The sequence below is a fragment of the Capsicum annuum genome, chromosome 2 (assembly GCF_002878395.1).
Source record: "Capsicum annuum cultivar UCD-10X-F1 chromosome 2, UCD10Xv1.1, whole genome shotgun sequence".
In the NCBI taxonomy this organism is placed as follows: domain Eukaryota; kingdom Viridiplantae; phylum Streptophyta; class Magnoliopsida; order Solanales; family Solanaceae; genus Capsicum; species Capsicum annuum.
In genome coordinates, this window is record NC_061112.1 from 152,480,168 (window position 1) to 152,552,256 (window position 72,089).

Below are 72,089 nucleotides of genomic sequence, written 5' to 3' on the forward strand. Positions count from 1 at the left end.
GTATGTGGGATAGGGCGGCTAGGTGCATCAGGGAGAATGCAAGTGAGGTGTTGGGTGTTTCTAGGGGTCGGGTCGGGCATCATCGGGGGGATTGGTGGTGGAATGAAGAGGTGGAGAAGAAAGTGGGGATCAAGAAAGGGGCGTATGCTAAGTTGGTTGAGAGTAAGGACGAAGAAGAGAAGCGGGTAAACAGGAAAGAGTACAAGCTAGCTAGAAAGGAGGCTAAGTCAGCAGTCACGGCAGCTAAGACGGCCGCTTTTGAGAGCTTGTATGCAGGGTTACAGGGGAAAGGAGGGGAGAAAAAGTTGTTTAGACTCGCTAAGGCTAGGGAGAGGAAGGATCGTGACCTCGATCAGGTGAGGTGCATTAAGGGGGAGGACGGTAGAGTGTTGGTGAAGGACGGCCACATTAAGAATAGATGGCAGTCGTACTTTCATAGGCTCTTGAATGACGAAGGGGATAGAGCTATTGTGTTAGGGGAACTGGAGCACTCAGAGGAGTGTCGGGATTTTAGCTATTGTAGACGTTTTAAGGTAGAAGAGGTTAGAGAGGCTGTTCGCAGGATGCGAAGGGGTAGGGCGACGGGGCCGGATGAGATACCGGTGGAGTTTTGGAAGTTCGTAGGAGAGGCTGGTGTAAGGTGGTTGACTGGATTGTTTAATGAAATCTTCAAGACGGCAAAGATGCCCGAGGCTTGGAGGTGGAGTACCATGATCCCTCTCTATAAGAATAAGGGTGACATCCAGAGTTGCAATAACTATAGGGGGATTAAGTTATTGAGTAACTCTATGAAGATTTGGGAGAGAGTGGTCGAGGGGAGGCTGAGACGGATAGTGTCTATTTCGGAAAACCAGTTTAGATTTATGCCTGGCCGCTTGACGACGGAGGCAATTCACCTGGTACGGAGGTTGGTGGAACAGTATAGGAAAAGAAAGAAGGATCTGCACATGGTGTTTATCGACCTGGAGAAGGCTTACGACAAAGTCCCCAGGGAGGTGCTTTGGAGATGCTTGGAGGTGAGTGGAGTACCGCTGGCATATATCAGAGCAATTAAGGATATGTATGATGGAGCGAAAACTCAGGTGAGGACGGCGGGAGGAGACTTAGAGCATTTCACTGTCTTGACAGGATTGCATCAGGGATCTACTTTTAGTCCCTTTTTGTTTGCGTTGGTGATGGATGTGTTGACGCGGCGTATTCAAAGGGAGGTGCCTTGGTGTATGCTTTTTGCAGACGATGTAGTTCTGATAGATGAGACTCGAGGGGGTGTGAATGACAAATTAGAGGTGTGGAGGCAAACTCTTGAGTCTAAAGGGTTCAGGGTGAGCAGAAGCAAGACAGAGTATGTGGAATGCAAGTTTAATGACGTGAGGCGGGAGAATGAGGTAGTAGTGAAGCTGGAATCACAGGAGGTATGTAAGAGGGATAGTTTCAAGTATCTCGGGTCCGTGATCCAGGGTAACGGTGAGATTGACGAGGATGTCTCGCACCGTATTGGGGCGGGATGGATGAAGTGGAAGCTCGCGTCGGGGGTGTTGTGTGATAAGAAGGTGCCGCCCAAGCTTAAAGGCAAATTCTACAGGGTGGTAGTCCGTCCGGCCATGTTGTATGGAGCGGAGTGTTGGCCAGTTAAGAACTCCCACATCCAAAAAATGAAGGTGGCAGAAATGCGGATGTTGCGCTGGATGTGTGAGCTGACTAGAGGGGATAGAGTTCGGAATGAGACTATCCGGGAGAAGGTTGGTGTGACTCCAGTGGAGTGCAAGATGTGGGAAGCCCGATTGAGATGATTCGGATACGTGAAGAGGAGGGGCATGGATGCCCCGGTTCGTAGGTGTGAGAGGCTAGCGTTGGATGGTTTTAGGCGGGATAGGGGTAGGCCGAAGAAGTATTGGGGTGAGGTGATTAGGCGGGACATGGAGCAGTTACAGCTCACCGAGGACATGACCCTAGATAGGAAGGTCTGGAGGACGTGAATTAGGGCAGAAGACTAGGGCCAGTTTGGGTCGCTAGTGTAGGGAATTACTTGGTGGGGGTTTTATTCTTGTTATGATTCCGTGTTCCATGTTTTATTACGAATCTGTGTGCTTTCCTCTGTTTTCTATTACTTATGGGTGCTGTATTTATGTTATGTAACCTTGTTCTGTGCTTTACTATGAGTTTGTATGGTATCTCGTGCCTTGAGCCGGGGGTCTATCGGAAACAACCTTTCTACTTCTTTAGAGGTAGAGGTATGGACTGCGTACATCTTAAACCCCCCCCCAGACCCCACTAGGTGGGAATACACTGGGTTTGTTGTTGTTGTTGTGCATTCTATTCCAGATCTCCGCTTTCCCTTTTTTTATAACCTAGGAACTACCCCTCATGTATAGAGGTGTAAACATTGTTATCTATTTGTTTCTATTTTGCATCTCGTCTTGAATACTTTAGTTTAGGTATGAAGCCAAACTCCTCAAACTAAATTTAACCCTAAAGGTGTAATTATGTCCTCATCTTTATCACATTAATTCCCATATTGCACACTACATTGTGAACATGTTACCATGTTGCTCTCGATACTCAAATTTGTGGACTCACTCTTAATTCCAAATTCATTCGCTTTTTCCCATTGAGAAGAGATCTGTATTCAGCCCGCCCCCTCGTGTTCATTTCTCTCTATTTTTGCTTTTTTACTTACTGTTTTAGACTTCACATTCATCTCCCTTGTGTTTATTTTTCTTTCTTTTTCTCCTTTTAACTTACTATTTTTGGCATTGTCAACAAAACCCAAAGATTTTTCTTCGGTATCTGTAGAATTTTTTCATCTAGATTGTAATTTCTATATGTATGTGTTCATGTTTTTTTGTTTTCGAATATGTACAAAGAACAAAACCCTTTCCAATTTTGTCAACATTTCAAGCCAACATACGCATGGAGAATGAGTCGAATAAAATTTGTACACAAGATGATGTAACTCAAAAATATTATTTTGGTAATATTGACATGGTTTTTAAAAAATTTGTTACTTATTGATATGCAGTATACGTGCAATAGGCATGTCCAAGACTAGTTTTAATAAACTTAAACGATGAACAATAATGAATTAAACAGTCACAATCCAAGATTTAAGATTATTTGTTTCTCCTAATTGCATTAAAGACTAAAGAATCATAACAAAGAGGGGAGGATGAATTAGGCCTGCCAGGGAAGACGAAGACGTATGGGGGATAAAATTTGAATGAAGAGTCACCATGTCCTATTTTTTGGTGAGGCAATCATGCGGAGGGTTGATTTTTTTACGGCAAGTGGTCACCTATTGGGATCTGAGAGTTTGATTGTGTAAGTGGGGTTGGGATGTAATGAGGAGAAAATGAGTAAGAAGTGGTCATAGAAAGGGGTCACCGGTGGCTCCCTGGTCACGCGCCTTTTTTTTCATTGGCTAACGCAATTATTTTTTTGGTTAAGCACACCTGTGCGGCTGTGCCACTTAGCAAAAGTGGTGTATTAGACACGATTGGGAAAGCTTTGGTGTGGGTAAAAGTTACCGTAAGGGAGGTGTGTCAGAAAGTTCTCGTTACAAGTCGGGGGCAGGGGCAAGATATTTAATATGCATCAGGTATTGCATGATAGCTGATTGTGCCATCATCTTCTTAGATGGATGTTATGATGTTTCTTGAAACTATGCACTTGAATTGTATAGCATGATAACTGCTTCCGTCGTTATCTTTATTATAAATGGATGCGGTGTGATAGTTTCTTGAAACTATGGACATGCATCGTGTCACATGATATCTGTAAGTGTCGTTAGTAGCTTGTACGGCTTGAAGAAGCTCAATCTCATATCGTTTGAGGTATGTTTGATTACTCTTTTTTGGGTTATCCTCTTCTCCGGATTGTTTGGATGAAGTAGGAAGAAATATATATAGGTTTTACGTATTCCAAAGACAACTAGTTTTATCTTCTCTGCCTTCATGGAATTATGAAATACAGCCTTTCTCGTTAGTCTGAAGTGCAGTTATGTAGATCCTTCCTTTTGTTGTTCTCTCTTTTCAGGCAGTAGCGACTTGTTAGGTGACGTTGGCAATTGAACTAGTTTGATTATCTCACGTAGCTGAGGTAAAATTTTCTATATAAGCAAGGTTGCCGACTCATGGAACTTAGAGATTCATCTCCAAAGCCAGTATTTTCAACTTCTGATTGCGACAGTGATCCCGAGGAGAAAGAAATTAGTGATGACGATGACCGTAATCATAAGCATCGTAGAAGGGAAACACGTTCACAGTCTGCAGACACAGAAGCTCTTGAACCAGTTTTAAGTAGACCATTCAGGAAAAGGAACAAGCCGTTTGAAAATGGGCGTCCATACCAGGAAGGAGATTCTCACTGGAGTGATACTAGGTTTGGTAAAAGACGAGGAATGGGTTCTTTTAATAGGACACCTTCAGATTCATATCAGAGAATGAGGCCAAATCAGTCCCTTTCTGGACCTGCTGGTCCTGGTAGAGGTCGAGGAAGAGGATCTGGTTCTTGGGGTCCCTGTGAATCTAGGTTCAGCTCTATTGATATGGCATCTCAGTTGGTGCCACCTCTTCTTTATACTGGAAGGGGGCTGCAAAATGTGTCTGGTGGACAGAGTTCGCCTTGGAATGCATTTGGAATGGTTCCAGGAATACCCAATGGTGGTCTTCCTGCCATGAGTATGGTAATTCCAAGGCAAATGTGTAGAGACTTCGAGGAGCGTGGATTTTGCCTAAGAGGAGATATGTGCCCACTGGAGCATGGAATAAATCGTATCGTTGTTGAAGATGTTCAGGTAAGCCTTTCAGCTGACAAATATTTGTATTTATCTCTTTCTTTATCTGTGCTCTTGGGCACTTTGATTTTGACCTTTTGTGTTCCAAATTGCAGAGCCTTTCTCAGTTTAATCTTCCTGTTTCACTTCCCATTGCTCCTATGATGGCACCAAATACTTCACAAGGATCTTTACCTGCAATAGGCCCCTCTAGCTCATCAGTTACTGGAAAAACTTTACATAGCAAAAGTATCCACCCTCTGGTGATTGACGGTGGATTAGGTATGACTGATACTTTTGGTGGTAGTTCTGTGGCTGGGGGATCTGATTTGTATGATCCTGATCAGCCTTTATGGTCAAATGATCATCCTGCAACCTCAAGAGCACTCTTGGATGTAAAGCAGTCTAAAATTGATGGCATGGGACTTTTGCTGAATGCGGACTCGTCTGATCATAATCAGGTTGGGCTTTATGATGGCTGTAAACTTGAGCGTCTAGATAGAGGTGCTGGAGCAGCTTCAGGATCTCAAAGTGTGTGGGGAAGAATTAGTAGTTCGAAAAATAAGTTTGAACCATTTAGCAGCACTAAGGGTGTAACCCGTCATGGTAAGCAAACAAATGTAGATACCATAAACCCGCAAATGTTGGAATCATCTTCAGAGCCCCAAATTGGTTCTGGACGCAATATGCGGAACCCATCTCAAAAGGCACTTCGTTCTCTATTTATAAGAGGGATTCCTCAAAAAGACAACAAACCAGAAGCTCTTCATTCACATTTTCAAAAATTCGGGGAAGTTATTGACATCTACATCCCAGCAAAAGGTGAACAAGCTTTTGTTCAATTTTCTAAGAGGGAAGAAGCTGAGGCTGCTTTAAAAGCACCAGATGCAGTGATGGGAAACCGCTTTATAAAGCTTTTCTGGGCAAACAGGGATAGCATTATGGATGATGGAGTAAATGGTGGTAGTTATTTTCCCCGCAGTGAGACCCCTAGTACAGTTCTACCCCATTTATCTGTTCCTCATAAAAGAAAAGACAATCTGCAGACTGTAGCCCCCAAAACTGCTGAAAATGGTGTTGTTCCAGTTGCCACCTCTGTTCTGCCCAAGCCTGTGGCTAAGAATGGTCCCAAAACTACACCACCTTTGCAAAAAAAGCTGGGAGCTCTAGAACTTCTGAAGGAAGAAATGCGCAAGAAGCAGGAAATGCTTGAGCAAAAGCGGAATGAGTTCCGACACAAGTTGGATAAACTTGAGAAGCAAGTAATGACCTTAATGCTATAATTTTTTTTTGTTTAGGCTTATTATCTCACAATTATGGTCTGTTTACTTTTTATGCTTGCCATGTGCACTTGAAGTATATAGTTGTATGCTATTCTCAGCCAGCATTTTTGTTGGTGTTGTTGATTAGGTTCCTCATTGTTAACTTAGATAAGAAGTGGTAGAAATTTTTGGGAATCAACTTGGCTGCTGTATTTTTGTTATTTTATATTCTAAAAAATGTAATCACATATGGCGTAGCTTGAAATCAGTCGTATAAGTTGGTCTTAATTGGAGCTACATGGTCAGTGAGGATGGAAGCGTATTAGCAGTAGTAATAGTAGTAGTAGTTGTAAGTACTACTTTATCATAATAACTAGCAATTGAAATCCCCTTCTCTTCTGCGTCTTTTCTTATGCAGGCTGTGGGTGTGAAAGATGAGGTAGTGCCAGATCAGGCTGTGAAGAAACCAAAGGGAGGAGGAACAAGTTCCAACTCTGGTGAAGTGGAAAATTCAGGCCCCGCAGAACCTAGCAATGCTGTGTCATCACCACATTCTGAAGCAACACCGTTTAGTAGCAGATCTACTGAGAATGCCGAGCCCGGTTGTTCTAAATCATCTTCGATTGTTGCAGCACAGGAAGCTTCAAACTTGAAGCAGTCAATCCGTCCATTGGCACCAGTTGGCGCACCGTTTATCTTAAATAGATACAAACTAGATAATCGACCCACCGCATTCAAGATCCTTCCACCACTGCCAAGTGGTCTGGCAAATGTAATCTCTCTCTCTCTCACACACCAGAAAATTGCAATTTGTATTAAATTCTTTTAGAAGAGAAAAAAAATGCAGATATTTCTTACTTCACTTTCCTTATGCTGTATGCTTTTTGCCTTGCATGTTTCTTCACGTGTTAGACTTGAAATGTGTATTATCAACAAGAGTTTGTGCCCATTTCACACATTTATGATTTTGATTGATTCTTCACAGCAAAGCTGTAATGGAGTAAAAATATGTATGTCTTTTTTGCGATAATCTTGTGCTCCTCAGAATGTGGTGCTTTAGGTTGATGGTTTCAATCTTGAAAAGTGTGAATTTAATTTGTTTTTAATGCACTCATAACTCATATGGGGCTACTGGTTGTTTGCTTATTTGCACATCTTTATTTTTTGGGAAATTCCTTCTTATGGCTATGGCCAATTTAGGTGCCCCAAATTTCTTATAGATATGTGAAGAAGGAAATGTGAGACTGTTATATAACCTTTGAATTTGTTTTATCCTCCCTTGTCTAGTATATGGTTCAGGTTTTTTGTAGATTCACTTGCTGTGATTGTTGTATTCTCATTTATGTATTTCCTTTTATAGGTTGACATCCTGAAGGAACACTTCTCTACATTTGGTGATCTTCCTTCTGTTGAGCTGGAAGATTTGGAACCTCAAGATTGTAATAGTGGCTCAGAGGTGCAAAATACATCTGCTAGGATATCTTTCCGATCACGTCGGTCTGCTGAAAGAGCATATCTGAATGGTAAATGCTGGCAAGACCAAACTCTGCACTTTATGTGGTTGCAATCCAGTAATTCTGCAAAGGATCTTGGCGTTGGAGAAAATGTAACTCCAACTTCAAAGCAGCCTTCAGATGCTGGAGAAAATGTGACTCCAGCTTCAAAGCAGCCTTCAGTTGCTAACGGGCAATCCATTGCAAACAATTGTCTGGGTGGTTCCGAGGAAGGAAGCGGAGCAGGGAGTGGTGAACCTGAAGAACAAGAAAGAAGAGGAGATGAATGAAGATCCAAGTCACACTCAATTCTGCTGTCTGGTTAACAGTTAGCTCAATGTGATTGATCATGATGATGGCCTAATTTTCAGAGTTGTACATTTAGGTAAATTTCAGATCTTTTATATGTAATTTCAGGAGTTTTAGCGGTTTGAAAAATCTCTGTTCCAATTTTGCTTTCACATTATCTGCAAATGTAAAGAGGACTTTCTGATTTTAGACCATACATTGGTCCTTTTGGTTAGCTGTACTGAATTCATTTTAGTCACTGAAAACTCACAGTGCCCAGGATATACTGTAGCTCTGAAAAAAATTGCAGATGAAATGGTTCCTTTCGTGGTGTTTTATTTGTTTCAAGTGACTGCCTTTCTTACACTGCCTTTGCATCTTTCTGCCAGAATTTGGATTTCTATTTACGTGGTCCTTTCTATACGAGTATTTAGAAATTTTGATCCCCTAAGCCTTTGTTTGCTTATTCAAAACAGTTGTTAAAAAAAGTTAATAATAAAATTGTCATACTAGTCACAGTTGAAGTGAAATTTATACTTAGCCGTAGATATCTATCATTGTTGTCTATTGTGTTTGATTATCGCACTATTTGTGTTTGATTATTGTTTTTCTGTGGTTGATTAGTTGTCATATTTTCCTCTTTGGATTTGTTACACTTGAGCCGAGGGTCTTCCGAAAACAGCCTCTCTACCTCCCCGTGGTAGTGGTAAGGTCTGTGTACACTTCGCCCTCTCCAGACCTCACTTGTGGAATTTTATTGGATATGTTGTTTTTGTCAGAGAGCTAGATCGGTCTTGTATTTTGTCCAAGTTCATTTGTGTTGCAAAAAAACGTACTTTATCCTTTTTACAAAACTCTATGGAGGAAAATGTAGAAGCTACGTCAGCTGCAGGAGAAAGTTGATCCTCCTCTCTCCTTGTATTTGCGGTGATTCCTGTTTGTTATATGTTGATACTTGTTTTATTCTGGATCAGTTATATCACAATTCTTCAGACTTAAAGTCATGCATCAAGCTTTCTTTTGTACATCTGATGATAATTAGTAGCTGACATTTACCTGTCTCTTATCATTTTATCTGTGAACTGCAACTTTGTCAAAATTTTCATTTCCCATTTACAAAAGAACAGAAAGGGGAAAGACATGTTTCGCGTATTCTGGTCAAATTTAACCATGACAGAACCTCAATTCATCATATGCTCATTTGACTTGCTAAATTGAATTGAGGGGCTAAATCTGTCGGACCGATCAGATGCTTATTATCCCCGATGAAGCAACTCTATCAGCGATGATCATGAGTAAATTTCAATTCCGAAACCTTTTAAGTCGTTGGAAGTATATTTATTGAAAAGAATTGTTGGAAAATACAGGAAAGGACATACAAATCATTTTCTTTTTTATTTGAAATGATAAAGGAAATAGCATACTGAGAAAAATTGGTCTCTTGTAAGAAAGGTTTCAACTACTTTTCCCACTTCTATCGTTCCAAGCGCACGAAAAGCGCATGAAATTTAACTGCTCAATTCATTACACAGCGAGAAGTTATGCATACACCCATCTTTTATCGATAAATATTGTTCCTATCTAGACAGCAATATAGAAGATAACTACTTCACTTCTATCCTGAAATGTTCGTTAGTGTAAAATAAGGCCTGACGAGATGCATATTGCTTTGTCATAATATTAAATGATTTGTCGAGGGCTCAAAGCAGAGGTAGACTCCTCATGTTACAATTTAACCTTGCGTGCAACTCGTGGACATCCATATCTGCTGGTACCACCGTATTGGCAAGCTGAAGCTGTTTCTCTGGAGGAAGATGATATTTCAAAGACACACAAGCTTGATGCATCACTAGTAGGAGAAAGCTGGCAATATCATTTTCACTCGTGTCAATGGACTCTGTAGCACAACCGCCTTTCAATTGTTTGTTCCACTCATATATCCGCTCTGTCGATGCCCACAAATAAGAAACAACAGAATCTGCTACTACCATCCAGGTGCTATCAGAGAGGAGGGAAGTGAGAGTGACCGGAAGATCGCTCAACACGGTAAATTTGTCTACAATTAACACAGGACTATAGATACAGCAGCTACCACATAGCAAGCCGACAAACTGCAGAGCCTACGGAAAAAAGCAAGGAGGAAGCAATCATGAACTGTCTACATATAACCACCAATAGCTTCTACCACATCATGCACAGGAATGACAGAAACAGCCCAGGCATAGAAACTGGATTCTGAAAGTAATTTGATGGGTACCTAATCCTAGTATCGATAATGTGATGCAAGATTCTGAAACAGGCGAAGGGCTGAAATATAGCCTTAGTCGCCCTCAACAAAGTAGTGTTTACTCCTCCGGACAGTATTTCCAATGTGGGGTCAGAACATGCCCTACAAATGGAACCACCACAAGGAGTTCCCTCGTGGACATGTTGGCTAACAGTGGAGCATATGCTCACCAAAAATCACTAATTGCCAGACAACTGTGCACGTCACTGTGAAATGCACCATGGGCAAATGCCGAAAACAAAAGTGAAGAAAGATGAGCCATATTCCGCATGAATCTGGAGTAAATCATCTTACCGTAGAGGGAAATCTCGTAACGCAACTAATTTCCAGTGCCTCAATGAGCCATTGTCTTTTAGCATTTCCTTCAGCATGTTGTACAGTAATTGAAACTTCAGTTAGAGCATCCCAAATATCTGTGCAGAAAGCTTGAAGAACTTAGAAACTACACCACAGCAGTTATCATAATGCAATTCGCATGTTGATAAATGGAGATCTTAAGACTAGAATTTGCTAACTATTTATACGTATCTTCAATAGTCTAAATAGAGCCTAACCTTGTGATCTGCAGTCCAAAAGACAACCTTTCAGTTTACCGAGCACAGTCAATGGCAGGGAACCACTTCGAACTAGTTTTGCTATTGCTTGAACCTTTCTCACAGTTTCAAACAACAGAGAGTTTGCGACAGTGAAGTTCACCTCTGAAACCTACATGTAGCCGAGGAACATATAGGTAATGAATAAATACAATGATCCGTAACAATTACTAAAGGATAAATAAAGTACGATTTAGTAATTAACCAATGTACACAGATACAAAAAATTAACTAATGTAAAATTTGCCCATCACCCACTTAGTAGTAGAAAGTGAACTAGTCTAAATAGAATGGTGACAAATAATACTTGATCACCAAGAACTCACAAAGAGAAGATATACGAACAGGTCCAACAATTACTACATCCAGTATCTAATTTTCAATGATGCCATTTTCTCTTTTTCTAAACTTCTAAAAACCCCTGGCCAACCCAAAATCTCCTCCAAAAGACTGATAAAATAAAAGGAGAGATGGAATAAAAGAAGTTATTCAACACCTTTAGAAGATCCAGTAGCCATCCTTGTTGAGCCTTCTCAAGGCATCTAATTGCTTCAGACCATTCTTCAAAAAATTTACCCTGACAAGGTCCTTCAATGTGAGCAGAAGGCAGCAAAGTGAAGAGCAACTCCATGCATTTCTCCATACTAGATTCATAGTCTTGAGTGTGATGAGGTGATTCATCCAAACACAATTTAAGTCCCCTCCAGCATGAAATCCTGAATGAGATTTTTTCTAGGGGGTCGCAACTCTCAGAACAAGTAGACCATGATAATAACTCAGCAACATCTTCAAATAATTTCACGATCCGAGAACCTGAGAAAATCTTAACTAGATCGGCCAAATGTGAAAACACAAAGAACTGCAAGCGAGGCTCAAGCATCTTCAACCGAGGGATGTCGCATAGCTCATCAAGGAAGCTAAGGAGAGGATCAAATTGGTTAGCATGTGATAATGAGAAAAGTAAGCATTCCTCTCTGAGACTTCCTCTCTCAAAAGGAATGTCTTGTGACAGCAAACCAGCAACTTGACCCTCATATCTCATGCACCGTCTGATGATTGCTCCCCAATCCAATGGTGGCAGCCTAGAAGCATGTGAAAGACACCGCAGAACACTTGAGACTGTGTTTACATGTGAAACATCACCTGTCTACTCTCAAACATAAAGAAAGAGAAGATCAATAACATACACAATTTCTGTTATTGGCAAGCCCCAAAATTTGCAAAGGAGAATTATCACAAAGTGGCTTGAGAACAGCGCCAAATGCAAAAGAGAACATGAATCCTATTTCCCAAGAAATTTCTATGAAAAATACTCAGAAGTAGCAAACAGTTTGTAAATGGTCTGCCAAACAAGAGATGAAGTCACTTCTCAATAAAAGTTGTCTTTGATATGTCAAACTAATTGTGTGCAACAAATAAACTAGTTTCAGAATGAGACACGTAATGCTTAGGAAGAAAAACAATCATTGCCAACAAAATAAAACAAGTGCTGTTGAAATACCCAAAGACGATTTCATTGTAACGTTTCACAGGTTGATCGGAAGCTCAAAGAAAACAACCAATAAAACACGCCAAATCTGTTGAAGGTCAACAAGTAGAAAGTAAAATGGCACTACTAAAGGGTAAGAAAGTAAATATTAAGTTGTGCAGCTAATATTCTATAATGCAAGAAATGCCTACACAAATCCACAGGACGAATGGCGCTTAAACATAATAACACTATATTATCGAATAAGCAAAAATATTTTACCCCATGATAGTTCAGATGCATTAGCCACAAAGACAATTTCATGACCGTGCTGTCCTCGGGAAAACTTTGTGAGACGGTCTTCGAACCAACAGAAACATTCTCTGCAGTACTTTCATCATTTTGAAGTTCTTTGACCCACAAATACTGTCTAAGAAATGAAATTGCCCATGCTGCATGCTGCTGTAACTGATGAGCATCAGAATTTTGCGAAACAAGGAACATTTCTTGCACTATTGATGTTAAATTGGGCTCGAGAACAGCATTTGTAATTAAAGGACCAGATATATACGAAGCTTCCTGTGAACAGTAGAAAAATCATCAAGTAAAGAGATGACAAGATACATGTGTATTTGGTTTCTAACTTTCTAATATATATATATTGAAGTTTCTCACCTTCTGATCAGAAGAAGCATGTGCTGAGCTCAAAGGGTGGGATTCAATCAGTGTCCCTGCACCTGCTCCTAATGCATTTACAATTCCAAGCATGGCACCAAGATGGATAAGAGGAGGATTGGAGTCCGAGTAACCTTTTCTGAACAAAAGAAGCAATTCTTTAATGTGTTCAATTTTCAAAGAGTGCAACCCTTCATTCAAAACCACACCGACAAGGCCTCCTGCCCCCAAACAAGACGACATCAATAAGCTCTGGTGGAAGGTGTCAAATCTTTTAATAGAGAGTAGCTCAGAGGTTAGCTCCTTATAACAACTCAATAGATGTTCTAGATCTGCATCATCAGTAAGTTCAAATTTCTGACACATGGCCATTACAATAGGTACAGCAAGACACGAGCCCACAGATACTAAAACTTCATGATCTTTCCTCATAGTTGTAACTTCAGTAGGGTGTGGAATCCACGAAATAAGTAACGCTTTAACATTGAGAACGGCATTATACATCCCAGCTCTGTACATAGCACCAATACAATTACCCAACCCCACTACAAACCCTGCAACACCCCACACATCTTCCTCTAAATTCTCACTGGTCGAGCCAAGAAATTCACCAGCAATATTTGAATTCAAATTATCTGATCCCAGTGGAAGAGATACCCATAGAGTTTCAAGAACATCTGCTGAAGAAGGTGCGAATTGAGAGATCAACTGGGATAAGGTCCTGATGATGTTTCTCAACATGTATGCTTCCTCTATCTTGTGTGTCTCTTTGTTTGGGTGAACATTATCATCAGCATCAGCTCTGGCTAGAAGAGCTTGACATGAGAAACCTAACCCAACTCCACAAGCTCCTTTCACAAGTGTATTTTTGCTCACAGATGCAACCTGAAATGACCCCATTCTAAGCACACTTTGAGCAATCTAACTTTCTACAACTTCCATTGCTTCTCAATCAAGTGTTATGTTCATTACGTTTCATTCAATTATCGTAAACATTTGCTAATTGCAAGAAATATAAGCTATTTTCCATTGTCCTGACAAAGAAAATTACCATCAACTACAAAGATACATTTACTTTCAACCAAAAACCTCTTATACTCAAAATAAAACGCATATTCATATTATTCATAGCAAGGAACAACATGAAGTCGGTCCTCAAATACACACGTCACACCAAACAAATATAAGCACTCTAATCTAGTCTTTTCCAGTAACACCTACAAAAGTACACATTCTAGCATTGAATTCCAAAGAAATGCAATCTAGCCTGGGTGGTCTACGCAATAAACTAAAAAACGATTACCATTAAGAGGGTAACAAGATTAATCCAACCGCTTGAGATCACTGAATATGAAAAATGACAAATGGGATTAACAAATGAACTTCATACCTCAAGCAGTGCATTGATATTCTCAAATTTCTGCTTGTGATCAGTGAGGTGTAGGCAACTTGATATCACACCAAGAGAGATTGCTGCTGACCACTGACGATACTCATGTTCATGTTGGAACAACCAATTCAGCAAAAACTTTGAGGCAGTCGCTTTAACAGCATGTGCAGAAGCAGGCAGCACCTAGAAGCAAGAAATAGTCAGAGAGACAGAAGGCCTAAGTACCCAAATACCAAGCAGCCTACAAAATCATATGAACATTAGTCCGCGAGCTGATTTTATGACAAATGGAATGCAAGTCAGTCTTCCTACTCCAGTACAGCACCATATAAGCTGCTGAGAAAGTTCTATCTTTCAAGTAGAATGTTTCCAAAAGCAAGTAGAGAAACCCTTACCGAACAAAGGGCCCCAACAGCTAATGCGATATTCTCAGCAGATCTAGGGAGAGATCTCTCTGCAAGTGCTGTCATACTCTGCATTAGGCAAACATGAAGTTCTGTGATGCTGAAAAATAATCTCAAAAAATCAACTAAAAAATCCATAAACACGTAGAGAGTACAAAAACACCTTAAGAATCTCCATAGCTGCTTTAGGAGTTTTGTCCAAAACAGCAGTCTGCAATTTAGCATCAAGTAACAAGATATGGGCTCTCATCCACCTCTGCATGAAGGGCTTCCATGATTGCAAAGAAAGAATTGCTATCAATATATTTCTTGACAGTTGAAGAGATGTTGCTATATCGACCAGTGACGCTTCATATTTAGCTTGTACATCTTGCAAATCCTGAGCATCAAATAATGCAGTGAAGATTCCTGTGGAACCTAGAAAAGAGATTGCTTGCACTTCCATAATTTAAGTTTTCTTACCTCTGCTGCTACTGGCTTTCTTGAATCTTTCTTTGTGAAGGAAAGGCAAAAAAGAGCTGCACCAGGTAATTCTTTTTCTCTTTCTTTTCCTTGATTGCCACCGATAACAAAGTACATAAATAAGGTGCAGAGAGTGAATAAAAGATGATTTGCATTCTACTCACTTTGATACAATTTATAACACAAACCAAGCCTTCAGGACAAAGGCCTAGACCCTCTCAAATGCTACATGTCAGACTTATTTGCATTAAGTCAAGGAGCAAAATGATCATTTCTATGCGATTAAAATATTGCAAACAAACATAAATATCGCACAAAGAAATATGCTAACCCAAGTGCTTGTGAGGGGAAAAGGGCTCACCAAGAAGCAAAAGCATATTTGATTGTTGGTAACCTAAATGACAAGCTTAGGAGCCAATCAACTGGACAAATAGAGATACCGTATTGCCAGTACCTGAAGCAAAGATGAGGCGTGGAAAGACATCTAAAAGCTTCTCAATTTTGTTAGCAGACACCCTTTTCTGCTTTACTAATCTTCGACGGGTGCTGCAAATAATTAAAAACAGTAATTTAAAATCTTTGGAAAAAAAAATTAATCTAACAAGAAGTAAATAACAACATCATGTCTCACCTGTGCTCGAAAGTTAAAAGTTTGATTTCAAATCCTTCCAGTGCAGTAAGCACTTCAGGGTCAGTCTCGGACACAAGATACTCCACATTTCTATCCTTGAAATCTGGAATACTTCTTTCAATATGTTCTACCTAAGGAAATGCAGATTTTGAGGCAACAGCTATGAGATAAGGATTTTATCAAGTAGAAACTCACCTGAAGTGAACTAAGCAAAATGAGATGCAACTTCCTGTAGCTCATTGAGAATGTAAAAGTTTGTCATATTGATTAAGCCATTATCCGAAGTGGTTTTAAAGATCTTAGCTACTTATTTGTAGCCTTTGGGAGTAGGGATATAAATTATTTTTGAAAAGTATCTAATATAAATTATTATGTAACTTAAAACATGTGTTTGGCTATATATTTGATAAAAGATTTATCCCCAATAATATCTATGACTTATTTGCCCTACTTTATCTGATTTAATATTTAATTATATTACCAATATGTGATAAAAATAATTAGAAAACATTAATTAAAGATATATTATAATTTCTAATTATCAGTTATATTAAGAGGCAAGAGCATTTTAAAATGTATATAAAAGAGATAAATAAATAACAGATATTGAATTACTCTGCTGGTTGTAAGATACATATTGAATTACGCTTCTGAGTATGAAAAGTTTATATTAGAAACAAATGAGAGATAACAAGAGACTAACTTAACATGCAACAATATAAAGGACATTTTCGTCATCACAACTTCCTTAACAACCAACAATATAAAGGACATTTTCGTCATCACGACCTCTTATGTGGCTATTGCTAATACTTTGTTATATTATACCACATTGACTTTGGTATAAAGGAATACAGGCATAATAAAGGAATACAGGCATAACTCCAACATTAACATGGCTATTAGTATGAAAACCAGAAAGGCAACAAAATAGCCAAGAATCAATTTGGAAGTTCCAAGCAGGAATTATTTCCACTAAACAAGTAAGCAAATTGCCCTTCAAGATTTAGATACTTAAATTCTGCGACATGATATCAAAGCTAACCTTCGCTAAATTATTCGCATGCTCATGTCTGCATTCAAATCCAGTTTGAACCCCAAAAAAGTATATTACACATACGCAGGGTGTTGGATACATGTAGCTGCACATTGAGTATACAAGGGCAACCAAAATGGTTTGTGTAGATTTTGGGTTAATTCACCTATTTTTTTACAGATTTTGGATTAGATGCTCAGATTCTTTATCAGGCAAGAGCACATTGAACGCAGCGAACCCATACAAATTTAAGATTTGTCTATTAAAATACTAGAGTATGTAGCAAGGGCAATTACAAGATCTACCTCATAACTGGCTAATGCCACAAGGGCATATGCCCGAGCTTTGGACCATAAAGAGGCTTGCCTAAAGTCCTGAGAGGTTCCAATATTCCACAGTATCTCCAACACATCTACTGATGCTTCAGGGTATGCTTGAGCATCCATTGCACCCCATTTCAAAAAAAGACAGAGGCTGACAATTGAGATATAAGGGAAAACTTTTGAAATGATTGTTCAGATTTGGCAAGAAATGTGAGAGTATATGAGAATGTGCAATGCTCATGGAGTAGAGTAAATGATGAAAAAAAGGGAAGAGAGAAACTAGAAAGAAATGAACAGAACTTTCAAACACATACCTTCAAATTACACACAAGAAACCTCAAATTTGACAGTGACAATAAAAGCAGCATTGAGAAAACCCAAAATGGAAAATACAAGTCTGTTTAGTAAAGAATCGCTAAAGGTAATTTGTATTGGTGTCCCACATTAGAAAAATATTTAGAGGGACAGCAACATTACAGATTGTGTAGTCACGGAGAAAACTTAGAACTACTATAAAAAAAATACTAGAGTAAGATTTTCGTTCCTCATGAGATATAGCAAAGCTTATTATCAGAGTTATCATTCTGAAGTTTGATCAGTGGAACGGTGATCTTCATAACTTGTCACAGTTTTTGACACTGTTGGATAGTCACTTTAACATGGTTTACTAAACGTGTGATAACCTTTAGTTACCTGTGAGCAACCATGGGGCTAGCTGAGTAGTTTAGCACATGCTTTGCAATCACATCCCAAGCAGAATAAAAATCTGAAACAAGTGCATGACATAATTGCAGTCAAAAGGAAAATTTGAAAAGAAAGAGTCTAAAAGCTTGCTATTTTTTTGAGTTGCGAGGACGTAGAGAATCAATGAATACCTCTTGACCACATCTAAGTGTTTTTTCTTTTACTATAAGAAAGCAAAGAAATGACAAAATAGAAGAAGCAGAACGCAAGTTATCCACCAAATCCTAATTAGAAAAAGGAAACTTTAAGCAAAAGCTGCATTTGATCTCTTTCTAGATCTGTCAAGGCCACATCTTTGAAGAGATCTATCATCCAACAACAAAAAATGCTAAAAAGAACCTATCTTTTCCTGCACATAAACCAGATGTATTACCATAATCTTGGAAAAGTTTTTCCTGACCAGAAAAAACAATCTTGGAGAAGTTGTGTTCTTAGCAGCTCTCTAATATTGTTTCATGGGAAGTACATTTTCCAGATGCATTAGAGACAGGACAAAAAAAAGCAATATTTTTTAGTTCCAACAACAACAACATACCCAGTGTATTCCCACCTAGTGGGGTGTGGGGAGGGTAAAATGTATGCAGTCCATACCACTACCGCCGAAGAAGTAGAGAGGCTGTTTCCATAGACCCCCGGCTCAAGATAAAAGAATAGTAAATATAGTTGTAATAAAAAACAAGACAAGGTGAAATAACAAAAAATACAGCACCCACAAAGCAGTATCATAAACTACCAAACCGCAAGTCCCCCCCCCACCTCCTCCCAACCCTCCTATAGCTAGAGACTCCACCCTATGTGCGAAGTTCTACGACTACTAGCAAGGTCATCCACCCGCACTAACCTTCTACCCTAATTAGCACTCTCCATACCTTCCTATCTAGGGTTACGTCCTCAGTAAGCTGTAAGTGCTCCATGTCATGTGTAATCACCTCCCTCCAGTACTTCGGTCTACCTCTGCCCCGCCTGAAACCATTCAAAGCTAATCTCTCACACCTCCGAACTGAGGCATCCATGCCCCTCCTCATCACATGTCCAAACCATCTCAACCGGATGCCCCTCCTCATCACATGTCCAAACCATCTCAACCACACTTCTCGCATCTTGTCCTCCATCGAGACCACTCCCCCCTTCGCCCGAATAGTCTCATTCCTTACCCTATCACCCCTAGTAAGTCCACACATCCACCGCAACATCCTCATTTTCGCTACCTTCAACTTCTGGATGTAAGAGTTCTTGACTGGCCAGCACTCCCCTCCATACATCATGGTCAAACGTACCGCCACTCTATAGAACTTTCCCTTAAGCTTGGGGGCACTTTCTTATCACATAGAACACCCAAAGCAAGCCTCCATTTCATCCACCCCGACCCTATTCGGTGCGTGACATCCTCATCAATCCCTGGATCAAAGACCAAGATACTTAAAACTATCCCTCCTACCGACAACCTGTAAATCTAACTTCACTACCACCTTAGTTCCAGCCGCATCTCAGTGGATCAAGTCAGTTTTGTGTCAAATTACCAACATCTCATAAGAATATGACATTTGAAGATTTAGCACATAGTGCAGGTTTACCAATGGCATCTGCTTCACAGAGGTGGCCAAGGCTTTGAAGACCCAGAGACTGCATTAAAGGATCTTGATTCTCAATGCATGCCTGTTAATTTAAACAATATAATTAAGCAACTTGGAATTACTTGCACTAAAGAAACTAACTGAAAGAGCATACCGCAATAGATAAAATAAGGTCCACTCCACGATCAGGATTTCTTCTGCAGACATCACAGATGGAAACAGCCATGCTAATGCAAATATCTCGATGAGACGCAAACCGAGTAAATCTATTTGCAAGTAGTACTCCCTAGTTTTCACCAGAAAAAGAAAAACAATGAGCATTTGTGCCACATAATAAGGGTAATCAGGCCTACTGGCATGAAAACTTAAAAATACCATCAAGTAATAACATGTCACTTCAGAACTGCCTTACAAATTTATCCACCTATCTTCAGGCTGAATCAAGCTTTTACGATATAGTTCATCATTTATTATGTATCAAATTTTTATTAGATAGTTCATGGTTCATCAATTTTTTATATTCAGATAACCCAAAGTAACTCCTAACTATTTAGTCATCTAAGAAATCTCCGACCGATATAATCATTCCAGTTGTTAATTTTGTGGTGTCATACCATAGTACCTGCTAAACTATCCTTTATAATACTGTACTATACCAGTTCTAGTCATGTTGTCTAAAATTTGATAAATAAAAGCTGTGAACAAACCAATAGATCTCTCCCATTCAAAAAGAAAAGAACAATAGAATCTCCCAGTCTAGTGAAGGGTTAATGCAATGGAGAAAAAAGTTCATCAGTAACCTGGCTTATATCTTTTGTAATTTTCCAATCACTTCTTGCATGTGGATAGCACCAAGTTGGGTGCCTTTCTGCGTGATATGCTTTACTTATTAAAGAAAAGAGAGAAATGATGCAAGCTGACTAGAATAGAGAAACACAGCATATTTTAAAATTGCAGCCTCTGAAAAGATGTTTCTTTTGGTATATACCACATGAAAATATCATACAGTTAACTTGAGCATGCAATTATCAAGTCATTGAAGAAATGCTCGAGGATAATAGCTATATAGACAAAAAAGATCTACAAAATGCCATATACTCCCTCCGTGTCAATTTATGCGGCGAAGTCTGAATATGCAGGAAGTTTAAGAAAGGAAGACTTTGAAACTAGTTGTCCTAAACATGTCATACATTTGTGTGGCTATAAAGACTTGTTATGTGCTTATGGTACCACCTTATGTGCTTAAAATCTTAAGTACACTAAATATAACAGAAAGATTTATGACTTTAAGCACATAATGTGGTACCCCATAGCCACAGGGAAAATCATTCTCTCCTAGCAAGTTATCCATTCGTCAACAGTCTTATCTACTTTGTAATAGTTCGAGGCAAAGAGATTGTCTCAGAGGCCAAGCATGTGATGTGGGAAAGTAAGGAAAAGTTAAGTTCAGAACCTCCCTGCCCCTCAAGTTCAGTTATTGTTGGTTATTGCATATAAAGTTCACTACAAGCAGCAGTAAAAGGTAAGAAAATGCTAGTCATGAGACGATTTTAAGGCTTATAATCTTGCCTGCAAGGTCCCAAAGACACGGTCGTTAAATTCCCAGGTCTTGCAAAGTAGACGGATCGCAGTGGCAAATAGAACGCTATAAGACAAAAAACATACATCATGAGTATTCATAGATAAATCTGTGAACGGCATATCCACCTATATTTTCAGTAGAATGAATGAATATAATAAGAAACCTTAGATCATTAACAAGTGCTAATATACTAAAATTAAAGAGACCATTGACCAGCTCTCATAATAAAAGTTGGCGAATAAACTTTCATCAAGAGAAGGGTGGCATGTATGCATGTTCAGATGCAACCTATCTCTAACATGTTATGATGTATTCAACTTACTTAAGAATAGACTACAACTAAAAAGTAGAAGTGGCAGAATTCAAGATGGTGCAGCATGCTGTTTACCCTACTTATCAACAACCGCGTAGACGAGGAAAAGATAAAATAACTATTGGCCAAATAACTGATCACTTCCCAAACGAATGATTTATACCCTTTAGAGCAAACAATGCACAATACAGTGATAATTGAACATAACGATTAGACAAATCAAAATTCAGATATTCTCAAGCAAAAAGCTAGTTGCCAGTCTACCACATGAACTGTTTGAAATAATGATATGCAATTTTACAACATTTTTCAAGAGAAGACAAATTTATATGCTGAAAGGAAATGATCAAATAATGTAATACATCATCCATACACAATAAGATATATCCACCTGCAAAACAAACAACAGATATCAAAGAGAGTACAGTCAGCATACGGTTTCTTATCATTCTGAAGCATAGGCAACAATATCTGAATAATGAGAGGTATGATTGCTGGATGGGAAGCAAGTGACGGCAGCAGTTCCAGAAGTTTTAGCTGCACATTTTTTTGAAACAGAACAGTGACTATGAGTCCTCCGAAAGCAACCCAAAGAAAAAATGTTCAAAGGATCCATAGAAGCATCCAAGTAATGAGAAGTCATCCACCAGAAAATAGAGTAAATACCGACGATATACTCCCTCCGTTTCAAAAAGAATGATCTAGTTTGACTTGGCACGGAGTTTAAGAAAATAAAGAAGACTTTTGAATCTTGTGGTCCTAAATTAATGTCAAATGTACCAAAATGCCCTTTAATCTTGTGGTCTCAAACATGCCACATGGAAAATTCAAATTTAAGTATTGCCAAAAAGGGCAAGGGGTCATTCTTTTCTAAACGGATTAAAAAGGAAAGTAGGTCATACTTTTTGAAACTGAGTAACAAATATGGCTAATAGATCTTGACGTAACAAACTAAAACTCACCAGAACTCCATGGCAATCAACACCAGTGTTCGTGGAAAAAATATGATTGTAGAATTGAATGACTAGTAACAAAGGGACACCAAGTTTAGGATCCACTTTGCTGCTATTAGCCAAGATATCAACAGAAGAGCTCCCATCTATTTGATGCATGACGAGGACACAGGCAATTGCACTGAGTATCATAGGCATATCTGCAAGAATAAAGGATAGAACAGATATTGTAGAATTTTAACAACAGCAATTTGCAAGTGGAAGCTGAACTCAACAAGACTAGCTCATGAGGACTTAACCGGTCAGAAAGATATTCTGAGACTGAGAGATGGATGAGGACTTTCTTCTTGCAATAGTATGATGCAGGTGGTCGGTAACCAAGGAGCTCCAAGTTTTTGATACATAGTGCTGGTTTCTAATAGAGGTGACGTCACTAGGCACATAATTCAGATAAAAAGAACCAGACAATGGAGATAGGTCCTGAAAAAAGCCACTCGTTACAGGGTTAAGTACGAAACGTACTTTCAATATATGCAAAACTAGCGGAAAAAAAAAATGTAAATAATGCTTCAATTACCCTTTGGCCCTTGACATCATTGAGTCGATGTCATGCCTAAAATAAGAACAACAAACTAGCAAAGATTGATTGACCCATCAAACACTATCATTGCTGTTCAAAGAATGTTATTTGAACAATGGTAGGATTATGGTTCTACTTCTTGCAATTCAAGGGTAAAATTAGATTAATTCTTTTTTTCTTGTTCTTTCCTTTTTTTTGTATGTGTGTGTAATTTTTTACTTTTGGGAGGAGGGAAGGAGCAACTTATGCAGAAGATGTTACATGAAGTCTTGCAGGATGATCTTGTAAAAACTGACAAGAAACACAAATGTTAATGTCCATTTTAACTTACAGAGTGTAGGTGTCTCAACTAGTATCATTTACACACTTTGATAATGACATATAATTTTGAGGTCCGAGACAATGAAATAAACCTGAAGCCATATATGCTGCAAGAGTCTGAAGACTATGTGTTTAGGTGTACTAATAGGCGGAAATTTCATTCTTTTTGGCTGTCCAGTCTTTCGTGCAACAAGTAGCTCGCTCGAAAGCTTTCCCAACATATGAAGCAAATCAGTTGCTGCTTGTTTTACTGATTTAGACGGAGAAGAAAGAAGCCTGATAGCAGGGAAGATGAATAAGAGCTCTTCATTCAAATCATATGCATCTCTAAAGACATCATTCTCTGCAAAAGTAGTTTAACAATTTTATTTAGCTTGTGGAGAAAAATAAGCAACAGTAAAGAGTATAGATATTCTCAAAAGAGAATGTGAGAATTAATAGAGAAGATATTATTGAAAATTGTGTCTCTAAATTATATTACATTGAGACCCTATTTATAGACACTACATTCCAATCCTATTCCTAATAGGACACTACATTACAATCCCTTTCCAAGTAGAATTCTATATGTTATTCCTATTCATATTCTAACACTCCCCCTCAAGCTGGTGCATACAAGTCATATGTACCCAGCTTGTTACAAATGTAATTAATGCGAGGACTCGTGAGGGACTTGGTGAAGATATCTGTAAGTTGATCACTTGACTTCACAAATTTTGTAACAATATCTCCCCAGAGTATCTTTTCTCTTACAAAGTGACAATCAATCTCTATGTGCTTGGTCCTCTCATGGAACACTGGATTAGATGCAATATGAAGGGCTGTCTGATTTTCACATACAAGTTTCATCTTACAAGTTTCTCCAAATTTTAATTCTCTCACCAATTGCTTGATCCAAACCAGCTCGCAAGTTGCTGCAGCCATAGCTCGATATTCTGCTTCGGCACTAGATCGAGCAACCACACTTTGTTTCTTACTCTTTCAGGACACCAAATTACCTCCTACTAAAACACAATATCCAGATGTAGAATGTCTATCAGAGGGTGATCCTGCCCAATCAGCATCTGTATATCTAATGATATGCTCATGGCCTCGATCCTCGAAGAGTAGTTCTTTACCTGGAGATGACTTTATATATCGTAAAATCCGAACAACTGCATCCCACTGACTATCACAGGGAGAAGTCATAAACTGACTTACAACACTCACAGGAAAAGAGATGTCAGGTCTAGTCACTGTGAGATAATTCAACTTTCCAACCAACCGTCTATACCTTCCAGGATCACTAAGTGGCTTCCCTGTCCTGGCAGAAGTTTAGCATTTGGATCCATAGGAGTGTCAATAGGTCGACATCCCATCATTCCTGTTTCCTCAAGAATGTCTAAAACATACTTGCATTGAGAAATAACAATACCTGAGCTGGACTGAGCAACCTCAATACCTAGAAAGTATTTTAATCTGCCAAGGTCTTAGTCTGGAAATGCTGAAAGCGATATTGCTTCAAGTTAGTGATACTATCTTGATCATTGTCGATGATAACAATATCGTCAACATAAACCACCAAATAAATACACAGATTTGGTTCAGAATGGCGATAAAACACTGAATGATCAGCTCCACTACGAATCATGCCAAACTCCTGAATAACTGTGCTAAACTTTCCAAACCAGGATCGAGGAGATTGTTTCAAACCATAGAGTGACTTGCGCAATCAACATACAAAGCTACTAGACTCCCCCTGAGCAACAAAACCAGGTGGTTGCTCCATATAAACATCTTCCTCAAGATCACCATGTAGAAAAGCATTCTTAATGTCCAACTGATAAAGAGGTCAATGACGAACGGCAGCCATAGAGAGAAAAAGACGGACTGATGCTATTTTAGCCACGGGAGAGAAAGTGTCACTATAATCAAGCCCAAATATCTGTGTATATCCTTTGGCAACAAGGCGAGCCTTCAGCCGATCAACCTGACCATTTGGACCAACTTTGACTGTATAAACCCAACAACAACCAACAGTAGATTTACCTGCAGGAAGGGAAACAAGCTCCCAAGTACCACTCGTATGTAAAGCAAACATCTCATCAATCATAGCTTGTTTCCATCCTGAATGGAAAAGTGCTTCACCTGTAGACTTAGGAATGGAAATAGAGGACAAAGATGATACAAAAGTATAATAGGGTGATGACAAACGATGATAACTCAAGAAAGTATAATGTGGTTAGCATTATGAGTGGATCTTATACCTTTTTTAAGTGCAATTGATTGACTAGGAAGAGGTAGGTCCGCAGTAGGGGAAGCGTCAGGAGCAGGACATGAATCATTTGGGACTAATACTGGACGTAGACGGCGGTGATAAGTCAAAAGTGATGGCACTGTAGCTGGAGATGGAGAAGTAACTGTAGATTCCTCAAAGATCGGTGTGGGTAAGACTGGAGGTATGGGTAAAACCTCAGAGATATCAAGATAATCAAAAGATGTATAGTAAGGTTGAGATTCAAAGAATGTGACATCAGCGGACATAAGGTAGCGACCCAGATCAGGTAAATAGCATCGATACCCTTTTTGAACTCTAGAGTAACCAAGGAAGACACATTTGAGAGCACGAGGAGCTAATTTATCTTTTCCTGGGGCTAAGTTATGAACAAAACATGTGCTCCCAAAAACACGAGGGGGATAAGAGTAAAGATGTGACTGAGGAAATAGTATGGAATGGGGAACCTTATTCTGGATTGAAGATGATGGCATTCTGTTAATGAGATAGCAAGATGCGAGGACCGCATCGCCCCAAAAACGCAGTGGAACATGGGATTCAATGAGAAGAGTGCGAGCAGTCTCAATAAGATGCCTATTTTTTCTCTCTGCTATACCGTTCTGCTGAGGGGTATATGATTCCTTGATGAGTCATACACTCCTGAAACTGGGAGGATAAGTATTATAAGGCATTATCACTAAGAAAAGCACGAATAGAAACACCAAATTGATTTTGTATTTCAGCACAAAAAATTTTGAATATAGAGAATAACTCGGAACGATCTTTCATTAAGTAAACCCAAGTACATCTTGAAAAATCATTGATAAAAATAACAAAGTAACGAAATCCTAAGGGTGAACTGACTCTACTAGGACCCCAAATATCGGAATGAACTAATGAGAAAATAGACTCTGAGCGACTCTCAATACTACGTGAAAATGTAGCACGGGTGTGTTTTCCAAGTTGACATGACTCACAATCTAATGTGGATAGACTAAACAAACTAGGCACCATCTTTTGTAGCTTGGATAGAGTAGGATGTCCCAAACGTTTGTGAATATGGTTGGGAGGATCTATAGCGGAGCATGCTGTGAAGGAATTTGAAGAGGTAAGATGGTAAAGACCTTGTGATTCATGTCCTATGCCAATTGTCTATCCCGTTTTGCGGTCCTGCATTAGAAAAGAATCATTAAAAAAAGTTATACTACAATCAAGGGCACATGTCAAACAACTATCAGATGCAAGATTAAAAGGACAACCAGGGACATAAAGAACAGAGTCTAGAGTGACAGAAGATAGGGGTTTGGCTTGTCCAACTCCTTTTGGCTCTGTTCAAATTCCATTGGCTAAAGTAATAGCTAGAAGAGATTGTGAATAAATAATATCAGACAAAAGTGATTTATCCCCAGAAATATGATCAGAAGCACCTGAGTCCACAACCCGTGATCCAAAGGTAGGAGATTGTGCGGTTGAGGCTTTTGGTAGAAATATATGCTTACTTGCTCGATACTGAAGATACTCAGTATATTCCTTGCCAGATAAATACACTCGTTGATTAAACTGAGCAATATGAGCATTTTTAGTTGGTCGACCATGTAAAGAATAACATATTCCACGAGTATGTCCAAGTCTATTACAATAACTACACTTAGGTCGAGAATAACATACGTCACAAGTTGGTCCAAGCCTTTTACAATAACTACACTTAGTACGCGATCTTCCAAATCGACCTTCCCCTCGTCGATTCTTCATGGACTGTGACGTTTGATTTTCGGATCTTCTCATTAAGGGCTCAGATTTAATCATAGGACTTGAACTTCCAATTTCAATATTTTTGGAGCCAAAAAATATCATGCCCAAAAGATATGTTGGGAGTTTGACTTGAAAATACCAAGAAACGGTTCTGGAAATCTAAAAAATTTGAACTTGCAGTTTTTTTTTTTTTCTTAAAAGTTTCTCACCAACTCTCTGATACCATGTGAGAATTAATAGAGAAAATATTATTGAAAATTGTGTCTCTAAATTATTAGATTGAGACCCTATTTATAGACACTACATTCCAATCCTATTCATAATAGAACACTACATTACAATCCCTTTTCAAATAGAATTCTATATGCTATTCCTATTCATATTCTAACAGAGAATGTGTCGATAAACTCACTATTTTATTTTTTGAAATACTTTTAAAATCTTCATAGATTTACTTGATAGTGCAGACTGAGGTGATACTTCAAGGCAAATAGGATAAAAAAGTAGCACCTTTGTACTCAAATGCGTACAAATGGAGGCAACTGTGCACTGGTCTGTCCCTTTAGTACCAAGTACATTTTTTTTTGACATCGGATCAATATATATATAATGCATTAGATTATCAACCTTTTTCCAGAAAATCAACAAACTAGCAACATACCATTCTCATTTTTCCACTTCAACAGAAGTAGAATAAGTTTCACCTCCAAGAATTGTTCGTGTTCAAGTTCAGACTGCACAAGTACCATAAATAAGGACAGTGTAATTGTTGATAATTCAGGCGTATAGCTCAAACCAAGATCTTTTTGCACAATCAATATGTGCCTTGATACTTCTAAAATGTTCTCAATTGAACTCGTGTGCTTTGGATTTGTACATAAGGAGAACATAGCATCCAATAGCTCCACACCACATAACTGAACTTCATGAAGCAGCTGCTAGCATTGATGACTTGCAATTAGTAGTCTAGATCATAATATAATCTTAAAATGTAACAAAAAGTAACTTCAACCACAAAAATGCAATAAAATTAAAATATCGGGAAAGAAAAAGTAAAGGCCAGTTTGATTACCGATCCCATCTCCACTAATCGTTTCAGGACCACCACGTATGCATCTACAATGCATTCAAGGCAATGCGAAATATTAGTAAAATCCTGCACATTAACCACAGAGCTTAAGCACTTAAATATTGATCACAAAACATCTATCAGAAAGAAGGAATCACACGGACAAACAGACACCACTGAAAGAATTAAAAGGAAAAAACACATTTTGCATATATAGTACACTTACTTCAGCATTATCGCATGGAAAGAACTTCAAACGCCCAATGAGGAGTTTAATAATAGGAATGGCCTCCCGAGGAATCGAACAACAAAGTCCAGCTAATGACGACATCAAACTTCTTATAAATGAAGAAACTGAAACAGATGACGACATCCTAACAATTGAATAATTCAAGAAAGGTACCAAGAATTCACAAACTTCCACCATTCCCAAATGCTTGCTCTGCATTATAAAAATAAGCACTTGTTGCACTAGCTCTGTTTGAATCTCCACACGACAAGAAAGAACCTGTCCATCCGTTAACCATATCACATCAGCGCCATTGACAAGATAAATCAATCGAGATTTTGAAAGGAATAAATTCATCCGACACTAATTGTTCATCAACTACCAGAACAAACACACGATTGTCCACGACTATCTGCAAATATGTTTGTTTCTTCCTGAACCCAATCACCACATTACCAAACTAATATCTATCCCTTTTCACAATCCAAGTGCTTATGTTGTGTACAATGTTAATTCCCTAGCTGATCAAATCAAAAATAAAATTTCAAACAAGCACAAAGAAAATTCATTTTATAGCTTTGCGTTTATTCAAACTTAGCCCTGTCATTAAAACAACAACAACAACATTCCCAATGAAGTCCCACAAGTGGGGTCTAGGGAGGGTAGAGTGTACACAAACCTTACCTCTACCTCTCTACCTCCACAAGGTAGAGGAGCTGTTTCTGGAAGACCCTCAGCTTGAGTACAGCAAATCAAAGTAGGTATCAAAGGGAAGTAGGTATCAAAGGGGGAGACAACAAAACATAGCAACTAGTCAAAGAAAACAGTAGCAGCAACAACATAGTGCGATAACCAAAACACAATAAACATATATGATGCTAGGAATCAAAAGCAATACACTACAAGAAGAGGGCTATTACCAAGACAGACAACACTTCCACTACCTACTAATCTTCTACTCTAATCCGCGGCCTCCACACCCTAAGCAATACACTACAAAAAGAGGTCTATTACTAAGACAGGCAACACTTCCACTACCTACTAATCTTCTACCCTAATTTGAGGCCTCCACACCCTCCTATCTAATGTCATGTCCTCGATAAGATGAAGTTACACCATGTCAGTAAAATGTGACATGGAAATAGTAGCACTGCACTGATTGATTTAGCAATATATAACTTCAATTTATCACAATTATAACAAGTACGCTCAATGGAACAATGGCCACTATTGCCTATGAAGGAGATTACGCCGAAGTCGACTGGTATAGGTCCTTCGGTGGCATCGAAGGGACCAAAAGAGAAGACAGTAGAAGTGCAAGCGCAGGGCAAGACAGAATGGGAAACAAAAAAGACGCGGAATGCTCAAAGAAAGCTGGATCTAGAACTGGAACAACCAAAGAAATGGGCCAATTTCTTTGACTCTAACCAACTGTCTGCAAAAGGGATGAGCCTAACTATGTAGTACCTGTTATGAAGAATGGGGAGAAGATAATTGAACTCAGCAAGGAGGAAATTGAGAAGGCTACGGAGGAGTGGACGCAAACCCTGATATTGTATGTGGTAGGAGAATCTCCCACAATTGCAGCGATTGAAAGGTATATTGCTCTACATGTTAACACAATGAGTAAGCCTAAAGTCTTCTATCACACGACGAATACTTCCTGTTGCGGTTTGCAAACATGGATGATAGGAATGAACTATTGTATTCGGGGCCGCATATGCTTTAGAATAAGCCGATTATAGTCAAGGTGTGGTCAGCAGATTTTGACTTCAACAAGGAGGTACTACAGACAGTCCCTATTTGGGTGAAATACCCAAATCTCCCGCTTAATTGTTGGAGTGTGGACTCTCTTAGTCGAATTAGAAGTGGATTGGGGTTGCCGTTATATGCAGATGAGTGCACCACCAAGGTTGATCGGATATCGTTTGCTAGAGTTTTGGATGAAATGGATGTTGCGCGAGAATTACCTAAGATGATTAAAGTAGAAGACCCAAATGGGCGAGTATTTGAACAAAAAGTGCAGTATGAATGGGAGCCTCAATATTGTTCTAAATGTATGCAAATGTGTCACAAATGCCATATCAAGGAAGGACCAAAACACCACCCAGCTCCTAAACTGATCCCCAAATGGTGCGCCAAACAACAGATAGTTGAGGGAAAACGCACAACCCATACAACTAAGGAGGATATTGGTGAAAGTTCAGGAACAGCAGCAGAGCAGCAGAGCCATGGATCCCAGTGAAATCCAAATCAGCAGCTAAAGGACATATAGAGGTTCATGAAAGGAATCATGTCACGAAAGTTACTAATGGATTTGAATCTTTGACAATTAGAGATGCATAATGTATCCCAAATGCTGATGCCCAGGGGAAAAAGAGGGGAGGAAAAGGAGGCAATGCCCATATACCTACGTCAGGAAACTATGAAACTAGTCACCTGGAATGTTAGAGGTATAAATAAACTTTACAAACAAAAGGAACTTAAGTTGTTTGTGAAGGAGAATAAAGTAGGAATTATTGCAATTATTGAGCACAAAATAAAGGATTCTATAGCTTGTTCTACAATTCAAAAGATAGTTAAAGGGTGAAAATATGAAGCAAATAATGAGCATTCAAATAAAGGAAGGTTTTGGTTGTTATGGGATCCTCAACAAGTGGATTGTGTGGTCTTAAGAAAGTCAGAGCAACTTATACAGGCTAGTGTGCAGATTAAGAATAGAAATATTTCCTTTAACTTTGTGGCTGTCTATGGATTACATAGTATACCTGCTAGGCTGAGCTTATGGGCAGATTTGAGAGACATTGTTGCAGGCATCAAAGAGCCTTTATTGTGTATGGGAGACTACAATGCTATTCTGTCTAGCGAGGATAGAATTCAAGGCAATCCAGTACAAGATTTGGAAGTTAGAGATTTTAATGAGTTCTTAGTAGATGCAGGAATGACAGAGATGAAAACTACAGGGAGTGCATATACATGGTCTAATGGAACCACTTGTAGTAAAATTGATAGGGCTGTGGTGTATGTTGAATGGTTACTGAAATATTCTCAGTGGGAGATAGTTGTCATGGTACCTTGAACATCTGATCACAACCCTGTTAAGTATGGAGCTTGACAACAGGATAAGCAATAGACCAAGGCTTATCAATTTTTTAATGCTATTGCTGTCCATCCAGAGTTCATAAATAAAGTGCAAGCAGCTTGGAAAAGTAGCAGTAGGAACGGTATGCAGAATGTCTGGTACAATTTGAAGCAGGTGAAAACTAACTTGCAGGAAATTAACACTGCCAACTTCAAGGGTGTTACTGGAAGGGTAAAAGAACTTAGAATTCAACTTCACCAACTGCAGGATGAAATGAGGGAGCCAGTAAGGGTAGACCCTAAAAGAGAAAAGGAGAGGGACCTTAAAATAAAGCTTGAAAAATGGAGCTTGATTGACGAGAGTGCAATGCAACAAAAATCTAGGGTACAATGGCTCAAGTCAGGAGATGTTAACACTACCTATTTCTCTGCTCAAATGAACAATAGAGTAGCTCAAAATAGTATTACCAGTCTTCTGAATTCAACAGGTGACAGAGTGTATACTTAGAAAGAATTGGAGGATGAAGTGTTGGAGTTTTATACGGGACTACTTGGACAATCTGCTACCACTTTGCCTAGTGTTAATACTAAAATCATGCAAAATGGACCTGTCCTCAATAGAATACAACAATTGCAGCTATCAGCAGTTGTAACATAAGAGGAAATCAAGCAAGCACTTAAGAATATCATAGACTTAAAGGCATCTGGCCAGGATGGATTCAATGCTCTATTCTTCAAGAGAGCATGGTCTGTAGTAGGGAAGGATATTACAAAAGCAGTCCTATCAGGTATTTAGGGGTTCCCCTAAGTACTAAAAGAATGTCCATAGTCCAGTGTAAACCACTCCTGGATAAAATGCTTGGAAAGGTCACAAGCTGAACCACAAGGTTCCCCTCATATACTGGACGAGCACAATTAGTGAAGAGTGTTCTGTTTGCAATTCAAATCTTCTGGTCTCCAATATTTGCATTACCTAAGAAGATTATCTAGGCCATTGAAGCTATTTGTAGAAAGTTCTTACGGACCAAAACTGTTGAATCATCTAAGAAGGCTCTAATAGCTAGGGAAAAGTTGTGATAACCTAAATCTAATGGTGGGTTGAACTTCAATGATGTGTATACTTGGAACAACGCAGCACTGGGAAAATTTTTATGGAATCTATGTAAGAAAAAAGACAAGTTATGGTTTATTTGGGTACATAAATACTATGGGAAGGATGGCATTTGGGGAATACAAACTACACAAGCTTCATGGATTGTGTAAAGAATGGATCTTGGGCCAAACTCAAACCTCAAAAGCTAGCTCATGAGGGGAGGATTGCCTAGGTCCGTATAAGGAGACCAATTACTCATCCCTTTTTCGATGTGGGATACTTAACACTCCCCGCACGCCCAGGCCTTGCTAACTGGAGCATGGACAGTATAATATGGGGGTTCAACATCAGTGAACAAAGATTTGGAATGGGTCTTGCTCTAATACCATGTAAAGAATGGATCTTGGGCCTAACTCAGCCTCAAAAGCTAGCTCATGAGGGGAGGATTGTCCAAGTCCATATAAGGAGACCAATTACTCATTCCTTTTTCGATGTGGGAGAGTTTTGAAGTCGTATAAGCACATTCAATCAGTTGGTTATAATGAGCATGATCTGACATGTTTGGAGAAGTATTCTATCAAAGAAATGTATGCAAAAATGGGAGGGGTGGAAGCTGATCTGGTTAAACTATGTTGCATCTAAATGGCTATTCATTCCCTACAATGCAGTGAATCGAAGATTTGCGACAAGTCAAGGCTACCAAAATGGGGTGTTGTGGAATCTGAGGAATGCTTGCTATGTCAGGAAGCTATACAAGACATTGATCACTTATTTTTTTCCTGCAATTTCTCTAAGGCAGTGTGGAGTAGTTTGTTACAATGGCAAGGTATCCAGCGTCAAGTTGACGCTATGAACTGGAACGAGGAAGTAGAATGGGCAATGAAGTGGATGAAGGGAAAGTGTTATAGAGCTCAAATTTATCGTATGACTATGGCTGGAGCTGTTTATTGCTTATGGATGGAACGAAATAACCGCATATTTCAGCAAAAACAAAGACAAAGGAGGCCTTGGTTCGATCGACAAATTATACAGGATATACATGCACGAGGATCCCAACAACCTAAGTTAGCGGACAGAATGCAAAACTTGAATATGTACCCTTTAATTTGAAAAGACATTGTAGTTAAGGGGAGTAGAATTATGGTGCCGAAGCAAAACTTGGGGCTCATTTGTCCAAGATTGCTTTTTGCTATGTATGGTTACTTTGGTAAATAAAATTTTACTTACCAAAAAAAAAAAAACAAGTACACTCAAACTTGAAACTGTGAAGGTGCACATTCTGATAACTTCGCATAAAGTTTAGTCAAACTTGTCCATGTCAGCAAAAGTGATATAGAAATAGTAGCACTGCACTGATTAATACAGTGATTTAGAAGTTTGATTTATCAGGATTCTAATTACAAGTACACTCAAACTTAAAACTATAAGAAGGCTATTACTAAGACGACACTCCATTACCTACTAATCTGCGACCTGCTATCTTCCTCTTACCTAAGGCCATGTCCTTGGTAAGCTGAAGTTGCACCATGTCAGCAAACGTGACATGGAAATAGTAGCATCTCATTGATTAATAGAGATATAAAATTTCAATTTATCACAATTCTAATAACAAGTACACTCAACTTAAAACTGCAAAGGCCTCCACACTCTCCTGTCAGTAAAAATGACATGGGCAATATAGAATTTCGATTCATCACAATTCTAATAACAAGTTACACTCACATTCCGATAACTCAGCATAACGTTGCAATTTACCTTAACGAATGGATGAGTCTCTGAAGCTATAAACCGCAATTCATTCTTCTGAAAACCAAACCGAACAAGAAAACCAATGCCTTTGACAAACAGACTGACAAAACGAGAATCGGATTCTTCGAGGGCAGACTGGAGCTCCATTAACCCACGAGAAAGGTCCAATTTGGAGTCTCTCACGAGGCGGCATAGTTCTCTAACCGATTGATCAAGTACAGAAGCGGAAGTGGAATGAAGACACTGAGTAATAGCGTCCGTTCCAGGGGCGGAATCAGGGTTTAAATACGGCGGAGCTGATCGAAGCTTCTCGAAGATCGAAATTACTGCAAATTTCTGTAAGGATGGTTGAGGGATTCGAATTTTCTCTAATAGTTGAGAGTAAGAGTCCATTTTTGTTTGGGGGAAATAAAGGAGTTGGATTATATATTATAAGAAAAAAGTGATTGATTTAGCATTGTAATTGCAGAGGAAGATGGAGAGAGTTGAGATACAAGTGTGGAGGGCAAGTAGAGCAGCAGGGGACAAATGAACCGATGTATGATTTATGAAATTTTTTATGAAAAAAAAAAAATGTTCCGAGTTTATGGAGAAGTGCTTTCCTGATAAAGATTACTATTACTCCTTTGCAGAAGAGTGAAGAAGCTCACACGAGTTTATCAACATGTGTGCGGATATTTTTGTCATTTTATTAGTATTGTAATTGTAAAGATGTCATACGACTTTGCTTTGTTTTGAACAAAAAGATCAGAGCATATTTTAATTACTGCTTGGCTCACCGTCAACTTTTACTTGTCATGTGAGTCCCAGTTTGATTTTTCTTTTCTTTTTTTCTTTTGGCTTCTCTTGCCTACAATATTCACTATAATACATTTTTTCTTGAAATTACACATTGAGATTATTCTTATTTATTTTTAATTAAATATTATAAGTTATTATATATTAAAAATTAATAATATTTAATTAAAAAAAATTGATATTTATGATATGTTTACTTCGATTTCTTTAATTATAATTTTATTATATCACTACTGATTAATTATATATAAGTCATTATCTACGTATTAGAAAAAATTAATAATATTTAATAAAAAAATAGACATTTATGATATGTCTGCTTCAATTATTTCAACCATAATTTTACTATATCGCTATAAATCAATTATTATAAGTCATCTAAAAATTAAGAAATTAATAATATTTTATGAAAAATACAAAATAGACAAAAAAATGATAAATTAATGTTTTAAATTCATTTGACATTTTACATAAGGCTCACTTAGTTTTTTTCACAAGTATTTTTTATAGTAAGTTTATTATATCACTTCTAATTAGTTATTATAAGTCATTTTCTACTTCGTTGTTTTAACTGTAATTTTATTATATTACCTTTAATTAATTATTATGGTCATCTAACCATTGTGCCAATTGTGGTATATGATTGACTTTTGAAATTATCTCAGTGTCACGTAAATTAGAATAGAAGAAAAGGTATTATAAATCACAATAGATAAAAATTTAAACTATTTAAAAAATATAACTGACTATCAATGTCCCAAAATTTTGAATAAGAAGAGTAACATATATTATTTGAAAATTACATACAAATTATTATAAATTATAATAATTGACAACTTAAATATCTAAAAATATATTTAAAATATGATTATCTAAATTATATTTGTGTCACATAAATTGAAACAGAAAATAACATATATTGGTCATAAAATTATTTTACATAATTTAGCCGGGATTTTAAATTCTTTTCGAAATCGATCCAATTTTGTGTCTTCCTTCATAATGAAACTCTATCAAAGCTAGTAACAGGTTGTTGTTTAACAAACTCACATCAAAGACTATTTTGCTAACCTTTTATCAAGAAAAATCGAATATAAACCCAGCTATCTATGATTGAATTTATATTCCAAAAAATCATCTAAATATTTCATCTTTGATATCCATCTCAATAGTCTTACCAAAAAGACTAATTATTATCCACCTTACTCCATACATAGTGTAACTCTACCATCATTAATAATGAATTCGTATGTATACTATTTTTTCCGTCTCATAATGAAACTCTATCATTGCTAGTAACAAATTGTTGTTTTACAAACTCACATCAAAGACACTTTATTTTGCTAACCGCTAACCAAAAAAAAAAAAGTTGAATATAGACCCAACTATCTAAATTTTCAATGGGATTGAATCTATATTCCGAAAAATCATCTTAATATTTTTCCTTCGACATCCATCTCAATAGTCTTACCAAAAGGACTTATTATCCACCTTAGTGTAACTCTACCATTACTAATAATGAATTCATATATACTATTTTTTTCGTTGACAACCCCAATAGAGAAATAATGTTCAGTCTTATTTTCCGCCTAACTCCATAATGCAACTCTACCATTATTAATAACGGAATTCATATATATTATGTTTTTCGTCGACAATCCCAATAGAGAATTGATGTTCTGTCATTGTTAAGCTTCAAAATTTAAAAATCAAAATTTCGCAAATATTTATTTTCGAATATCAAAATTTCGCAAATAAATTTCTTTTCGAGTGGTATTGTTGCAAAAAAATTGGTTATATATTGAAGAATTCAAATCTAAAATTTTGTTAAAAGCTCAAAGCTTCTTGCGCCATTATGTATTGAGAGGTCAAATCTAAAATTTGAACGACTTTCTGTAGTTTTTAAATTATTTTTAGGTGAATTTCATGTTTGAATTGAGAAAGAAGACAAAGTCTATTTTTGTATAGTAGTAAATAAATTTTAACATCTATTTATATAAAGGAAAATTAAAGATTTGCTTATTTGGCGTACTTCTAAGGCCGTCATTAGTATTTATCTTTTTTTGTTAATTTTTTGACTTTTGTCTCCTATATTTTCTTCTAAATATTTGCTGAAAAATTAAATCAAACTATCATTAAGTCTATAATTATCGGCATTAATTTATTTTGAAGCCAAAAAGGTTTTTCCTCTCCCCACGTTTCTAGCGGATAACCAAACTAATGACATTGATGATGCGATAAATAACACTCCAACTCTCAACTGCAGCTTCATGGCAAAGCTAATATATCGCTGGTTTTGGAGCAATTGACTTTGTTCCTATAAATAACACTACTAATTCTCAACAATTCTATTCAACTATGCTTAAAAGGGAAAAAAAAAAACCCTCAAATTTCAATAAATGGTAGTGGATGAGGTTTTAGTCTTTATTTGCACTTAAAACTGTCACTTGCGTTTGTTCCTCGCTGGGTGGAATCAGCTAAACCAAGAACGGATAACCTCAGCAGGATCTTTTTAGTACTCTTTATGTAGTATTCTATCTTCTCTCTTTTTTCTTTTTTTTTTATGTACATATTTTTGCGTATGAGCACCAGAGAGTTGTGAAAGCAGGACCTTTAGATCTTCACTCATTTTTGTAGATTCCTTGAATGACCTCTGCTCCAAAAACTTTTCAGATAAATTAATTGCCTTCTTTTATTGCCAACGGCCAGTTTATAAGCATCGCCTATCAGTTTGTGAACTAATGTCTACTTCCTCTTTTATAATTTGTTTATATAATTTTCATCACGTTGTTTTTAGAAAGTAAACTAATTTTTTTATTTTTTTTGAATTTGTTAGTATTTAAATTATATCAAAAGGACATTTAATCTTATAATTTTAAACATGACTTGTGAAAAGTATAAATTAAGGAGTGATATGGTATGTGAACTAAATTATTTTGAGATTATAGTGAGATAAAATAATTTTATGTTGGATGAGAGAAGATGAGATAGCCAATGATTAATTCTGGAATATTCGCCCTTATTCTGCATGCCAAACAACTCCAAAAGAGTATCAACAAGAAAAAATGTACTTTTTCTTAAATAGATAAATGAGCAAAAAAAGAATTGAAACGGAAGTATTATTTAAGTTATTAATGAATTATTTATGATCAACGATCAAATAAGAACGGATAAAATCAAGAAGAAATGTAAATTCTCTAATTATGCATAAGAGTTACCTCTAATTATAATCGCTCATAAATATTATTATTTAGAGAAAATGATCAAAAAATCTCTTACCCTTTATGTCAAATTTCAACTACAAACTTATACTTTGCGGGGTTCTTATGACCCCCTAAACTACTTAAAAACTCACACCTACCTGTGTATTGGAGAGTGAGCACCACACGTGTTCCATGTAATGTCACGTAATATTATCACATAATTTTTTATTATTAAAAAATAATTATTTTTCTTTATTCTTTATTATTTCCCTTTTCTCTTTTTTCCCTCTTCTGTAAATTCCCCGTCTTTGGTGCTGCTCCTTTGATACCTTCTGTAAATTCCCCGTTGTAAATTCCCCGTCTTTGGTGCTGCTCCTTTGATACCTTCTGTAAATTCCCCGTTGTTGGTGCTGCTACTTTGATACCTTCTTTATCGTCTTTGGTGCTGCTCCTTTGATACCTTCTGTAAATTCCCCGTCGTTGGTGCTGCTACGTTGATACCTTCTTTATCGCCCTCGTAAATTCTAAATTATTGGGAGGAATAATCCTATAAAGGTTCCAATTGAGACGTACAGATTTGAGATTTTGTTGTTGAAAATATGAGGATTTGTTTGAGGTAAAATTTTTGGAGCAGGACAAAGAGCATTGCGGCATTCTGGTCAAATTTTCGAATCAAACATTCTTCACAAAGGAAGATGACTAGAATGTGTTAAGGATTACAGAGAAAATGCCTGAGCATTTGGATCTGTAAATTTATTTTATGTGTATAGCAGCTTGTAATCTAAGTTAGATGGTTATGATTTTCTATTTTTGTCTATCCTGTTTGTTTGATTTGGATTTTTGTTCATCTATTTTATTATGTTATACTGCTTTTGGGAATATGAATTAGCTAGCATGCCCATTTCATCTCATGAAATTAAATCTTAAATTATCAAGAATAACACCATTAATGAGTTCAAGAAAGATGAAAAAATGCAATTAGAGATGAGGAAAATGAGAAACACCATTAATGAATTCTTGAACTTTCTTGTTTTGAAAAAAAGAAAGACAAAAGAAAGAAAATGAATTAGAAAAAATAACAATTAAAATTCTATATATTTAAATAAAAAATATTAAAAATAAAATTTTAATAACTAATTTTTGTGCTCACTGTCATGTCAGTTCAGGGGACCAACCTTTTGATCATTTTCTCTATTATTTATGAAAAACATTAAAATATGAATGTAAAGAAGGGTTTTTTGCATTAAATATTCTTTTTCATTACATGTCTATTGGATACTACTATTTGTTCCTTTTTTAAAAAAAAGTATAATAAGGTAATTTTATATTACTGCGCAAGGCGCGAATGAATTTACTAATTATTATATATAGATGTTTAAATTTTTGCGCATGAATTTACTAGTTATTATATATAGATGTATAAATAACTCTGTAATTCTGCATAACATTATATCGGGCAATAATAATATTGTATACCAAGTTTTAAAAATATTTTTGTAAAAAATATACACAAGTTTTTGTATCAAATTAAGCTATAGCTAAAAATTTAATGTTAGTTTTGGTGCTATAATTTTAGCATGTAAATCAGGTAATTGAAAATGCTGGAGCAAAAAAGATTTTAACTTTTATGGATAATAGATTATAGTAATTCTATTGCTTTCCAACCTCGACTAGATCAAACATGATGGTACTTCAAAAACAGTCCAAGCGATAGGAGTAGAAAAAAAAACAGAAGTACTCATTACATTATTACATCATATAAAACACAAAACATGAGAAAGCTCAAAAGAGCAAGCAGCAAAAATTAATTATTATAATGCAAATTTCTAACGTCATTTTTTTTTTTTCATTTCCAACATAATAATATGCATATTCCTTAAATTTTTAAGTAGTCCTAGCTCCTTCTTTCCCTTCATGTGCTTTGCTCTGGATTTTTTGTCCAGCATCCTTCGTCTTTTGCCCCACGTGCTCTGCAGCCTCCGCCATGCGCCTCTTTGCCGCTTCTATATTCTCCGGCACCATCGATTTACCACCTATTTATTCAACACATAAGTAATTATATTATGCAAAAATATTTTGTTCTTTCTAACAACTTAGGACAAAATGCACATATCAATCAGGCATCAATACATAAAAAGTTGCAAATCTAGTAATCTGCCCTTCTAATAAGTGTGCAAATTTAATTTCGAGATCACCATCTAAGCCATTAGATAGAAATTAACAAATCTACCCTTTCGGAACTTTATAAATACAATTATTTAGTTACATCATTGAAGGCATAACAAAACTGTCTGAACTTTAGCTATATATAACTTCCATATAAAAAATTGTCAAGCATACTTTCAAACACTCATATCTTAAAGCTACGTTGTTTTAAATTTTTTTTTTTTTTTTACGTCATTTCAAGTATTATATTACCTTGTCTGAAGTAATTGAGGATCCAAGAGAGAGACGAAAGCCCAGTAACACCAAAAGCACCAGAAGTCAAGAAGCCAGCAACAGCAAGACCAACAGTAAGAGTAGCAGGTACAAGAACTGGGCTAAAGAGGAGAAAAACTGGAGTCGCAACAGCAAGCCCAATTAAAGTACCCGCAAGGGTAATGCCAGCAAGGCAAAGAAGAGTCCCACCAACAGGAAGAAGAGTTACAATAGCAAGAATTTGTGTAGCTGAGGGACCTTTTTGACTCTTCATCATCCCACCTTCTTGATAAGGACGCACATGAAGTTGATGTGGGTGAGTCTGAATCTGGCTATGTGCATGACGGTCACCCATAATGTGTGGGGTGTGGGGTTAATGGACTGAAAGTGATGGGAAATTTTGATGTGAGGAATGGGAGTTGGTGTTAGTAGTTTTAAAGGGGAAAAGGGTGAAACGTGTTGACATGCATGTGAATTAGGAGTGCATGAGGAACAAGTTGCATTGCCAAAGGAAGAAAAGATTGTCTTTTTCCATAGCTCTATGTATGTTTGGTTTATGAATTGTAACGCCTCCCTATGGGCCTTTGCTTAAACTAGCTGGCTTGTTTTGTTTGATTGACACCTCAAAATTTAACACCTAAAAATGTTTATATGAACCACTAGTATTTATAAATAAGAGACAAATCAAGACTTGCTATTCCTCAAAAAAATTTCAACTTAATTTTAATATTTTTAATTAGTTACTTTTATGTCATAGTGTTATCTTTTATAGTTTTATTTTTAAAACTTCTCTTACCTTGTCATTTTAAAGGCCTTCTTTATTATAATTTTTTATTTTCTAAATTTAATAAATATTCATTGATATGATTTAAATTTTAGGCATCAAATTTTATTTTGTGTGCATAAAATATTTGTTGTACTCAAATACATCTCTCGAGTGAGTCAATATTTTCTTTAGGAAAACTTCACAGCTTAGCAAACATAAGTACCTAATTAACCTACTCAATTAAATTTTAATTAATTATAATTCATAACTTAATTTAACTACATTGTCCACTCTCTTGCCACACTCCTCTCATCTCTCCCAATTTTATTGTGTATTATTGTATTCGTATCAATTATATTCAATTCTTATGACTACCTTCATATGATCGTATTTTGTATTTCTTGAGTTTGTAATTGTGTATATCCTGAAAATACTTAAAAAAAAAGGTTATAGCTAGAGAAAATATAATTTGATCTCCAAACAGTTTATGATAAAAGCTCAATTTGAATCATCAGAGATTAGAATCTCAAAAGATTTCAGTAAATAGAAGTTAGAACTTTCATACATGCATTTATTTTGATTTTTTTTTTTTGAAAGTCTAATATTTAAACTAAGAAAAATATTATCCTTTAAATTTTCAATATCATTTGTACTGCACTGTTTTAAAACTCCTTAAAAAATATCATACCGATGTCAAAAAAAAAAAAATTAAGAAGGAATTTTTTTAAAAAAATATCTATAAATTATTTTTTTAAGTTTAGTCAATATAGTTTTTGAATATCTAAATTTTAATTTAAAATATTAAATTAATCTAACTGAATTTAGCAAAAATGTGATGAGATGACGAAAGTATATAATCTTCACCGAATTGTAAATATTTTACATACTTCAGAAATTAAATCACATTATGTTACAGAATACCAAATTACTTGTATCTCTTTATTTTGACATTACTAATTCTCGAGGCAATTTTTTTTTCTATTACATATTATTTTTTTTAAGAAGTACCTAATTATGTGGGTACTTTTATTCTGAAAATTTGTGAATAAGATATGCCTAACTGCTACTAAATTATATCAATTATAAATTAAAAAAATGTGACACAAATTATACTTTTTTAATTGAGTTTGGAGCCCGGGCCTCATAAAACTCGTATTGAATATAAGAAAAAATAATTATTCCAAAACACATTAAAAGTAATCTATAATATATTAAAAACGTGAAAATCATTAGAAAAGTGATTTAAACTTTTTATCCTTCATTAAAAGATTCTTGTTTAGACAAAACTGTCTTTTCACTATTTTTTAATTTATTATTTAATTATTTTTATTATATTAACTAAACTTCCTAAAATATATGGGACTCATAATATATATGCTAGAAAAATTAATTAATATTTTCCTTTCTACTAGAATTTCTAAAATATATGGGACTCTTAAAATATTTCAGTCCAAAAAATCATATTATAAAAGTATAAACTGTATTGTTTGTCATACAAGTATTCCGGTCACAAATATTTAATTTGCCTAAGATGATCATCCAAACCATTGAATCTATTTGCAAAAGACCTTTTATGAAAAATAAAAATCAATAATTAACAATGGAATTGTATATAGAAAGATATTCCGTTCTGTCCAAATTAAAAAAATGAGTTCCAAAACTTAACAGATGTTTGAAATATTTTTTTGTCATTATGTCAAAAAAAAGGCGTCCTAAAACTAACAAATTTGAAAAAATAAACAATCGTGCGTGTTGTTTTATTATTTTTTGTATTTGAATTGTTAAGATATATTAAGAACGGTCTCAATCAGAAATTGTATTTGAATCTATAATGTATATCTATATCTATATCTATAATCTATCTATCAATATCTATAATCTATATCTATAATATATAATATATAATATATAATCTACATCTATATCCATATCTATAATATATTAAAAGTGTGAACACCCTGAGAAAAGTGATTTAAACTTTTTACCCTTCATTAAAAGACTCTTATTTAGACAAAAATGTCTTTTGACTATTTTTTAATTTATTATTTAATTATTTTTATTATATTAACTAGACTTTCTAAAATATATGAGACTCCTAAAATATATGGTAGGAAAATTAATAAATATTTTTCTTTCTACTAGACTTCCTAAATATATGGGACTCCTAAAATATATGGTAGGAAAATTAATAAATATTTTCTTTATACTATTCAATTAGAAAAATACTCTTAAAATAGGACTATATTAAGAAAATATTTTTATAAATATTGAGATGTATGTTAAATTAGAGAACAAATCGATTTACCTATTGAGAGAATATGATTGATGTTCATCTAACTTGATTCGATTGCATGTCTAGATGGTGGATGCTTGATTTTCTAACTCTCAACTTCTTCATTATTTTTGTCAGCATAATAGAATTCAACATGTGTGTATGTATATATATATATATATATATATATTCTTTGTTTTCATTCAAAATCATTCTTTAGGGTCAAAATTTTCGATCAGACAAGAATTAGTTGGATCAAAATCGAAGCTTTATGATCACTCTTATAATTTTTGTATAGTTTACAGATCGTAGATGAATACTTTGAAGAATTTCTTGTGTAAAGGTTAGATTTAATTTTATTGTTTTGATATCTTTATTATCTTATTATTTTATTTTAATTTAAAGATGCTAGATGGATGTGGGTCGATTTTGAATTTTTTTTTAAGTAAAGGTTAGGTTTAATTATATTATCATAATATCTCTATTAGTTTGTTATTTTGTGGTAGATTACAGTTCAAAGATGAATTCGGCTTTGAGAAATTTTTGTGTGTAAAATTTAAGTTTAATTGTATTATTTTGATATCACTTTTATCGTATTATTTTGTTGCAGTTTACAGATGATAGATAAATGTTGGTCGGCTTTGAGGAATTTTCTTATTTAAGGGTTATGTTTAGTTGTATTATTTTGATATCTCTATTATCGTATTATTTTATTAAGTGTCAGACGACTTTGAGAATTTTTTTGTGTGTGTAAAGATTAGATTTAATTACATTATGTTAATGTCTCTATCATTATATTATTTTGTTGCAATTTACAGATGGTAGATGAATGTCGATCGACTTTTAAAAATATTTTTGATAAAAATTAGGTTTAATAAATAAATTCTCCATCTTTACATACTCAAAAGATATTAAATTTAATTATTATATTCATCTTTATTATTTAACCAAATATCCTATTTAATGTAATATTTGAACTCATTAAAGTGAGGTACATGCGCAAGGCGCGTACACCTAAACTAGTTTTTTAAAATTTTGTAGGTGAATTATCAGGTATTTGAGTAGTTTTCTACTTAAATTATTATCATTCACTAATTATTTATTAAAACATATTTTAATTATCAATTATTTTTTAAATTTAAACGATGATATTTCAATTAGAAAATTCATATATTTAAAATTAAGGTATATTTAATAAATAATTATTTTGTTTAAATAGGAAGGTAGTACATCTCATAGTCCAAATATATAACTCAAATTAGAAGACCGATAACATAAATATGTTTTTTGATCCTTCACTCGGCGCAAAATATATTTTTGGACTTTATTACTGAGATTAATATATTTGGTCAGGCTTAGTAATTAGTTCGAAAGTTGGATTTTTCTTTTTTTTGGAAAAAAAAAAATCATGATCAAGTCATATTTTCACAAATAAGAACTGTAATGAACACATAAATACTCCTTCATCTTTAAATAAAAATTTTAAATTTGATGAATTCAACTTTTGAATATAGAATTATATTTATTAGTGATTTTTTTTCTAATTAATGTGGAAACTTTTGATGCTAATCTGAATTTAGTGATGTGTATTCAGTCCACAACGGGGCACTATAATCCGGCTATAATTATGCCCATATTCGTTTGGATTTTCTATTTCATTATGGATCAAGAAGGTAAAGAAGGCCAGATAATGAGAATTAAGTTGAAAAAAAAAATGTATATAGCAATTATTAGATAGGAAATTACAACTTATAGCATAACTTTTATTTTTTCAAGTTATAGCAAATTTTATAAAAAAAAATAAAAATAAAAACGTTTTTTCTTTTTTTAAAAAATACAAAAAAGTAATTACTGAAAAGGAAAATAAAGAATTAATACAACTAATATGCAATAATCCTTCCTTAAATATAGTTATCCTTAATTATTGATATCAATTCACTCCAAATCCCTCTAACCGTTTTTTTCTCCTATTTTAATGCTTCTTCTTTTCTCCTATTTTAATGTTTCCATTAAGAGTTTTCATCTTCATACACTACCTTCTTTTTATACACCATTTAGTTGTTCTAGTCACAAACGCTTTAATGAACAAGCAGGTTCAATATGTCTCCATTTGATCAACATGTCTCCAGAGGAGCAATTCTTGATTAATAAGACTTTAACCCCCATCTCCTCAATTTGCTAGTGATTGAAGCGCAATAAGAATTGCATACATAGACATGAATATTGTATTTTAATGTTTTTTGGTGCTCATTATTGTTGTCTTTCTATGATTGTTGGTAAGAACAAAGTATAATTTTTGTATTTAAGTAGTTTTTTATTCGGTGTTATGCTAATTCAACAGTTGTTTTGTATTTTACAGCGTTGAATGAATTGGATATCAATTAAGTTTGTGTCAACCAGATTTACTGCAATTTTTCTTTACAAATTGTGAATATTTTTTTCAGTATGAAAGATGACAATGTTCATTAAATCTTAATTTAATAAAAAGTAGATGAGATAGAATCTTGATTCAAAGAGAGAAGCACATAGTGTATCGAATGAGTATATAAATTGGTATCACCTAAATTTAATATCGCAATCCATAAATATCAATTTATATATCTATTTCATACAAATGTGACATGTAAGAAAACACTTTATAAGCTGATTGCATTCAATTTATAATCTTTACGTATATCTTCTTAATTGAATATCACAATCACATTATACTCATTCCATATAAATATAACATGTAAGAAACTATTTTATAAACCTCTTGAATGTAATATTGATGTTATACAGGTTTCATACATGAAATAATTCAAAAAAATACAAGTTTGTATATTTATTTCATACACTAAAATAAATAATAACGTATAATATTTGGTGAAAGTTGATTTCTATACAACTTCTGCAATCATTATACTGATTTTATACAGAATTCATATACAAAACAGTTTAATAAGTATATACAAGATAATTTTCACTATATTATTTTTATGAAAGATTACGATCTATATTTAAATCCTTATTTATGTTGTTACCAACACAAATTAAACTGATTGTTCAATATTTTTTCTCTAATATCCATTGACATATCTTTTATTGTTATATACAATGAGTATTTAATGAAAAAATTGACAATACTTCTTATACCATATTATTTTTAAAGAGCAAAAGGAAAAATAGAAGAAAGAGAATTTCTGATGAAGGAGAATAAATCGTTGGTTGAATAATGATTCACAATGGAACAAATCATTAGTTGAATATTCTAGGACTTCTATGCGAAGGAGTAGAATCGAATTTTGGTTTAGACATGATTCACAATGGAGAATGAAAAAAATAAATATATCAATTTTATATTTTTCGAAAAGAAGATGAATATTATCTTAAACCCACTTTTTTCAACGAAGAAGATGAATATTAAATGAAACCTACTTTTTTCAATCTTGTATTTTCAATGGAAGAATATGAATATTATATGAGTAAGTTAATGGAATCAGAATTTTCAATAATTTTTTGAAAGGTTGAGTATTAGAATGGAGAAAGAGAATATATATTTATCATAATTATCAATACACAATTTAAAGAGAATATTGATTACAATCTTATAAATATGGAACTTATTTTAAATTATGTAATTAAAAATACAATTAAAATAATATATCTTTTAATAAGTTGCTATAACTTGTAACTAAATTGCTATTAATGCAATTATCTAAAAGTGTTGCTAAAATTTGTTATTTTAGATCTAATAATACTATAGGGGATAATTTTCTCAATTAAGTTCACATACATTATATAAGAAATTCAACGAATATAGCACTCTTAATTCAGGTTTATATATCCTGACTATTCATCATGTTTGTTATGGAAAATAAAGAACAAGAAGAATAGAGAGAATGAAAGAGTAATTCTTATTTCTCTTGAGGAATGAATTACAATGAAGCAAAATACTTTTATTTATAGGGGAAAACTAATCTTGGGTTTGTCACTTTTCCATAAATAAACATACACAATATATGGTAAAGTAGATATTCACTATATATGGTAAAGTAGACATTCACTATACATGGTATATTTATAACACTGCCCTTGAATGTCTAAATGATAGATAATACGCCTCGTTAAAATCTTACTAAAAAAAAACCCAGTGAGACAAAAATTCTAGTGAAGGAAAAAGAGTACACATCTCTAACAATACGCATACAGTCTGCCTCATTAAAAACCTTACAATGAAAACTCAGTGGGACAAAACCTCATAAGAAAAAAGAGTACAACGCGTATTAACTCCCCTAATGAGAACATCTTTAAGCCTTTGCCTCCCGATCTTATGCACCATCTTCTTGAAAGTTATAGTTGCAAGAAACTTGGTGAATAAATCAGTCATATTATGACTTGAATGAATCTGTTGCATGTTAATATCACCATTCCTTTTGTAGCTCATGTGTATAGAAAAGCTTTGATGAAGTGTGCTTCGTTCTATCTCCTTTGATGAATCCTCCATTAAGATGTGCTATGCATATTGCATTATCTATGTATAAAACTGTGGGTGCATGGTCACATTTCAAATCACATTTTTCTCGAATGAGATGTATCATGGACCTCAACCATATACATTCTCGGCTAGCTTCATGAATAACTATTATCTCATCATGATTCAATGAAGTGGCTAGATAGACTGTTTTGTATATCTCCAAGATATAGCAGTATCCCCACATGTAAATATATAGCTTATTTGAGATCGAACTTTATACGGGTCAGATAAGTACCCAACAACAAGATCGGGACTACAATATTTAGAGTAAAATGAACTCATATATTTGATCTCATTTCGATGTCTCCTAATAGAAGAAAAACTATACCTTGCTATTAAATTAACCGAAAAAGGCTATGTCATGCCTTGTAGTATTTGCAAGATACATTAGTGCACCAACTACACTAAGATATGATACTTCATAACAAAGGAGTTCCTCAATTTTTTTTTTCTTGAGGTCAAAATGAATCCTTATTCAGCTATTCATGTTTCTCATTTAAGCAAATATTATATTGCTTTTGAAAACTCTCCAAAAGTTTCAATAATTTTCAAGCTATAGGCTTATACAATATAAGGATTCTAAATAAGTTTTTCAGAAACTTTTATATGCTTCAAACATTTTGAATTCTTAGAAAGTTTTCATTAAAATTTTGTCAAGCGACAATATTCAACATTTCATATGTTACATCTTCAAGTGTCTGGACTGCAAATCAAATAAGTCTTACACTTACCAAGATGCATCCTTTCATGTCACTTGATAAATGTTTCTACGTCAGCATGCTTAAATAAATACAGAATTTAGATCCTCGTAATCTTTTACAATATTGTGTCAATATTGTATCAAAGATATCATTGATGATATATCATTTCATATCGGTTCACAGTGTGACATGACATTTTGAGATGTCATTACTTCGTTATTTGTCAGGCACCTGAACATTTCATAAAGTTTCATGAAGTGTTATGTCGTAGGTTCTTTAAGAGTACATTTCCTTCTTGTTATGATTATTTGTTCCTTATCCTTTTCAAGGATTATTTCATTTGAAACCAATTAGTCTACCACGCTTCATGCATGCGTAGATTTTGTCCTTTAAGAATACAAAATATGAGCACTTGTAGCTTAAATATGATATTAAATTTGAGTCAACAGATGCTTCCGGCATTTGACTTGAATTATCTTTTGAATGAGGATCCGATGATAATTTCTAACATATTTCATAGCTACTTATAATCTCCCCCTTATGTTAGGAAAACTAACATTTATCGCTCATCTTCATTGAGGAATCCATCTTTGTGCATCATGGTATATTATTAATTGTATACCGCACATTAAAATTATTAGATGGAATAATTGGTTCCTGACCTTGAACTAATTGAGAGGGAAGAAATAATCATAATTTAATTTATTGGTCTAATGCATACAAGTGTTATTGTATGCAACATATCATATTTCAGACCAACACATGAAGCTTTGTTCTCATTAGCAATGATTTAGCTGTTTATCGAAGGCATTCAATGTCAAACCATCATCATCAAGATTGTCTTGATTACACAATTTGAAAGTTATGGTCTTAACTCAATTTTATTGAGCAAGCAACTTTATGAATGTCAAACTGTAGGTTGACAATGAATGTACATATGATTATATAATATCAATGCATCTTGATAGATCACATGACTGGTGAGCGGGCTCATATATATCCACCTTTTATACTTTTCAGATTTTGAGGGATCAAATCCCAACATTAGTTGGTCCAACCAACTTATTATGAGAACAAACAACATAAATAATTCTTGAAGAATCTTTTATTTCTTCAACATATGTCTAATACTCAATATGCACATCTTCATGATGGCATAACGTTTATGTCAATAGATTAAATGATTTGTATTAATAACTCCAAGTTACCATAACATGTACAAAAATTCTTTAGTAAACATCAGGTTTATTATTGCATGAATTTCGTATCAATAAACAATAAACTCTTAGTTTATTATGGCATGTGATTTCATCATGCTTGGGTAAATTTTCAAATTTGTATTTCTTATCGCAGTAACTTGAAGATATTCAATCTTTCAATTATTCTACCTCTTTTAGAGGTGGATTATGATATCTTCACAACAAAGAATACGTTCGAGTGTATATACACTCACATTCACCTCTAGGGTATAGATCTGTATTTATAATAATCGAAATTCTCATTCCCATGAATGAAATATAATCATGCCTTAAGCATTCTTATTCCCAGAAAGAATGAAATATAATCATGCCTTAAGCGTATTAAATTATGATAGCTGCTTCAAAAGCAAATTGAGGTATACATATGATTTATTGCTACCACATTCAATTCAAGGAATGGAGCATATTTAATGGGACATGTTTCATCATTTTTCACCAAATACCCATTATTTTGTCTTAACCATCATAATATCATCAATATGGTGCATTGAGATTCAAACTCAATGTCTTATCCATATAAAGACATTTTAGGCATAAATCGATGGGACTTGAACCCAACATATTATCACCCCTTTTAATAATATTGTTCTTGAAGAATAAATTTAAAACATAATGGTTCTAAACCAATCATTTATCCTCAAATCCAACAATAATTATATTATTAGTAGCAAAAGACAAATAACATAAGGAATTACTAACCTTGAAATCCTTTAGATTTATAATCTCACCTATTTGGCAGAGTCTCGTGCTGATAAGGTGTTTATAAACAATAAAGAACAAGAAGAATAGAGAGAGAAGAGAAAGTAATTCTTATTTCTCTTGAGGAATGAATTACAATGAAGCAAAACTCCTTATTTATAGGGGAAAACTAATCTTGAATTTATAACTTTTCCATAAATAATATATGGTAAAATAGACATTCATTATATATGATATATTTATAACAATGTCCATATTTTCTTTTAATATGTCTATTACATTGTGGATTAAGAAAAGGTAGAGAGAAAAGAACAATGAAAATTGAACTCACATATGTGGAGAACTTCAATCAGTATCACTATGGTAACAAGTATGGTGACTGGTTTAATACCATAAGTATTAAGGCACGTATGGTATGTGTCAAAAGTTTGGTAAAGGAAAAGGGAGAAAACGGGTTGTTCACATAAATTTTGCTTCCAAAGCCCATCTTAAAATCACTTCCAAACTAATACTAAAAATTACATAAATGCACAACTTATGTTTTCAATATTACAAAAAATCTCAACTCCCTAAATCTATATCTATAATATATTAAAAGTGTGAAGACCCTCAGAAAAGTGATTTGAACTTTTTGCCCTCATTAAAAGTCTTTGCTTTAGACAAAATCGTCTTTTCACTTTTTTCATCTAATTTTATATAATTATTTTTATAATATTGACTAAACTCCTAAAATATATAGGAAAAAGAATCAATTAATATTTTCCTATTATAAAAAGACACGTAAAATAAAGGAACTAAAAAAGGAACTCAATTATAAAAAAATTTGTATTATAAAAGACTCCTAAAATAAAGAACTAGAAAAGAGCTCAATTAGAAAAAAAAAAAGATTTAAAGTAGAAGAATTAAAAAAAAAAAATACATTATCACTATTATTTTTGGTGAGTCTTATTTTGTTTAGGTTTAAAATTGACTTTGATAAACTTTAAAAAGAAAAAAAAATCATAGGTTCCTTATGTTTTTGGGAAAAAAGATTTGCTATAATTATAACTTTTATTAGTTTTTATTTTGCAAATTTTTATTTATATATTTTAAAAATTAATGACTTCTAACAAACTATAACACCTATTTTTTTTTTTCATATAAGTTATCATTTTACTTATTATACGACAATAACTTCTTCTTCTTCTCTTCTTCTTCTTCTTTATATTTTGATCAAACTAAATTAGAAAAAATACGCCACTTTTTCTCTTTTTAGGTTTTCTTCTTATTTCGATTTTGATTCTAGTGTCTTTATATTTTGATTAAACTAAATTACAAAAAATACGCCACTTTTTCTCTTTTTAGGTTTTCTTCTTATTTCGCTTTTGATTCAAGTGTCTTCTTGCATTAATTATCATCACTTTTTTTTAAATTTCTTTTAGTTAATATCTTTAATGCAAATTATATGTTAGAAAAAAATTCTATCTTAAAAGGTAAAATATAATCTAAATGAATTATTATTGCAATTTTTTTATTGTTGTCGTCTTTTTCATCAATTTGAAATCGTGGGTATATCAGAAACAATCTCTCCTCCTCTGTAAGAAAAAGGTTAGATCAACGTACACATTATTCTCCCCAAAACCATATATGATTTCTTGATGATAATATACGGGAAACCCTTTTTTTTTTTTTTTTTTAAATCCAAGTGAGTTTGTGTTGTCATAAAATTTTAAGGAGCAAATTATGGGTCATGTCCTAGCGTCGATGTTACATCGTCTCTAAGAATTAGTAGCACTCAGTTTAACTATTTTTTGAAGGTTTTTCTCCTACTTTTATCAATAAATCTCAAGAATAGAATTTGACTTGTAGATTTGAATTATTATATTTGATTTATAATACATAGAAATTATATTTATTTAAAGTCAATTGCTATTTTCAATATTATTTTATGTTAATTAACGGCTTGGCACAAAACACACGTGCAACACACGTACATTTGATAATATATTATATTAAAAGTGTGAAGACCCTTAGAAAAGTGATTTGAACTTTTTATCCTTCATTAAAAATTTATGCTTTAGACAAAATCGCCATTTTATAATTTTCTTCAATTATTATGTCATTATATTATAATATTTAAAATTAAAGAGTCCTATATATAAAAAAAAATATCTTTTAAAAACTTTTCCTTAAAAAACACAAAAACAAACTAACGACCATAAAGTTAAAAAAAAAACAAAAAAAAAAAACACCTTATTTAAATTTTTGAAAAAAAAATAAATTGAAGACACGTTTTGTTAAATTTTGGAGGCAAAAAAATCCTTAAGTTTCCCAAAATAAAACTATAACTATCCTAAAGTATTTTGTTTTTTTAAACGTTCTTTCCTTTTTTAAGGAAAAGTTTCCTTTATAAATCAAAAAGTCATGCTTTTTATAAAACCTAAATTGCTATTAAGTTTTAGATTGTTTAGGTTTGAATCTCTTTTAACTTAGGATTTCTTTAACTAATTAATTAATGGTAGTTGTCTCTCTTTGTTTATATTATTATATAAAATTTTCTTACTAATTGAAATCTTGATAGTATCTATGATTAAAAAGATAAATCTACTTGCTATTTGCGGTAAGCTTTTTTAAGAATTTTAGTATTAATTAGTATATTCTTGAAGTTTACAATGAACAAATTATCATGTATTATTGATAACAATTGCTAATTGAGAGGTTATTTTTTTGTGTGTATGTGAAATTTGAGATATTTTATGATTGTAGAGAAAAATTTGGTTGTGATTTAAGGTAAGTCTTCTAAAGTTTTTAGTGCGTTCTTAATGTTTACAATCTTGATGTATCTATGATTAAAGAGATAATTTTTTTTATGATTTGATATAAGTTTTAAAATTTTAATACGTTCTTGAAGTTTATAATAATAGACTATCATATATTTGTTATGGATAATTGTTAATTAACAAGTTTATATTGAGAATAGTCATGATTGGAGAGATAAATTAGTTTGTGATTTGAGATAAGTTTTCTAAAATTTTAGTATATTTTTTATGTTTATAAAAATAAATTATCATGTATTTTAATTGACATTTGTTAATTGAGAAGTTTTCTTTAGTAATTTTAGTATGTTTTGAAGTTTAAAATAACAAATTATCATGTATTCTCGATAGATAATTGTTGATTAAGATTTTTCTTGTGATTTTTGTTCATATTGACTTATTTAAAATTTTGACCAGATTTGTTGGATGTTAAATTCCATCACAATAAGTTGGTTAGTCATTCTAATTTTATATGAATTCTCTTTCAAAATTTAATAATATGCAATTGTTTCAATTGTCAGTAAATGCATGTTGTCATTATTTTTAATATTCTTTTTTAGGTACAAGCTATATCATTTAAATAAATATAAAATTTAAAGACAAAAATCTACTATGATGGCTAAAACAATTGCAACAGTATATTTTTTTGTAGTATCAAAGTGATTTTATAAAACTGAATTCACTGTAGCGAGGTACACGTGCGGGGCGCGTATCCTAAACTAGTATATTACAAAAATCCTAATATATACACAGAATGCTATATATATGTCGGTTATATTATATATATTAATAGGGATAGAAAGTAAATTAATTTAAAAAGTGTGAAAGAGCGTAATTACTTTCAAAAGGGTTGGTATTTATGTTATTTATACAAACTAATACTAAGCTAACCCGATTTTAATTTTTTAAACTATATATAAGTGAAGGATTTTGTTTCTAACTTGTCTTTTTTGCCTACTTAATACTACTACATACAATATATAAGGGAAGAATTTTGATACTATTAAATTGTCTTTTTGTGCCCACTTATTACGACGACGACGACGACTATTATTATTATTATTAGTGAAGGTTGGGTGACTACCAAGCGTATCTCGGTAATTTTAGTCACCTCAATTTTTACTTATATATAGTAATAAAAAAAATTGTTACACATGTATGTGATCTTTTTCTTATATTTATTCGTTTTATCATCATTTTTATGGTGCAATAAAATGGTTATACATGCATATTATTTTTTTTTCTTATATTGATTAGTTTTGCCTTTATATATTATTTTAATAATATTTTTATTTAGACCTTTGCAATTGAATTATACATGATACTATTTTTTTATAAATATCTTTTTGTTCTTTATTAAATGACTCTCAAAGGTATTTTGATAATTTTATGGTGCAATAAAATGGTTACACATACATGTATATTGCTTTTTCCTTATATTTATTAGTTTTGTCTTCATGTATAATTTGGGGTGACTACCAAGGGTATTTTGCTAATTTTAATCACCACAGCTTTTACCACATGCATATGTTTTTTTTTCTTATATTTATTAGTTTTGTCCCCATTTTTATGGTGCAATAAAATGGTTACACATGCATATTGAATTTTTTTTATATTTATTAGTTTTTTCCTCATTATTATTTTAAAAATATTTTTATTTAGACCTTTGTAATTGAATTATACATGATAGTATTTTTTTTTATAAATATCTTTTTGTTTCTTATTAAATGACTACCAAGGATATTTCGATAATTTTATGGTGCAATAAAATGGTTACACATGCATATTGCTTTTTTCTTATATTTATTATTTTTTTTTATGGTGCAGTAAAATATTTACACATGCATATTGCTTTTTTTCTTATATTTATTAGTTTTGCCTTCATTATTATTTTAATAATTTTTTATTTAGACCTTTGTAATTGAATTATATATTGTACCATTTTTTAATAAATATCGTTTTATTCCTTATTAAATGACATTCAAGGGTATTTCAGTAATTTTATGGTGTAATAAAATGGTTATACATGCATATTGCTCTTTCTTTATATTTATTAATTTTATCCTCATTTTTATGGTGGAATAAAATGGTAACATATGCATATTGTTTTTTCCTTATATTTATTAGTTTTGTCCTCATGTATTATTTTAATAATATTTTTATTTAGATCTTTGCAATTGAATTATACATGGTACCATTTTTTTTATAAATGTCTTTTTGTTCTTTATTAAATGACTATCAAAGGTATTTCGATAATTTTATGGTGCAATAAAATGGTTACACATACATTCATATTGCTTTTTCCTTATATTTGTTAGTTTTGTCTTCATGTATTATTTTAATAATATTTTTATTTAAATCTTTATAATTAAATTATATAGGGTAGTAATTTTTTTATAAATATCTTTTTGTTGCTTATTAAATTACTTGTTTTTGATTTCCCAAGGGTATTTCGATAATTTTATGGTGCAATAAAATAGTTACATATGCATATTATTTTTTCTTATATTTATTAGTTTTGTCCTCATTTTTATGGAGCAATAAAATAATTATATATGCTACTGTTTTTTTTTTTTTATATATTTATCAATTTTGTCCTCATGTATTATTTTAATAATATTTTTATTTAGACCTTTGTAATTGAATTATACATGGGAGTATTTTTTTATAAATATCTTTTTGTTTCTCATTAAATGACTATCAAGGGTATTTCGGTAAATTTATGGTGCAGTAAATAATTCAAAATCGATGTATGTCTCTTGAACTTATATATTTGAAACTTTCAAATGAGACGCGTATCATGTACTTTTTTAGGAATGTCCAAACGAAAGACGTGTCGCCTACTGTAGTTGCAACAATCTAGCTAGATTTTTATCCATTTATATATTCACTTTTGTATTGGTTGGATCGGTCTAACAAACTTAATTTTTTTCCACACTGAATGTATATATTATGTTAACATCGGTTCATTGTACTACATTTCATTTCTTTACTCTCATAATAAACAATTAAAACAAGTAGGAAATAATCTTACCAAAGTTGGAACTCTCTTGCATATTATATCTAGTGCGTGTGTGTATATATATATATATTTAATCTTTTTTGAAGGAAGCTTAAGAGTAATTAGTAAAGTTGTTTCCATGTTATTAGGTCACAAGTTGAAGCCTTGAAAATAGCCTTTCGCGCAAAAATACAAAGTAAGACCGCATATAATAGATCCTTATGATCAAATTCTTTTTCAAATCCTACTTATAGTTAAAACTTCAGCACACTAAACTATTTTTTTTTTTAAAAAAGATAATAATGAAACTCTTGTGGCAAGACATTGTGTTTGCAGTGACAGCTTTGGCATGGTATTCTTTAACAAATATAATGAATAACGTTTAGCCTTAGGGTGTGTCTGGTCAGGAAGAAAATGTAGAAGATATTTTTCAAAAAAATATGTATATTTTATTTATTTTTTAGTGTTTGATGGATATGCTAATAAAAAATATTATTTTAAAAATGGTTGTACATATGTATCAAGGGGTGTACGAGTGGGTTGGTGGTGGAGTTGGAGGCGGTTGGGACTTGGGAAGAGACAATTCATTGTTTTCTCTACTTGGGGAAGAGTCATTTTTCTTACTTAATTATATTTATTATCAATAACATAAATGTCAATATGTCATAGTGCAAAAGCGATCCCCTTTTCCTACGACTTTCTTGAGCTGCAGACAAAAATTTAAAGTTGAAACAAACGAATAATTTCTGGATTTTGAAGCTAAAGGATTTGCAAAATTTTACAAATTTCAACTCTATTGTTCCAAATTTTACCAGGTAAATCCATCACACACTTTTCTCCTAAGGACCTTTTTTTTTTTTTTTTTTTAATTTTATATATATATATAACGATATTCAAGGCAACTTACGAATACCTCGACTAATTCTTCAGACCTGCCACCTCCCGCTGAACTTCATTCACCGCGAGGTCACACCGTTGGATGCTTCTATGTCTTAATGCTTGTTCCTTTAATTTTGAGGTATACCCCTTTTTTATCATTTCTTTTATATTCTTCATCTTGAATTAATTATGTATGTACTACTAGTTCATATATGTCGCCTCAATTTTTCCTAAATAATTAACACTGCTAATGGATAATAGAATTGATAGACTGATGCATGAATTTGACTGTCCTGTCCCCTTTATTTGATCTTGTTTATGCATTATTTGAATGTTCAATCTACCAGTAATAACAATTGGCATTTAGTTTAAGAGATTGTGCTTATGAATTACTAGGTTAAATGGATCCTAAGTTCAACACTTCTGTGAATGAATTTCATCCGGAGGATCAGTCAATATCTAGCTCTTCGGATCTGTTGAAGAGTAATGAACCTAGATGTGATAGTTCAAGACCTGAAAATAGTGAGCTAGAAGCAGTTTATACAGAATCAACAGTTTGTTCTGAGGAGTTTGATCGTGTCTTGCTGCTTGGCACGGGCAAGAAATGGGACGAATTAGCGGCTTATCGCGAGAGTATGAAGAATGGTGCAAGTATGGAGACTAGTAAGAACGATGATGTCGTAGATTTACCATCTCTCCTGATAAGCTGTGCACAGGCTATTGCTGCTGCTGACGATTGCCCGAATGCTACTGAACTGCTGAAACAGATCAGGCAGCGTTCATCTCCTTTTGGTGATGGAAACCAGAGATTGGCTCATTATTTCGCGGATGCTCTTGAAGCACGCTTGGCTGGCATTGGTAACGATATTTATAAGGTCATTAGCAATAGAAAAACATCAGCAGCTGATTTTTTGAAGGCCTATGATTTGTATCTTGCGTCATGCCCATTTAGGAGGATCCCGAATTATGTGTCAAGCATGACAATCATGTCAAAAGCAGACAATGCTACAAGGATCCATATCATTGACTTTGGTATCCTCTACGGCTTTCAATGGCCTGCGCTTATTCAACGCATTGCATTTAAAGAAGCTGGGCCACCAAAGCTTCGCATAACTGGTATAGAGCTTCCCCAACCCGGCTTTAGGCCAGCAGAAAGGATTGAGGAAACAGGACGCCGTTTGGCTATTTATGCTGAGAGGTTTAATATTCTGTTTGAATACCAGGCAATTGCCAAGAAATGGGAAACCATCCTACTCGAGGATCTAATGCTTGACAAGAATGATTTCCTTGTTGTAAATTGTCTGTATCGATGTAAAAACTTGCCTGATGAGACGGAACTAGAAGAGAGTTCGAAAACTATTGTTCTCAATCTCATAAGGAAGATCAATCCAGATATCTTCATCCATGGGATTGTCAATGGGGCCTATAGTGCTCCATCTTTTGTCACACGATTCCATGAAGTCTTGTCATACTTTTCAGCACTTTTTGATATGCTAGGAACTGTTGTACCCCGTGAGATACCAGAAAGATTGTTAATTGAAAGAGATATCTTTGGGAGGGAAGCCCTGAATGTCATTGCTTGTGAGGGCTTGGAAAGAGTAGAAAGGCCAGAAACGTATAAGCAGTGGCAAGTCCGTAATCTGAGGGCAATGTTTACACAAATACCTTTTGAACGGGAGATCATGAAAAGATCTATAGAAGCGGTGAGGTCAAGCTATCACAAAGACTTTGTAATCGACGAAGAAGACCAATGGCTATTGCTGGGATGGAAAGGAAGAGTAATCTATGCCTTATCTTGTTGGACTCCTACTTAAGAAACCTTTAAGGTATGCTTTACCATGACAGTTTTTTCTTCAACTATTAAAAGTGATGAAAATTTGCTATCCTGATCGCACGTACCTGGCAAGTTCATTCTCTTGTAAGGTGATTTGCTTTAATACTCAATAAATGAAGCTTTAGAAAATATTCTTTGCAAAGATGACGAAGTTGAATGGCTCGAAGATGGTCATTGCCATATTATGTTCCTGTCTATGTAGTATTTGTTGGGTTCAATATGTATGAAAAAGGTGTGAATGGAAAATAGAGGGACACAACCTTTGAGGAAAAGACATATTGTTTTGAAAAAGGAGTGACTATTCAGATAGTTGTGTCTGTTCAGAAAAAGACACAATGTTTTGAATGAACAGACATGACTCTTTACACCTTTTCAGATGAACCATTGCCACCTTTGGGAAGGGGCACTTTACGGCTATATAAACCCTGCATTTATCCACAGGTTTAGCCATGAAAATTTTTCTGAATATACAAACTTTTCTTGTCTTCAAAACATTCTGTGAGATCAATCAAATCGTTGAGTGAGTTCGAAGAGATTTCAATTGTTTGAGATACCGCTATAGTTGGTTTGTTTGGCCATTTTATCCTGGGAGGAAAATTCCATAACCTCGGGTACTTGAGGGGAATTATTTCCTTAAGGACACTCCGTGAATTTGGAGGATTTGACCATTTCTGTTTCATCTCAATTTCTGAAAAATAAAACACACTTCTTTGAAAGATTATTTTAATCTTGTGTTGAGGGTGTTGTTGTACTTCATAGTGTTTTTGTTTTAAACTTGAACTAGTGTTGAAGTAGTGTTGCGAAAATACAGATTGTGTGTACCCGAAAAACTACAGTATTATTGTAATCTAAAGTTTGATCACAAATCCAAATCGTATTCTTGTCAATTTGTTTCATTTCTTTATCTATCATTTAGCTTTCTATGTGACCTAGAGTAACTTGTTAATGTGAAAGGGTGCCGTGGAGTAATCGGTAAAGTTTTTGTTGCGTGACCTGGAAGTCACGTATTCCAGCCGTAGAAATAGCCTCTTGCAGGAATGCAAGGTAAGGCATGTACAATAATGTAACGACCAACTCCTTGATGAAATGTATGAACTATGCGTTTCTGTATGATGTAATTGTTTTACCCCTCCTCGTAGTTGCATTATGGTATTTTTGGGATGTGGGGGTGATTGGCATGATTTTCAATGCATTTTGGTACCATTTATACGAGGGTAATGCCAGCTAGGGGTGTGCATCGGTCGGTTCTATTCAATTTTACATATTATTGGTTTAATTTATCGATTTTCGTTTTTTAAATACGCTAAATCAATAACCAAATTAATAAGATACTTTTTACCATGTTTTAGTCCTTAACGATTCGATTTTCGATCTAACCGATAAGAAAATATCATAAAATAAAAATAGTAGTAACTAACATGAAAAAAATCGAATCTTAGTTGCAAACAAAAATCCTACATAATGTGTTTTAATTTACATGAATCTTCAAGTTTGAACTAAATGTTGTTAGGAGAAATTAAAAGTTTGTATAATTGAAATAATAGGTTTGTTAATTTGTAGAGATTAAAGGAAAATATATAATAAGTCGTACACACACACATATATAGTCTTATTGGGTTATCGTTTTACCCAATAATCCAATAACAATAAATTAATAACATTTTTATCGATTTGATTTATCAGTTGGTTCAGTTTTTACACACCCCTAATGGCAGCTAGGCAGAGAAGGGTCCCACCTACAAGAAGGAGAGTTTTTTTTTATTAATAAGATATGCATTAATAATAAAGATAACGATAATTACATAAGTTCATGAGCCTAGTTTGGGTCAAGTACAAAAACAGGTGGGCTACTCCCAAAGGAAGGTACAGATGGCAAAGCATCCCTACGATAGCAAGTTCCTATCTTATCCGTCCAAACTTCATGGGCTACAAAAGAGGGGAAGGGGCATCCAAAAATATATGATCAGCAAATTGGTTACTGTTTACTCCTTCCTTGGCCAAAGCATCCACAACCCTATTTTGCCCTCTATAACTGTGCCGAACTGGTGGATGACTCATCCTTTGCATCAGAGATCTGCAAGCATCAAGAATGGAATTGTATAATAAGTGGCCATGTTGTAGCATCACAATAATTAGCTGGGAATCAGTGTTGATCTCAATAGAAAATCAGTTTTGACCATAAACCAATGTGAGACCCCTAAGTAAGGCTAAGAGTTCTATATGAGTATTAGTAGTATGATGAAAACTTTGGTAGAATCCCTCCACCCAGTTCCCACTAGAGTCACGAATCACTCCCCTAATATCTTTTTTTCCTGAATTACCCTTGCAAGCACCATCCGTGTTAAGCTTGTAATGTGAGTTGGGAGGGGGCGTTCAACATAAGGAAATATAAATACGAGGAGCCGAGGAGCTATGCTTAGATAAGTGGAAGAATTCTACTACCTCAGAATAGGCATTTCTAAAACTGGGACGGCCATAAAGATGGTTGAAGAGGTTGTTGTTCCTATTTTTTCAGATATGTCAAAAGGCAGTAAGAAAGGAGTGTGAACGAAGGAGTGAGGTTATCAAAGGTGGTAGCAAGGAGATACTTCCAAGATCCAAATCAATTAGAAGGGAAGAAGAGCTGGTTAGTGATGATGAAGTCACCTTAGTAAGCATGAACTAAACCTGCCCAAAAGGAGGATTCACTAGTGCAATAGAGGAAGATGTAAGAGATGTCCTCACATGGATAGGAACAGGACCCACAGGTGGTGTTAATGTCTATGCCTCTATGAGTCAAGGTGTCTTTAGTAGGGAGGCTCTGATGTTGCAACAACCAAAGGAAGAATTGCAACTTAGGAGGAATATTAGAAAGTCAGATCCAGTTCTAAGAGTTTTGAGGTGGGAGTAGTAGTAGACCCTCTTTGGCTAAGAAATGAATAAGCACTCTTGCAAGAGAAGGATAGTTACAATAACAAGGATTTGGGCTGCTGAAAGACTTGGACGGCGGCTGGCCATGGCCCCCGCAAGCGCAAGGGCGGACCCACATGGAGTTCTCCGGGTACGCGAGCACCCACTGAACTCATATCGAACTTTATATATGTATATGAAAATTAAGAAAAATCGTATATAATCTAATCAGTTAATACCCATAGTAAAAGTTGTTTGGTTGGCCTAGTGATTGTTTATGGGTTCTTAGGGCTATTTATTTCGTTTGATCTTGAGTTCATTCCCACTCAACACATATTTTTTAAATTTTGGTAATCAACTCTTCTCTCCTTATTCACTTCAAACTTTCTTTTATTTTTTTCTCCCTTACTCTTTGTGTTGATTGTTCTTTTTCCCTTTTCACACGATCTCCTTTTACTTTTTTTTTTCTTGGAAAAAGTTTTATACAAAAAAAAAACTTTTCGTTTTTCCTTTATCTAGTATAATATTTATTATAGTTTTTGTTATTGATTGTTTTTGCTACGAGTTTGAACGTGAGTGTTTAATCATAAGAATTATTTCACTTTAGTGAAAAATATTTTTTAAAAAAATGAAAATAAGTAAAACTTGTTTTCACTTTTTTCATTCTTATTTCTCTCATAAAATTTTAAAAATAACTTCAATTTATACTAATGGCCAAACGCTACACCAACTCCAACTCAAACTCCGAAAAATTATTATTTTCATGGTCAAACAGGACCTAAATATATGCATTTATATTTTGTAAATGATAGCTAAGCTGGGCAGAGCCAGGTAAAGTCAAGGGGATTCCTTCAAACTTTTTTGGTAGGAATATTACGCAATTTATTGTGGGTTAAAATTATATTTTATGTATATATAATACATGTTGGACACCCTTTGATTTCTTCTTGTATTTATGTTTTATATTTTGAATCCTTTAGTGAAAAGTCGAACTCCATTATTTTTAAGCTAAAAAAGCACTTATTGTCTAAAAATTCTGAATTCATTACTGCACAAGCGCAAGGATAACACGTATAAATCGAGGAATGGGAATTTAAATTTGAAAGAGGGGAGATCTTGTTTGTTTGTCTTTTTTTTTTTTTTTTTTTTTGATTTGAGGAGAATGGGGGTGGTGTTGGTACTTTTAGAGGGGGGAAAAGGTTATATGCAATGTGTTGGAATGCATGTGAATTTAGGAGTGCATGAGGAACAAGTTGCATTGCAAGGAGTGCACCAATAGCAGTGGTGGCGCAGCGGAAAGGGACTGTCCCAACCTACCCAGAGGTCGAGGGTTCGATCCTGGGTATGGACAAACACTCTGTTGGGAGCTCTCCCCTCAAATGGGATCCAATGTGGGGCGAATTTGGATATAGTCAAACTCCTAAAAAGCGGGAAAAAAAAAGTTGCATTGCAAGAAGGAGCATCTGTGTATTTTTCCCTCTAGTGAAGGAGAACAAAAGGTGGTGTTAGTTCAACCAATATAGTAAAAACGAATGGTGGTGTTTAAATATGTATTTTTAAAGTTGAAATATTTAATTATCGCCATGATGTTAAAATGTACGTATTATGTCAATAAGTAAAACTATAAAATTAGCTCACCTTAATTCAAAAAAAAAAAAAAAAAACATAAACAACAATATAAGTTATAAATTTTGCAACACTATTAGGGCCCGTTTGGTCATGGATATTTTTTTTTTTTCGAGAAATTTTTCCGGAATTGAAAATTATGGTGTTTGGCCATGAAAATTTGGAAAATAATTTCAGAATTAAATTTCGAAAAGTGAAAACAACTTTTTGTTGTTTTCCCTTTTTTCCACTTCTAATTCTAACTTTCATTATTATTACACGTAATCCCAATCTTTAGATTTTTACACAAACCCCTCTTATTAACTAAATTCCGTAATTTTTTTTAGAAAGACCAAATTCAACAAAATAATTAATTCAAGTGAAAATAATTAAGAATTTTCATCAACAAATTTAAGAATATATAAAATATATTTATATCTATCAATTATATTTATCAATATATATATTTTCTCTATTCAATCGATTATGGTTAGATAAATTTATTTAGCTCGTCCTTTTGATATTTTTATTCAAATTTTAGAAGAATAACAAGCATAATAATTAGTTTGTTGTTAATTATTTTATCAATTGAAGACATATAAATTATTTTCTCAACATTTGATTGTATGTTAGTAGGTAAATTAGTAATTGGGTGATTTTGATAATTTTTAAAAGTTGATGGCATAAAATCATATTTAAAAAAGAATTTTCAAAAGTAAAATATCAATTGTGTTTGAATATAAATGTTAAAGTTGTTTTGAAATTCGTAAGTAATTTAGAGTGAAAACAATATTTTTGAAAGCACAATTCTATGTCCAAACAGCTTTCCAAAATAATATTTTTAAAAATGGAAAAAGTGAAAACCATCCATTGGCAAATTGGCGCAGAGATGTTCTCCTTGAAGATGAAGACATCAGAACGACAGAAATTTGACCTCTGCTTTTGTGTATGTATACTTTATCATTACTCAGCAACAAATCCAATATAAATAATATAGATAATCAGCTCTTAATTTAATAAAGTCCCAAAATAGAGTACACTTCCAGGAAATCAAACAATACTATCTAGTAGTACTTATAAGCAAGAACATAATCTTTTGGAGAGATCAAACTTTCTTTTCTTTGTAACCAAATCCATCCCAGCTAGAGTTATCTTCATGAGTAACTAGAGAGAGGCCCTATTACATTGCTTCTTTCGTATGATTCTTTGAATGTCCAAAACATGCTTCTGCTACAGTTGAGTAACACTTCACCATCTGCAAATATATATTTCAGAATGTCTTGTAGCCAATCTGCACCATTCTCAGGGTAAATAATTTAGTCCAAGATTCTTTTATGCCATATTCTTTCATTATCCACAAATCATAATTATTAATCTCCTCGACAGCAACACTATTTACAGTAAGCATTCCACTCAACACTGTTACCCCTTGGTCGTAAAAGCCATATGGACACCTCATTTGAAATATTAAATGAAATCATACAAGTCCCTTGTCCTAAGGAAGCAAGCCAATGAAATGAAATGATCCACAGCTTCCACACTGCCCTTTAAGGAACCTTAAAGACCTCATAGTTATCACTAGTCGAGTCATAACCCAATCCATAATGGGAGCTATAGAAAAAATCTTTGTAATGTGATGGGAGTGTTACTAATTAAAAACAAGCCATCACAACAACAATGGACCGTGAAATACGTTGGATCACGTAGCGATTCTCGTAGATCCGTAACGATTCCATGATCAGACGCTGTCGTAGACAAAGATGAACAAGTAGTATGTATACCATCCTTAATACTACGTCGATGAATAAGCAATTTATCTTGTTTGGAATGATTGAAATGCTTCTTCTTAAAGCTACGTTCACGTATTAAAGCGTTTCAAAATCTGGAAACATGATTGAATCGAAAAAGAGACGTGACTGGCAGCCTACTTAGGATAACCTCAATTATTTCCTCGTGGATGTGCCTGTGAGTCATCATTCCTAGAAGAGAGATTTAACGGAGGAAGCCAATAAATGACTGCGGAGCATAATTCAAAGTAGGGTAACTATTGTTATTATAGTACTATAATATTTATAGTAAGAGTTAGATACATAAAACACCCATGTAGAGTAATTACAATAAATAACAATACTTTTTAAAAATTATAATTTATAGTAAAAATAATATTTTTTTACCCAAATTTTAAACACACATGTTTCACTATCTCTCTCCTATTTTCACTCAATTACTTTTATCTCTCTCCTTTTTTCACTCTGTTATTTTACCTCTCTCTAATTTTACCCTTTTTTAAAAAAAAAAATTGTGCTTATTTTTGGAATTTTATTCCAATTTCTTACCTGTTTATCACATTTTTTTCACTTTATTGATAAATGTCATGCTCCATTAAATAAGGTAACTATCAAATTACAATTATTGCATGTTATCTCTTCCACATATTTTATAAATTTTTTATTTTTTTATTTTATGTTCAATGTTGTTCTTGCGATTTTTCTTTGGAATTTTGTTAATTTTTTGTTGTAAGATTGTGGAAGATTAATACAAGATGAAGATCTTAAATTTTTTTTCTACCAATCGAACAAAGTAGTGAGCATAGAAGAGGTGAGATTGAAGAGAAAATTGCGGAGAATTATGAAACAAAAATGATTGAGAAAAGTTTCATCTCCAAATCCCCCATAAATGCAAATATCTGAGAAAATGAGAGAGTCAAAGAAAATGAGAGAATCAAGTAAAATTTCAAGCCTTGTTGATCAAAATTCTTCTAAATACAATTTCAAGGATATAAAATCGAAGAGATATTTGTAGTGTAATTTTATTAGCTTATGAATCATGTGTGTAGTATATATGAATTTTTTATATACATATGATTATTGTTGATATATTTTAATAGAGGGTAACATCTATATATTTTTTAATATTTTTTAAGGTTTATGATATGTATTATGTATTTTTTAGTTTAACTATATGTATATATACATAGTTGTAGTTGTTACTGTTTAAGATATGCATTTGTATTTTCTTATTTTATATGAGTCATTTGTATTTCACAAATACATAAAAGGATATATAGTATAGTTATGTTCGTTACTGTTTAATATAAATATTAAGGAGAATACTCACAAAAATACCTGAAGTTTGACTGGATTACTAGTTGAGCATATTGAACTTTGCGGGGGTCCTATTACACACCTATACTTTTTTAAGTGGAATTAATTCCCCCCGTACTTTTTTAAAGTGGAATTAATTTCCACCCAAAACGTTATAACCAGTTTTTACAATAGGAAGTGTAGTACAGGCGTCATTTCTTTTCCATTTTATCACTTTTCAATATTTTTTCATCATTACAACCATATCAAAGATTCCACAACTCAAATTCCTCCTACAAATCAAATTTCAAATGATTTCATTGAGTCAATTTCAAATTTCAAGTCCATTATTATCACTTTTCATCATTTTTTCACCATTTTTAAGAAAAAAAATTCCCAAAACACATATTCTCGATTGTCACACACACACTGATATACTCACCAGTACACAAATATTATTCAGAACCATAAACATATACTCTCAATTCTCGCACACATTGATATACTCACCAACACACACACGCGCAGATCGAAAAAAAAAATTAAGGGAATGAGGGTGATTGGAGATTGGAGATCGGAGAAATTGAGAGATCGTGAGAGTAGAGTGAAAATTTGAGAGAGAGATTCGAGAAAGTTTCTTCAATAATTTTATTCAAATTTTATTCGAGAGAGTTTCTTCGATAATTTTTTAAAATTTTTTCCCCAAATTTCATATTCAAATTGAAAACTTTCTTCAATAATTGTATTCAAATCGAACTAAATAAATAAAATTTGAAAAAATGGAGTCTTCAATAATTGACTTCAACAATGGAAATACGTTATAAACTTTCGAAAGACATTGAACAATTAAAGACTTTCGGAAGAAATTTTATTGAAGTCAATTCCGGAATAAAGTTGAAATTGAAGTGTAGTGCATTGTTCTACTTCAATTCAACAATGGAGCAACCATTGTTGAAGACTCCATTGTTGAAGAGAAGAAAGCAAGGAGAGAGAGGAGAAAGAATGACAAAATAAATAAAAAAATATAAAAATTTTAAAAATTAGAAAATTAAGGGGTTGTTTGGTAAAAAGAAAAAGAGTTTATAACGTTTTTTAACACTTTTCACGCGCTCAATGCGCGTGACTAACACGCAATGGGTCAAGTGACAGATATATGCCATTAAAATACGAAGAAAAAAGTCTGGGGGGTAATAGGATACCCGCAAAGTTCAATATGCTCAACTGGTAATCCGGTCAAACTTCAGGTATTTTTGTGAGTATTCTCCCTAAATATTATATGTATTTTGTAAATATATATCAGAGTCATATTTGTATTTTTTGTATGATAATATACACATGGATCAAACATGTATTTTATAAATACATATGCAAAGTTATATATATTTTTTTGTAATGTAATATATATAATTGTCATACAGTTCTAGATATGCATCATGTATTTTTTTATTACCTATATGTATATAATTATTCTTGTTGTTATAGATTTTTTGTGTCCAATATATTTATATATACATATGAGTGAGATATGTATTTCTGTAAATACATACATACATATATATATATATATATATATATATATATATGTTTTGTACTGTAACAAAAAGGAGATAGAAGAGTAATTAAACGAAAAAAATAAAAAGAAAATAATAAAAAAAAATGAAAAAGGAAAAAAAAAAAGAGAAATAAAAGCTAGAATTAGAAGTGTAAAAAAAATAAAAAGAATAGAAAAAAGAAGAAGAAAACGGAAATAGGAAGAAAAAAAAAAGAAAAATATAAGAAAGGAAAAAAATAAAATGAAAAAAGAAGAAGAAAAAAACGAAAAAGGAAAAAAAAAAGAGAAATAGAAGAAAGAAAATAAAATGAAAAAGAAAAGGAAATATAATAAAAAATAAAAAGATAAAAACAGAAGATGAAAAAAATTAACAAAAAAAAAAGTTAGAGATATAAAAGCGTGAAAGAGAGAAAAAACAGTAATGATACTTTATTTCAAAATTTTAAAGATCGTAAAGATAATGATCTTTAGACTTTAATTTGATTTGGAAAATGAATCTAGTAGTTAAAGAAAAACATGAGAAAGAAAGAAAAAGAAAATGAAAAAAATAAAGAAAGAAAAAACGAAAAAGGAATAAAAAAAGAGAAATAGAAGAGAAAAAATAAAGTGGAAAGAAAAAAATGAAAAAGAAAATAAAAAAGTATAAAATGAGAAAAAAAAAAAGATGAATAAAAACTAACAACAAAAGTTAGAGATATAAGAGAGTGGAAGAGAAAAAAAAATTAGTAATAATATTTTATTTTAAAATTTTAAATTAAATAATAATCTTTGAGTTTGATTTGGAAAAGAAATATACAAGTAAGAAATATACAAGTTTAAGTAAGAGTAATATATGGAAAAGAAATTTACTGCTTACTTAGAGTAATTTATAGAAAAAAAATTTACTGCTTTTAAATAAATGGGTAATTATTCCTTCTTTAACTCAACTGATTTGAGTAAAGGAAGTAAAGTAAATCTCGTTTGTATATGTATAATATAGCAAACTTTACCTAAAATACAAAACATACTTTGCTATTATTCGTAATTATGAAATAGTTGTTATGAAACTTCTAATTATGAGTTTAAGTTTGCTACTTAGAAAGTTTTTCCTTTTTAAAATTGAATTACAAAATTAAAATCCGAATTAGGATGGTAATTAGCAAAATCTACGAAATTAGTAAGAATTAAATTAAGAGATTAACTAGTATACATCGTCGATGTAAATAAAAATTACACTACCAGCTTATTTTTGGTATACTATTAAAACTAGTTTCGACTGACAGTGTACCATAAAATTCCACTATCATTTCCTTTTTAACCCATTAAGTAATATTTAGAAGAGTTTTATTAATATTTAAATAATATTAATAAAATATTATAAGATAACTTGGACTCTAAATTAATTATATGAGTTTGTTTAGGATTCTTACTTAACTTACTAAAAATAGGAACAATTTGTTTAACCGCGAATACTACTCTTCTTTCGCGTTAGTTTTACTTGTTTCACCAATGAAACATCTGATTTATACAATTGAAGCAATTTGGCACAATCAACGACACAAAAATAACATGGTTAGTATTTATTCACTATCGTTTTCACCATTTATTTTTGTGTCATTGATTGCGCCAAATTCCTTCAATTGTATAAGTCAGGTGTTTCAATGGTGAAACAAGTAAAACTAAGAATAGTATACGCGGTTAAATAAATTGTTCCTATTTTTAGTAAGCCAAGTAAGAATTCTAAACAAACTCATATATGTTATAAATGTATTTACATTATAATGAATGTCTATAAAAAATATAGATAAGATCTATCAAGATCTAATAGGATCTATCAAGATCTAGTTGATATATATCAGGATTTGAGTATCTGCCTTTTAGTCAGAAACTAAGAGTATTTTTTTCGGGGTTTTATTCATTGTATTCACAATTATATAATCTCTCATCCTAAAAAAAATAAAATAAAGAAGTCCCCTCTCTTCTCTCTCTATTTATTCTTGTTAGTCTTAATTTATATTTCATAACACGTTATCAGCACGGGTGTCTCGAGCCGGGGGTCTATCGGAAACAGTCTTTCTACTTCTTTAGAGGTAGAGGTATGAACTACGTACATCCTACCCTCCCCATACCTCACTATGTGGAATACACTGGTTTTGTTGTTGTTGTTTAACACGTTATCAGAACGAGACTCTGCCAAACAAGGTGAGATTATAAATCTAAAGAATTTCAAGGTTAGTAATTCCTTATGTTATTTGTCTTTTACTACTAATAATATAATTATTGATGAATTTGAGGAAAAATAATTTATTTGGAACCATTTATGTTTAAAATTTATTCCCCAAGGACAATAAGGACAATATTATCAAAATGGATGATAATATGTTAGGTTCAAGTCCTATCGATTTATGCCTAAGACGCTTTTATATGGATAAGACGTTGAGTTTGAATCTCAATGTACCATATTGATGATATTATGATGGCTAAGGCAAAATAATGAATATATGGTGAAACATATCCCATTAAATATGCTCCATTCCTTGAATTGAATGTAGTAGCAATAAATCATATGTATGCCTCAATTTACTTTTGTAGTAGCTATCATAATTTGATATGCTTAAGGCATGATTATATTTCATTCCTGGGGAATGAGAAACTTATTAATGCAAATGTGCACTTGATTGTGATGGTGTCACAACTCACCTCCGAAAGAGACTGAATAATTGAGAAAATTATTTTGAAATCTACTTCTGAAGTAGTAAATCTAAAATTTATTTATATAATAGTAAATCTGAAATTTACAAAAGTAAACGGGTATATGTCATGGTAAACTTGGAGTTTGCTAAAATAAAAGTTTGACATGAATAATTGCGACATTCTAAAGATGTGCATATTGAGTATTGAACACAGGGGATATTGTCATATCTTGGAGATATGCAAGACAGTCTATCCTGTCACTTCATCGAACCATGTTGAGATAGTAGCTATTCATGAAGCTAGCCGAGAATGTGTATGATTGAGGTCCATGATACATCTCTTTCGAGAAAAATATGGTTTGAAATGTGACAATATTGGTTTGAAATGTGACAATATACCCATATTTTTATACATAAATAATGCAACATGCATAGCACATCTTAATGGAGGATTCATAAAAGGAGATAGGACGAAGCACACTTCATCAAAGTTTTTCTACATACATGAGCTATAAAAGAATGGTGATATTAATGTGCAACAGATTCGTTCAACTGGTAATGTGGCTTATTTATTCACCAAATCTTCTACAAATGCAACTTTCAAGAAGATGCTGCACAAGATTGGAATGCAAAAGTTCATTGATGTTCTCATCAGGAGAGCAAATACACGTTGTACTCTCTTTTCCTTTCAAGGTTTTGTCCTACTATGTTTTCCTTGAAAGGTTTTTAATGAGGCAGCCGAAATACGTATTGTTATGTGTACTCTGTTT

The 72,089-nt window shown here is 33.6% G+C and overlaps 4 protein-coding genes across 8 annotated transcripts in view; 2 read left to right on the forward strand and 2 right to left on the reverse strand.

The window, feature by feature from the left end:
• LOC107858407 (zinc finger CCCH domain-containing protein 41) overlaps positions 1-8,162 on the forward strand; it is a 13,927-nt gene extending 5,765 nt beyond the window's left edge. For all 3 annotated transcript variants that reach the window (XM_047407616.1, XM_047407614.1, XM_047407615.1), the window contains 4 exons: positions 4,033-4,792; positions 4,888-6,033; positions 6,452-6,805; positions 7,394-8,162. In XM_047407616.1, coding sequence (XP_047263572.1) covers positions 4,130-4,792; positions 4,888-6,033; positions 6,452-6,805; positions 7,394-7,816 — 2,586 coding nt within the window. In that variant the 5' untranslated portion in view covers positions 4,033-4,129 and the 3' untranslated portion in view covers positions 7,817-8,162. The remainder of the gene's footprint in view (positions 1-4,032; positions 4,793-4,887; positions 6,034-6,451; positions 6,806-7,393) is intronic.
• A 1,024-nt stretch (positions 8,163-9,186) lies between these two features.
• On the reverse strand, positions 9,187-35,023 carry LOC107860674 (protein RST1). 3 transcript variants are annotated; one of them, XM_016706112.2, is made up of 25 exons: positions 34,384-35,023; positions 28,452-28,733; positions 28,229-28,312; positions 27,818-28,091; positions 23,243-23,493; positions 22,549-22,729; positions 22,259-22,449; positions 21,733-21,833; positions 20,971-21,046; positions 19,556-19,687; positions 19,402-19,483; positions 17,777-17,849; positions 17,066-17,234; positions 15,725-15,855; positions 15,548-15,639; positions 15,094-15,182; positions 14,795-15,010; positions 14,623-14,700; positions 14,228-14,410; positions 12,838-13,722; positions 12,445-12,741; positions 11,191-11,841; positions 10,656-10,806; positions 10,396-10,514; positions 9,187-9,934 (listed from the first exon to the last, which is right to left on the reverse strand). In XM_016706112.2, the coding sequence occupies exons 1-25, from the start codon at positions 34,768-34,770 to the stop codon at positions 9,515-9,517; spliced, it is 5,595 nt and encodes a 1,864-aa protein (XP_016561598.1). In that variant the 5' UTR covers positions 34,771-35,023; the 3' UTR covers positions 9,187-9,514. The 3 variants fall into 3 exon arrangements, with proteins under 3 accessions (XP_016561598.1, XP_016561601.1, XP_047263569.1); XM_016706115.2 differs by lacking the exon at positions 34,384-35,023 and having other exon boundaries at positions 28,229-28,272; positions 28,452-28,575; XM_047407613.1 differs by lacking the exons at positions 27,818-28,091; positions 28,229-28,312; positions 28,452-28,733; positions 34,384-35,023 and adding exons at positions 25,179-25,284; positions 25,397-26,512.
• A 5,072-nt stretch (positions 35,024-40,095) lies between these two features.
• On the reverse strand, positions 40,096-41,301 carry LOC107860675 (oleosin H2). The gene is made up of 2 exons (XM_016706117.2): positions 40,797-41,301; positions 40,096-40,411 (listed from the first exon to the last, which is right to left on the reverse strand). Exons 1-2 carry the CDS (start codon positions 41,149-41,151, stop codon positions 40,263-40,265), a joined length of 504 nt encoding a protein of 167 aa, XP_016561603.1. The 5' UTR covers positions 41,152-41,301; the 3' UTR covers positions 40,096-40,262.
• A 16,028-nt stretch (positions 41,302-57,329) lies between these two features.
• On the forward strand, positions 57,330-60,405 carry LOC107860676 (scarecrow-like protein 9). Its single transcript, XM_016706118.2, has 3 exons — positions 57,330-57,620; positions 57,736-57,823; positions 58,081-60,405. Exon 3 carries the CDS (start codon positions 58,086-58,088, stop codon positions 59,496-59,498), a length of 1,413 nt encoding a protein of 470 aa, XP_016561604.1. The 5' UTR covers positions 57,330-57,620; positions 57,736-57,823; positions 58,081-58,085; the 3' UTR covers positions 59,499-60,405.
• The last annotated feature ends 11,684 nt before the right edge of the window (positions 60,406-72,089 follow it).

What these genes read in the sequence shown, in the direction of transcription:
- LOC107860675 (XM_016706117.2), bottom strand. Translation starts at nt 41,151, where the DNA reads ATGGGTGACCGTCATGCACATAGCCAGATTCAGACTCACCCACATCAA. An exon ending in CCTCAATTACTTCAGACAAG is followed by an intron (nt 40,412 to 40,796) that starts GTAATATAATAC and finishes TTGAATAAATAG; the next exon opens with GTGGTAAATCGATGGTGCCG.
- LOC107860676 (XM_016706118.2), top strand. Translation starts at nt 58,086, where the DNA reads ATGGATCCTAAGTTCAACACTTCTGTGAATGAATTTCATCCGGAGGAT.
- LOC107860674 (XM_016706112.2), bottom strand. Translation starts at nt 34,770, where the DNA reads ATGGACTCTTACTCTCAACTATTAGAGAAAATTCGAATCCCTCAACCA. An exon ending in GAAGTGGAAAAATGAGAATG is followed by an intron (nt 23,494 to 27,817) that starts GTATGTTGCTAG and finishes CTACTTTTGCAG; the next exon opens with AGAATGATGTCTTTAGAGAT. An exon ending in CAGCTATGGAGATTCTTAAG is followed by an intron (nt 14,701 to 14,794) that starts GTGTTTTTGTAC and finishes TGCCTAATGCAG; the next exon opens with AGTATGACAGCACTTGCAGA.